The sequence below is a fragment of the Melanerpes formicivorus genome, unplaced genomic scaffold (assembly GCF_026170545.1).
Source record: "Melanerpes formicivorus ecotype bairdi unplaced genomic scaffold, bMelFor1.0.p_v2 SCAF_213, whole genome shotgun sequence".
In the NCBI taxonomy this organism is placed as follows: Eukaryota; Metazoa; Chordata; class Aves; order Piciformes; family Picidae; genus Melanerpes; species Melanerpes formicivorus.
In genome coordinates, this window is record NW_027142565.1 from 21,480 (window position 1) to 93,568 (window position 72,089).

A 72,089-nucleotide genomic window follows, 5' to 3' on the forward strand; every position below is an offset into this window, starting at 1 on the left:
AGGACCAGATTCATCCATACACAGCAATGCTGCATCCAATGGCTGCTCAGCTCCCATCCTGTCATTTTGCTGAAACCTCCTGATTACTTCATTCTCTGTCTCTACCTGTTCTCTCCACTGAAGAACCTCTTCCAGTATCATTGCATTTTAACATACAAAGTGGTGAATATGTGGTAAAACCTGGTGTCAATCCTCTTGTGAGGCCAAAAGACACCCATCCCAAAAGCCCAACAAAAAAGACTCCCACTCAAATCCCAGAAAACAGAGATTTGGGGTTGTTGGTTTGGTTTGGTTTTTCTTTTCCAGTCCTCCACATGGATAGCCTGGAATGTTTTGGAACCCTTCCCCATAAGTTGGTAGCAAAGGGATTCTCATTAAGAAGCATAACATCAATAAGGTTGGAAAAGACCTCAGAGATCATCAAGTCCAACCTGGCACCCAACACCTCATGACTAACTAAACCATGGCACCAAGTGCCACGTCCAATCCCCTCTTGTGAACACCTCCAGGGACAGGGACCCCACCACCTCTCTGGGCAGCACATTCCAATGGCAGTTACTCTTTCTGGGAAGAACTTTCTCCTCATCTCCAGCCTAAACTTCCCCTGGCACAGCTTGAGACTGTGTCCTCTTGTCCTGGTGCTGGTTGCCTGGAAGAAGAGACCAACCCCCACCTGGCTACAACCTCCCTTCAGGTAGTTGTAGAGAGCAAGAAGGTCTCCCCTGAGCCTCCTCTTCTCCAGGCTAATCAACCCCAGCTCCCTCAGCCTCTCCTCACAGGGCAGTACTCAAGGCCTCTCCTCAGCCTTGTTGCCCTTCTCTGGACACGTTCAAGAGTCTCAATGTCCTTCTTAAATTGAGGGGTCCAGAACTGGACACAGGACTCAAGGTGTGGTCTAACCAGTGCTGAGTACAGGGCACAATGACCTCCCTGCTCCTGCTGGCCACACTATTCCTGAATACAGGCCAGGATGCCATTGGCCTTCTTGGCCACCTGGGCACACTCCTGGCTCATGTTCAGCCAGCTGTCAGTCAGTTCTCCCAGGCTGGCTTGGTAGGCACCATGGGTACTGCAAAGAATGTCTCTGCAACCCACAGCATTGTACTTGGTGCTGGCAGAAATGTGGCAGCAAGGAGAACCCATGTGCAGCAGTGGGTATAGGGTGTATTAGTTTGGAAGTCAAGAGAATGTGGGTGTTTAGCACTATTGCTGGGTGATGACAAGCCAAAATGGGTTCTGAAAGCCTAATCAGCAGCTGCTTCTCCTCCACTCGGAGCTGCTCTGCTGCGGTATTACAGGAGCACAGCAAGGCTGCCTAACAAAACTGGTGTCTTTGATTCTCAGTAAACACCTGATGGGCTTAAGAGTGCTAATAAATAGCATAATCTACTCATTTGCTGTCTGCTATGCAAAGGTTTAGTCCACAGTCTACTCAAGCCTCCAAGGGAGTTGAGCTGGAAGCTCTCTATAAAAATGAAAACGGTCTCCCAGAGCATAACCTTCCTACAGGAAACAGATTATTAGCAAACCCACTGAACACTGTGACACTATAAAATCATAAGTCACTGCTCCAGTACTGCCTCTGAGTACTAACCCCGGTTCTAAGTAACAAACCTCTGTAATCAGATTTCTCCCACTTTTCTGTCTTCACTTCTCTGTATCTGCATCAACTGTCCTTAAGAACCCTTCCCCTCTGGGTACTTTGGGTGCCAGGTGAAAAGACTCACACTTGTGCCATCTACAGGAAACTGGTGATGGGAAAGGAAGGAAATAGGACAGAAAAATCCCAGGTTTTCCTCCAATTCTTTTTATAGTCAGCCCTTGGCTGTTTTATACCAGAGAACACAACAGACCTGGAGGCAAGACAGCTCATCTCTCTCTGACTGCAAACATACTCCCAACCCACCTAGAGCCTGGGGAACTTGGGTGCAGGTCATCCTTGGATTATTCTGCAGATTTTTTCTGGGGTAGGATTTCAACTTGAATGCTGTTACTTGTCCCTTTAGCTCATGTCATGAGCGAGTCCCTTGCAGAGAACAGGACCCAGAAGTAGGCTGCTCAACATCCTATATTGTGCAGTTTAATTTAGTAAATTGCCTTTCCTGCACTGCTGCTGTGAGCTGCTCAGCTGGAGTCCATACACTGAATCTCCCCTCCCTGTGGAAATAGCCTGAGACAGCCACAACGACACGCTCCTTGCAGACGCCGTTCTGCTGCGGAGATCACGTTGGGAAAGTTGATATTGTTCCTATCCCACATGCAGATTTCTTCTTCTGGGGGAAAAAATAATATGGACAGGACACAAAAGCAGCTTACAGTACAGGGATCTGTGGGGAGAGCTGACACAAAGCCTTCAAAGGTAGCGAGAGAATAGGTGCCTTTGAATGCATCCTGGGAAGCAGACTGTGAAAGGAGAGGGAGAGGTAGGTCATTCACCCTGTCCTACGCAAGCAGCTGGGAAATGTGCTGCAAAACATTGCATCCTTAAATATCTCAACCCAGAATTGAGAGGTGGCTGTGCTTTTCAAAAACGAGGCACAGGAGGGGACAGGAGGCACCCAGGGACCATAAAGAAGTCAGCAAGGAAATGGCACGCACCAGCAAACACTGGCCGCTGGGCAACTAAAATAGCTGTTTCAGAGTACAGACCACAGCTGCAGCTGTTGGGGTTTTCCTCCCCTCTTTCTTACAAGTTTAATTTCAAATATACTCAAGAAGGTGGTGGAACTAGTCACTGCAGCCTGGTAGACACCAGAAGGGATCCTCCTGTCCATCACCAACTCACAGCTCCTTCTAAGAGATCCCACATACACCACTTAAGGGAGGCTGTAGACAGGCAGAGGTTGGTCTCTTCTCCCAGCACCAGAACAAGAGGACACAGTCTCAAGCTGTGCCAGGGGAAGTTTAGGCTGGAGATGAGGAGAAAGTTCTTCCCAGAAAGAGTACCTGCCATTGGAATGTGCTGCCCAGGGAGGTGGTGGAGCCACCATGCCTGGAGGTGCTCAAGAGGGGATTGTACGTGGCACTTTGTGCCATGGTTTAGTAGCCATGAGGTCTTGGGTGACAGGTTGGACTTGATGATCTTTGAGGTCTCTTCCAACCTTATTGATTCTATGATTCTATGAGGACACAGTCTCAGGCTGCACCAGGGGAGGTTTGGGCTGGAGGTCAGGAGGAAGTTCTACACAGAGAGAGTGATTGCCCATTGGAATGTGCTGCCCGAGGAGGTGGTGGAGTCACCATCACTGGAGGTGTTCAGGAGGAGACTTGATAGGGTGCTTGGTTGCATGGTTTAGTTGATTAGGTGGTGTTGGATGGTAGGTTGGACACGATGATCTTGAAGGTCTCTTCCAACCTGGTCTATTCTATTCTATTCTATTCTATTCTATTCTATTCTATTCTATTCTATTCTATTCTATTCTATTCTATTCTATTCTATTCCCTCCTGTCTCACCTCTCCAGCAGCCTCAGCTCTGCCCTTCTGGGCTCCTGTCCCTCTGCAATTTCTCTTCACTTTCAGGCACAAAACAGGTCCTGACACTGCCTCTGCCCACTGGCCCTGCCTCCACCACTTGCTCCTCAGCCTCCCTGTCCTGGCTGGGAGAAGCTGCACTGGGATGTGAGGACAATTTTGCTGCAGTGATATTTATGCTGAGGGTTTGGATCGGCTTCACCCACAAGGGAACTCACCTCCCCAGCAGCAGGAGACTGCTGTCTTTAGCCCCAACTTCAGCCCAGGCAAGAGTTTCTTCTCCCTGACAGTCCCTAATCACCAGTTAGCCAGTTTACTGAGGCAAGAATTTTATCCTTTCTGCTAGAATTCATCTCTATGACACCTACCATAAGAGATTAAAAAAAAACACCACCCCAAAACAGGCATTAAAATGGTTTTTAGAGGGTATTTTTATAATCCACTAAGCTGTTTTCCATTCCCACTGATATGACATCTCTCAGCTATAATTTATAAATGCCATCAGTTAACAGGCACAGAATCTTATCCTACAATTTCTCTTCTCATATGTTTTTTTTTCCCTTCCCATTTAAGCTTTCTGCTAAATCCAGAGAGATTTGGTCACAGCTGGGGGAGAAGGGAGGGGACAAAAGAAAAGAAAAAGAAAAGAAAAAGTTTAAGTAGCTAATTAGTGTCACTGGATTTGGGGCATCCTATCAGGAGAGAATATAGAGGAAGAGGAATATATGTCCTCAATAAATATTTTGGGCATTTAAATGAGGCTAATGAGGCTAATGCCCCCCCACCCCCCCCCCATCCCCTACACAGCAAACTCTAATATCCTCAGGAAAGAAATGTTCTACAGGCAGTATCATAGAATCATCAGAGATCATCAAGTCCAACCTGGCACCCAACACCTCATGACTAACTAAACCATGGCACCAAGTGCCACATCCAATCCCCTCTTGAACACCTCCAGGGATGGGGACTCCACCACCTTCCCTGGGCAGCACATTCCAAGGGCTAACAACTCTCTCAGTGAAGAACTTTCTCCTCACCTCCAGCCTAAACTTCCCCTGGCACAGCTTGAGACTGTGTCCTCTTGTTCTGCTGCTGCTTGCCTGGGAGAAGAGACCAACCCCCACCTGGCTACAACCTCCCTTCAGGTAGTTGTAGAGAGCAAGAAGGTCTCCCTTGAGCCTCCTCTTCTCCAGGCTAAGCCACCTCAGCTCCCTCAGCCTCTCATCCTAGGGCTTGTGCTCGAGTCCTCTCCCCAGCCTCGTTGCCCTTCTCTGGACAGTAGCTAGCTGCTTTCTCATGCTGGGATGATGAGGACATCTTCTCAGGGACACTGAGTTTTCAGTGCATCTGAGTGTCCCCACAGTTTTTTTTGTACTCAGCTGGGGAGTGACTCTGGGCAGTGTGGCTGCATGTGCCAGGGTCCCAGCTGGGGACATCCTGGGAGAAAGTCTTTTATTTACAGCCCTCCCAGAATTGACTTCAGACCCTGACAAAACCACAGAGATGCCAAGCAGCAATCAGAATTCTAGCAGGAGTGAGACATTTTCTGCTTTTTTTCCCTGCCAAGCTCAGATTGGAGAACTCCAGGTGTCCCCATGATCACTGCTACTAAATCACAGCAGGGAAAACAAAGCAGGACATACATCTCTCTCTATCTGCAATGTCTCCAACCTTGGTGTGTCATCCACCTTGGATCTGCTGGGAAACTTGTTTTAGGCTGCTTCTTTAAAGTGAGCATGAAGAGTTCTCCTTGACTCTAAGTTAAGGATGGCTCAAGATCTGTTCAAACTTCTCAAAGGCCTGGTGGGTTTCCAGTCACAACCAGTTAAACACTTGAGGTAATCATGAGAAGGAACTGTCCCCAAACTGCATTCCTTACTTGGAGTGAAGAGGAAGCCTGCAAGACACAAGGAGAATGCAAGCCACTTGTCCACTAGGATTTTGGCTAATGAAGAACTAATTCTTGTGTGGTGATAGGCTGGGCTCAGAAGAGCAAAGGATCCACAGCCTTTAAGAGCATTTTGTCTACAAATGAAAGGCTTCACACAATTTAGAGCTATCAATGATCTTCCTTGAGGTCTTGAAGACCAAAAACTATAATGAAGGGCACATTGCATGAGCTGAATGGAAAAGCTTCACCCAACATGAGGCTGCTTGGTGCTACACCAAAGTGACATCAAGAAAAGCTGGCCTCCTCTATGCAAGGATCAGCATTTTAAATGCATCTCTGTGAATTACTTCCCACTGGGATATGAAAGGCTTTTCTGTGGGCAACAGAGGAGTAGAGCTGGATCAGTCCATCCTCTTCCAAAGTAGCTTGGTCATGTCAACATTCATCCCCAGCACTCTTGCTTGTCCCATCTTTGGCAGAGCAGCACGGTGCCAAGGGTGTCAGCCAAGCTGGACAGCCATATGTGCCGAACACCAGTGCCACATTTAGGGAAGAAGACAAAGATTGGGATGAGCAGGTGAATCATGGAGATGAATGAGCCTATGCTGCCAGCATGAAGGACACTTCCCTGCTGTCATAACACCAGTGGGAGAACAGATGGTGAATAATATGGACTGTGGCCACTTGGCATGGCTCCTTGGCACTTCCACCTTGCCAGGCTGCTCCATGTCAAGGTGTGCTTGGGGAAAAACGTTCCCAAGGATGCTGCATGCAGAGGTAGTCTTTGTTCACCCACTCAAAGCACCTGCGTGGCCTTTACCCATATGCTGCCTGGGACTTCCAGGAGAGGAGTAGTTCCCCCATCACTTCCCAGATGTCATACCCTACTGCTCATGTGCCAGCAGACGTGGGAGAGCTTTTGGGTACACATCAGATGACTGTTCCCACTTGCCAGGGGTCTGGACCCCAAAGGGGAATCAGATTCATCAGGAAGTGAAAGGAGTGCAAATACAAGCCTGAGCAAGAAAATTAGGCAAATAGGGGACTGGCCAGAAATGCCAAGCTGTGTCCTCTTCTATGGCCCAGTGCTCACTCATGTCTTATCACTTATTTATCAACCCTGGCAGTGACAGAAAGCCCATCTGAGCACCCAGCACTTTCAGCTAAATGGACACTGCTGCATTGGAGGTGGTTGCAGGCATCCCCAGCATGGCCTCAGCTGTTCTTCACCAACAGCAACCCTTCCCATTCCCCCTTGCCCAGTCTCATCAGGAAAAATAAAAAGAGGCAAAAAATAACCACCAGAATGAGAGAGCATCCAAAAATCCCTTAAGATGTAAATTCCCTCTAAATGCACCCTCACATACAGTCTGGTATGCAAAAGAAAGCTACTGGCACAGCCAAGGTCTCAAAGGCACATGAAGGTCATCTGAGGCTTGAAGTCAAAACCTCTGCTAGCTTTAGGACATGTCTGAAAAGTGATCAGTCTTTCATTCCTTGCATAAAATCCTGCATGTCCCAGTGCATCAGGTGCTGCTATTTCAGGGCCTCAGACTTTGTCTTTTTTCACGCTGGTGCCTTCACTAACTGCTCAGCCCTGTGGTTAGAACCACGGGAGCGTAGGAGGCATTTCACTGCACCTTGTAGCAGCTGTCTGTGGATGGGGCCAAACTGCAACAAATGCTGATGGAAAGAACGTGCTCGAGGCTGCCTCTAATGCACTTGCCACAAGCCTTCAGCTCCCATTCATCATGTGTCTGTGATTCTACAACTCACCTAAAACTCAATTCTCCTCCATTTTTGAGAAAAGAAGTGCCCCAAGGAAGCCATTAGAGCTCCTTAGTCACCTGATGTTGGCAGGAGATTCTTCTGATAAACCAGAATACAACATGTGAGACCAAAACATGATCCCAAGGCAAGATGTCTCTCTGGGAGAGATGAGGATCTGAGGAAGGGCGCCGGCTCCCGCACAATGAATCCCACAGCAGTGTGCCAAAACAAAAGCAGACAGGAGAAGCTGAGTATAGCAATGCAAGCTTTGCACCCTCCACCACAGCACAGCCAGCCTGGGAGCACCCACCACTGGTTTTTCCCCCTTGTCCACCCAAAGTGTAGCAGATCCAGAAGTGGTCGTAGGGATGGGGTGAGCATCCCTTGCCTCATCCATGCACAGGGGGGAAGAAAGTAGACCAAAATCATCTTGGTTTAGCTGCTGTTAGAGCCTGAACACAGAACAAAAGAGCAGAAATGCACACCTTCCATGAAAAAAAAATATAATCCTGCTTTTGGCTTGCTCTTCCATTAAAGAAAAACATTCAAAAATGGTTTGGATGAAATACAAACAACAATCCATTAATCCTCTTGGTGCTAGGCTCAGAACAGACCCACAGGGACATTTAGCATCCCTTAGAACACACCAAATCAAATTTAGGTCCTGGTGTTCCTGGCAGAGCCAGTAAATATGGAAATACCTTTAAAGATCTGATTTTTGGTACTTAACAGGCCTAAGCTAACAATCAGGACTCCAAATACTTGGTAAACAAATATCATGGTGAACCACTGCTGTGAGAGCTTACTGAAGTCATGACGACAGGCCACACCTCGAGTACTGTGTCCAGTTCTGGGCCCCTCAGTTTAGGAAGGAGGTTGACTTGCTGGAACGTGTCCAGAAAAGGGCAACAAAGTTGGTGAGGGGTTTGGAACACAAGCCCTATGAGGAGAGGCTGAGGGAGCTGGGGTTGCTTAGCCTGGAGAAGAGGAGACTCAGGGGTGACCTTATTGCTCTCTACAACTACCTGAAGGGAGGTTGTAGCCAGGTGGGGGTTGGTCTCTTCTCCCAGGCAACCAGCACCAGAACAAGAGGACACAGTCTCAGGCTGCACCAGGGGAGGTTTAGGCTGGAGGTTAGGAGGAAGTTTTACACAGAGAGAGTGATTGCCCTTTGGAATGTGCTGCCCAGGGAAGTGGTGGAGTCACCATCATTGGAGGTGTTCAGGAGGAGACTTGATAGGGTGCTTGGTTGCATGGTTTAGTTGATTAGGTGGTGTTGGATGATAGGTTGGATGCCATGATCTTGAACATCTCTTCCAACCTGGTCTGGTCTATTCTATTCTATTCTATTCTATTCTATTCTATTCTATTCTATTCTATTCTATTCTATTCTATTCCATTCCATTCCATTCCATTCCATTCCATTCAATTCCATTCCACTCTGTCCTATTCTACTCTATCCTATTCTATTCTATTCTAAGGTGAACAGCAGAAACCATGACAGCCATGAGAGGGTAGTGACATCTAAAGCATGGGGATTGAGGTGGTTACAAGCAGAGGCTTGAGCAGAACAGCCAAGTGGAAGAACCCTGCTGCAAAGAAAGGAAGAATGAGCAAGAGTCAGAGTGGAGCACAGTGTTGCTGGGCAAAATCTGCAGGAAAGGTATAGACAGCAGTGATGGGATCACAGACTACAAAATCCCCTCAAGTGCCTTTGGATCAAGTGAACCCTTTTCAGAAAGGGCTTGTTCCAAAACCCAAGGAAACTGATAGTGCAGAACCAAGTGCCTGTAGCCCTGATTTTCCCTCAGACTGAAAAGGATGTTTTAAACACTAACCCAAATGAGGACAAATGCTGGCTTTGCCTGGGATGATTTGTGAGTGTAAATTAAAGGAAGAGAGGTTAGACCCACATCAACCAACCAAGCATGAAAACTGAGCAAAATACCTGCAGGGGGTTTCAGTGACCCATCACCCAGAGGCACCCTGCACCCACCAGCACATCTTGCTGCCTCTGCTGCTGACTGACAGCAAATTCCCTTGAGGCACATTGGGAGCATAGGATTTTAAGCAGTCAGAAGATAACAGCAGCCAAAACTACCAGTGTGAGCTCACAGCTGCTGCAAGGAGCATAATTCATATGGGCTTTCATCAACTCACTGCCCTCTATAGCAAAGGAAGGTTACATTTGAAGTACTCACAAAAGACCATTCAGCATCTGCACAGGAGAAGCCATGGGACCCTCACCTGGCCTCTTGCCCAATCCGTCAGGCAAAATGCCAGGGAAAAGTCCTTTGGCAGAGCTGCTCCAACTGCAGGAATTTGTTGGGGCTGCAACATGGATGCACAGCCCCTCTCCCATCGTGTAACCCCACACTTAGGGGGAGCGAAGGGGCTGATATGGCAGACAAGTGATGCTGTGCTGAAACAGCATGAAACCCAGGCCAGGAAGCAGAGGTGGTGAGCACAAGTGAGGTGTTCTGTGTGGCAGACTTGAATTGCCTGATGTTGCATACACAGGTTTCAAGGCAGAGGGCTGGAATAGCCTCTCAATCCTCTCTTCATTAGTATTTTGGGCACAGGAAGAGAAGCAAAAGGCCCTCATTTCTCTCAATCATAGAATCATAGGATCAATAAGGTTGGAAGAGACCTCAGAGATCATCAAGTCCAACCTATCACATAACACCTCATGACTAACTAAACCATGGCTTCAAGTGCCATATCCAATCCCTTTTTGAACACCTCCAGGGACAGTGACTCCACCACCTCCCTGGGCAGCATATTCCTAACAACTAACTAGCTAACTAGTTGTTAGCTAACTAGCTAACAGCTCTCTCTGTGAAGAACTTTCTTCTCACCTCCAGCCTAAACTTCCCCTGGTGCAGCTTGAGACTCTTTCTTCTTGTTCTGGTGCTGGTTGCCTGGGAGAAGAGACCAACCCCCACCTGGCTACAACCTCCCTTCAAGTAGTTGTAGAGAGCAAGAAGGTCTTCCCTGAGCCTCCTCTTCTCGAGCCTAAGCAACCTCAGCTCCCTCAGCCTCTCCTCATAGGGCTTGTGCTCAAGGCACCTCCCCAGCCTCGTTGCCCTTTTCTGGACACGTTCAAGAGTCTCAATATCCTTGTTAAATTAAGGGGCCCAGAACTGGGATGCTCTCAGACTTTTCAGAGAACAGAGTGCACCTGCTCTCCTCCTGGCTGGCCTGGGCAGTGATATCCGTGAGCTGCTCCATCTGAGGAAGAGAAATCTCAGTAGGAAGGAGATTTATTCCCAGAGGCGGACAGCCAATTGTTAAAGCAAAGTCTTTCCGTCTCACACAGCATCTTTTAAGAAATGATAGATTTCGCTGGTGCAGAGGGAAAGTGTCTGCTCCCTGATAATAAATGAGTTGTTAGCAGAGGTAGCAGACTCCCAGCTCCATTTGTGATCCAAAGCGCTTACAGCTGCTTCCCCTTTGCGCGGTGCCAAAACCACCGAGCGGGCAGACAGCGAGGGATGGGAAGCAGCCTCCTGCGCCTGCCTGCTTGCTGCTCTCCCGTGGCTAAAGGCAGACTCTCAAGTGCAATTGCATTCTGGTGAAACCTTTTTTTCTTTTCTTTTTTTTTTAAATGTAAATTTGATGTTGTTGAAAGTGAATCATTCTCTGCATTGGCTGCAGGCAATTCGGGCGAGCCAACACCCTGCAAATCTCACCTCTGCACGCCGCACCTCTCGCTGCTCTGGACACAAACCAGCCTATAGCATGAGTGCCTGTAGTGCTACAGCAATATTCCTCTGTCTGCAGCCCCCACCCCCCACGCCCAGACAGCACTGAGGCAAAGAAACCTCCACCAAAGGTAATCTCACCCAAACGATGCTGCTGTACCTCAGTCAGCTTGACCCCAATTCCCTCCACCCCCAGCCTCCAAACCACTGCTCTGGATTTCACTACACAACCCGGGGAGCAAAGGGGAATCATTCTATTTCCTCCTCCGCACCCCCTCCTTTTTTTTCCTCTGTTTGTTTGTTTGGGGTTTTTATGCTCTTAAGGTTGTTCTGCTTTAGTAGTTTGGATTCACACTTTTGCTTTCCTGCATGAGACAGGCTTGAAACAGGAATCTGAATGCACTCTGTTGTTGCACTCCACTGAAAGTGCTGTCTAATGGCAGTCAGGACTGGGGGCCAGAGCAGAGCATGATTTAGAGCATCCCAAGGATTATCAGGTGCGTTTTTATGCAGGGTTTAGGGTTTGATGTGACTCAGCTGCCAAAGGATATTACTTCAGAGATGACTTCTTTTTAGGGGGCCAAACAGCTTTTTGTTGTTGTGGTCATTTGGCATGGTTGGTTGGTTTGTATTTTGGTGTTTGTTGCTGGGTTAGATTGTTTGGGTTTGTTGTTAGTGGTGTGGGGTTTTTTTTGGTGTTTTTATTTGCTTTTAAGAACTTCTTCCAGAAAGCTCAAAAGATTGATTGTCTCAGGGCCATGCAGGGCTTAGTTGTGCTCTTCCCATGAGAGCTCGTGGGGATTGCTCAGTCAAATCCCCGGGTGCTGGTTTGAAAATGCCACAGTTAGCATCCAAAAGCTTTCCTCTCCTAAAGATACCAACTCTACGATTCCCCAAGCCTACTCCCAGGGAAAGACAGTATCATCCAGGGGTGTACCAAGAGAAAGACATCTGCTTAAAGTTTGCATAAGCAAACCCAGGCATCATCATTAGAACAATGCAACAGCACTTGCCGGCAGCAAGCCTGTGGAAAGTGACAAATAGAAGAGGATGAGAGCATGTCTCAGGGAGAGGTCACTGTGGTACTGTACCAAAAATACAGCAGTTGAATCTGACAAGAGCAATTTCTGTGCCATGAACATATGTTTTCATCACTTCTCAGCAATGTATCAGCAATGCACACCTGCAAAATGCCTGTTTGCAATGTGACGCCTGCTTTTATCAAAACCATTACAGGCTGCTTGCAGGCAGAGAAGGAAAATGTTTGGTACTGCTGAGATATCCCTGTCAGTAGAGTATTGAGGAATTAGCAGAAGGACATGATATAGCTAGACACTTTGGGGTAGGATTTACCTTACCTACCTCTTGAGGTCTCATGGCAAACTAAGTCAAGTTTGTCACCTTGGCTTCCCATACAATGAGGGAGATAAGCAGACACCTCTGGAGGGCAATACCTCCTGTACCAAGATGGGTGTCAAGAACAGTTCAAAAGGATTTCTCACTGGAGAGCTCTCTACTGGTTAGAGGTAGTCTTGATGAGTAGCTCAGAGGAGGGCAACTAAACCTTAATCAGAAAAGTCAAAGGGGGCTCTTCATGCTTGAAGGACTTAGGACTTGCTGCTTAAGGACAATGCTAAAGCAAAATGGCACTTACACTCTGGATCAAGCCTGGGCTGTGTACTTCCCTTCTGCCTTTTGTCCCTTCACATACATCAGGCAAAGCAGAACTGACAATTCTGTTGTTTTACTTGGTGCCTCAGAGAGGAAGCAAAAGTTCAATTAGCAGACTGTGCATCCAGTATTTATACTGAAGGATTCCCAAGAAAAGAAGTTTGGGAATGGGCTCTTTTCAGCTGCTGAGATGCCATGTGTTGGTTTTCCCACTTCAATGTGATTGTTGTTCAGGCATTGCCACAGTTTTAGAGAGGCTTGAGAATTTTGCCTTTGACAGAGCAATCCTGTACCCCAGGCTACTGCTACTTACTCCTGAGCAAGAGGTCACAATATTGTTTTGGGGATGTGCTCACCTCTGAAGGTGTGTTGTTGCTTTAGGAGATGGGGTAGAAATGCAGGAGTGATCTCACCTCCAACCTGGAAGCTGCACAGTCTGCACCTCACTGTCCCCCTAGTTATCAGCACATAAACATGGGCACGTCTGGGGACATGAAGAGCTGGTTTGCTAGTCTGTGGGTGACTGAGTGGGTGACTGAATGTCAACCTCCTGCAAAGCCTCAGGACCATGTGGGGCTCTGCAAGCTCAGGGGAGGTGCTGGTGTCTGCTTCCTCCAAGGTCTCTGCTGAGTCTGGCACAGGAGGCTGCTAAAGTGGAGGATGTTACGATATAAATGACTCAATGTTAGAAATCTGCCTGACTTCATCCACACATTTCTTGTGGGTTCCCAAACAAGCAATGACTCTTAATGCCTGTCAGCCTAGGTTAATCCAGGTCCCAGTCTTCAGCAAGATGAGGCTCTCCCCAAAGCACCTCCCTCACTGTCTCCGTGGGACAGGAGAACAGGGACTCCTAGCTCACCATCCCCACCCCTCAGAGCTGCTACAGTGAGTTGTGGTTGCCACAGCCATAACGAGCTGAGCAGAAAAGACCTCAGAACCAGGACAGGCAGGAAGCCTGAATTAATTCTGATTGAATCTGTGAAATGTGCTCAGCTTTGCCTTTGCTCAGAACGGGCTGGGGACAGCTGCTGTGCCCAACAGTTTTTCTGGGACAGTGAACTGGAAATGGCATCGCTGCATGGGCTGCGCCACAGCTCGCTTCCCTGTCCTTGCTTGCAACAGCAGCGTCCCCTCAGCCCCTTTCCCCACTGCAGACATATGTGGTCTGGTTTTCTATTACTTCCTTTGGTAGTTCATTAAAGACATTAATCACCTTCTGCACAAAGGCATTTCTCCTCAACTCCCTGCAGGCTAGGCCTCTTTCTCAGCTGCAGCTCCACTGCCTGCTTCAGACCTTTGCAGACAGTGTCGGCAGCCCAGACCTGCCCTCATTTCCCTGCTGATCTGGGTCCTGGCTAGACACTAATCATGTGGTTATCCCCAAGCCTCCTCTGCCACATATGCTCCAACCAGAGCCTCCTCTTCACCCCACCATGGTCTACATATTTGTTAGCTCCATTTTCCCTGGCCAAAAAGTCCCATCTCAGGACTAACACAGATCCATCCACTCACATGCATCATGCAATAAACCACATATAAATGGCACATGTTCATCGTACAATAAGGGTGCAAGATGTCCTTCTGCACAAGGCTGACTGAGGAGACATCATAGTGGCATGCTGGGACTGTAGCATCTGTGTTAAACATGCTGGCAGTTTGCAATAACCACACCATGCAGTGGATTCCCTGCCCTAAGCACCAAGGTTTGCCTCTGCAGCAATGGCAGCAGGGAAGAGGGAGGCCAGCAGTGAGCTGAGCCATGGTGCTGGCCAGATAGGAGACACCAGCAAGCTCCAGCTTGTGTTTGGGTAGGAGATAGAGCCCTCAGAAAGCAAAACCTCTCCTGGTTTAACTAAAGGTTGGAAAGAGAGACAAGGGAAAACTCCAGCTAGGACATGTCCACTGCCCTCTGGAGCTGCTGCATGTTCCCCTTTCCCAATCCAGGTCTCCATGGGCTGCTCCTGACCCAACACTTCTCCATCCTCCATTCCTGAGTTCCTTCTTTTGGACTTTGCTCACCCTTGGTCTTGCCACAGGCTTCTGTTCTTGTGGGCATTTTTTTTGCTCTCACCTTCTAGAACACCAACACTTTCTCACAGATTGCACTGAATGGGATGTGGGTGCTACGTGGAAGGTAAGCTAATAAGGCTCAAGATACTCAGGGGGTATGGTCAGGTGAAAAAGAATCACATCTGTATCAGTGTCTTTTGCTGATGGAAGATTACAGCTAGCAACATGGGTGAGAAAAAAGCTTCCCTTTCACGTGAGATCGTTCCACCCTGCATCCAGATCACATACAGTGGCTTCAGCATCTCTCCTCCTTAACTCCAGCTCTCAACCCTTCACGTCCTTCTCACTTAATCTCCATTAGCACAATTACAGGACATGGCTTCACTAAATCCTCTAACATATAGAGAGATGCAAATACATATGCATTATCTACTCAAGAATTCTACTGTCTGTTGTATGTTATGTCTTAAACATCAGTTGTTTTCTTTTGCACTCCTCCACTTTGCTAAAAACAAATAAAATCAAAGAATGAAAAGACCCTCTTGAAGAAGCCAAAATATGGCTTGGGTTTTTATTGTTTGGTTTTTTTTGCTAGCTGTTTCTTGCCTCTCTATTGCATCTCACTGCTGCTTCCTCAAGGGATCTATCAGTTTTGCAAAGCATAAGCATGTTTCTTCCTGACCTGCAACCCTGGGTGAGTTTTGGCAAGGGTTTGATTTGCCCAGAATAGGGAAAAGAACTGATCTACATTAATAGATAAAAAAATGAAAAGTGAAGAAAGAAAAAGAAAAAAAAAAAGAAGAAAGGAAGGAAGAGGAAAGGAAAGGAAAGGAAAGGAAAGGAAAGGAAAGGAAAGGAAAGGAAAGGAAAGGAAAGGAAAGGAAAGGAAAGGAAAGGAAAGGAAAGGAAAGGAAAGGAAAGGAAAGGAAAGGAAAGGAAAGGAAAGGAAAGGAAAGGAAAGGAAAGGAAAGGAAAGGAAAGGAAAGGAAAGGAAAGGAAAGGAAAGGAAAGGAAAGGAAAGGAAAGGAAAGGAAAGGAAAGGAAAGGGAATAAGCAAAGTATAAGACAAAGAACAAGAACAGAAATAGAATAAGACAAAGAAAAAGAAAAAAAGAAAAAGGAAAAGGAAAAGGAAAAGGAAAAGGAAAAGGAAAAGGAAAAGACAAAGAAAAAGAAAAAGAAAGAAAAAAGAAAAAGAAAAAAGAAAAAGAAAAAGAAAAAGAAAAAAAGAAAAAGAAAAAGAAAAAGAAAAAGAAAAAGAAAAAGAAAAAGAAAAAGAAAAAGAAAAAGAAAAAGAAAAAGAAAAAGGAAAAGGAAAAGGAAAAGGAAAAGGAAAAGAAAAAAAAGAAAAAGAAAAAAAGGAAAAGGAAAAAGAACAGAAAAAGTAAAAGAAAAAGAAAAAAATAATAAGAAAAAGACAAAAATGAAAAGAAAAAAACATTGCTGGTATTTTTTTGTTGTTTGTTCTTTTGTGTTGTGGGGTTTTTTAAGAATGCCCCAGAGGGAACAAGTGGGTCTGACTGCTGAAGGGCAGCGCGAGAGAATCAACTAGAGACTCATTACCGTGTAGGCTAATGAGCTAATGAGTTCAGCAGGTGAGCAGGGAACGCTTTCTGCTGGATAGCATGCTGGTATTATTCTAATTATTTGGGGTTGTTTTGAGTATTTATTTTTTCCTGGGACAATAGTGGATGGCTCAGTTTAGCCCTTCTCCTGAATTGAATAGAATAGAATAGAGTAGAGTGGAATGGAATGGAATGGAATGGAATGGAATAGAAATAATAGAATAGCATAGAGTAGCATAGAAAAATATAGCATAGCATAGCATAGCATAGAATACATAGAATAGCGTGGAATGGAATGGAATGGAATGGAATGGAATGGAATGGAATGGAATGGAATGGAATAGAATAGAATAGAATAGAATAGAATAGAATAGAATAGAATAGAATAGAATAGAATAGAATTAACCAGGTTGGAAGAGACCTTTGAGACCATCATGTCCAACCTATCACCCAACACCATCTAATCAACTAAACCATGGCACCAAGTGCCTCAACCAGTCTCTTCCTAAACAGTCACCAGTGATGGTGACTCCACCACCTCCCTGGACAGCACATTCCCATGGCCAATCTCTCTTTCTCTGATGAATTTCTTCCTAACACCCAGCCCAAACCTCTGCTGCATCATGCCTACCGCCTGACTTCCTCAGGAGTCCCCGTAACCTCCCAAAGCCATGCCTCACTCTGCCACACAGCGCTTTTCACTGGGTAAAATATTACCCTGCCTCAGCCCTAGGCATTTTAAAAGCAGGGGGGTAAACCCCCATCTCTCTTTAGGGGAATGCAGTTGAAATAAATGCATCTTTGTCTTCAGACTGGTGTTAATACCGCACCCGGGAGAATTTGGATCGGCAGCACATGAAAGCCTCCCTGACTTATTGCCTCTTTAAGGAGCATGTTGATTTTTGTGTTCGCTTCTGAGCTCCCCGTGTTACTGAAGCCAGCCAGGGCTGCTTCCATTCCTGCTGGCAGAGAGCTGTTGCCTTTGGGGCCCTAACCCTATTAAAGGAAATGTAAACCTATGTTATCTAAAATTCCCACTAGAGTTTTGGGAAGGAGCAGTGCACTTCCCCACACTGCCTTCCTCGCAGCCACGGGAAGATTTCCACTCTCACCTTGCTAATATGCCAAAAAAACCAGAAATCAAAATCCCAACAACCCATGCATTTCTGGCTTAGTAGGATCCCTACCACATGAAAAAGCTTTATTTTTAGAGAAGAAAGGATAAGCCATGAGTGAAAGCTGTGACTGTCACGCAATAGACAGGTCTGGGCTCTGTTGCTCACTGTTTCTCAAATCCCTTCTCTGCCTGCTTCAGAGTCCAGATTTTACTTCTTCACTCTCCTTTTTTGCTCATCACCAATGAACATTTGGGTTTCTTTCCAGGTAGATTGGCAGGTGTGCAACTCCCTTTACTCCTCCTCTGATTGTTTTTCCAGTTGTGCTAGGTCTTTTCCAACCTGGTCTATCCTATCCTATCCTATCCTATCCTATCCTATCCTATCCTATCCTATCCTATCCTATCCTATCCTATCCTATCCTATCCTATCCTATCCTATCCTATCCTATCCTATCCTATCCTGTCCTGTCCTGTCCTGTCCTGTCCTATCCTATCCTATCCTATCCTATCCTATCCTATCCTATCCTATCCTATCCTATCTCATGTTTTCTCGGCAGCACCACTCCCACAGCCCAGGATAAAAAAAACCACAATACAGAAAAATAGTCAATCTGGAGACAGCTGGATATGCAAGACGAGAGGAAACCCATTCCTGAGGCCTGATGTGCACTTCCAGCTCCTTCACCAAATGACAGCATAGCCCCATCAGTGTCCTTGCCGATGATACTGTCCCATGGTCACCCAAGGCTCTCTATGCTCTGTGAAGGCAGACAGACAACCTGCCCTGTTCTGGAAGCCATAGGGGAAGAAATGACTTAGGTTTCAAATGCTTTTCCCTCTTAAGGACAACGTATGGGACAAGCTCTCACCTCCTTCAGTTGTGACTGCAGATTACCCACCACCACCTACCCTAGACCGTCTGCAGAGCCCTTGGACACAGGAAGCTGGTGTCCCTCCCAGGACCCACTCCCTCCCCTGTTTGGCAGGATTTCACCCATCAGCAATCTCCTTAGGGCTGGACCTGACTCTGTACAGTGTTGGCATCTCACTAAACAAACATTCACTTCCTCAAAAGCTACAGTCCTTCCCTGCCATAAACTGAGCATCCTTAATCTCAATTTGATCTAAAGTGAGCTGATGCTCTGTGGTTCCTCTGCCTGCATTCACACCTTTACCTGTTACAAAAATCCAAGGAGATGCATGTCCTTGTAGTACCTGTCTTGTATTAATCAGTCTGCATCTGATCATAAATCCATGTTTCTGTTGGGTTAACTCACATTAAATAGTCATAGTTAGCCTCCTGTGCTCTGCAAGGGGAAGAAAAAATAGACCCCAAAGCATTTACATGAGATTCCTGACACTGTGGAAATCAAAAGAAGCCTACCTAGGTCAAAACAATTGCCTCCTATTAAATGGCTGGGCTTATTTAGACTGTGGAAGTTTAATCATAAACAAAAAAAATACATAAATTGCATTTTAATTGCTTGCTGCTGCAATAATTACAGCCCCACCTTTCCAAGAAACAGCGACCATCCTGTATTTATCAACAAAGCAGCTCCCTCTAAATTCAACATGCATTAATCGTTTAATTAAGCAAAATTTAGATCCTCATTTGCCAGCATTCAAATGTTTGCCTACTTCTTCCTGTCTCTGAGAGGCAATTTAAGAGATAAAAAGCAGCCTCCAGAAATCCTCTTTCTATGTATGTAAGTATCCGAGGGAAAGAAAAAAAAGGGAGAAGAAAAAGGACTGCTTCATTTCATAGCTGATCTCCATCTAAGCTTGGTGCTGTTGATAAGAACATAAGCACAGAGTGAGTGATCACTACAAATCCCTCTCTAATTGGTGCTCAGAGGCCTTCATAAAATATGAACAGCCTCCAAACTACATGTTCATTTTCTAATATGCAGAACAGATTCAACTGTTGATATTTTAGCAGCACCCACAGCCCATACTCAGTACGAGGACCCCACAGTAGGTGTAGCTGTGCATATGTGAAAGGAGAAGGATAAATAATTCATTGGTTGCCAGCCTCTTTACAAGTTTTCTTGCAGCTGCTGAAGCCTGCTGCTGTCCTATGCAGGGCTCTGTGATTCAGGTGTGCAGCTCCTGAACATCTCCTCTCAGTGGTCCAACACCTAAGCGTGCAAAAGCCGACAGCTGCATCAGCAAAGCTGCAGGGTTCAGTGCTGAACTGAGGAGTTTAAGCCACTGGTCACCCCTGCAAGGTGCCATGAGTTTTGCAGGGACAGATTTACCAAGCTGGTGACTCACCTTCTGTGAGTACCAGTCAACAAGGCATGTCCCCCAGGTCACTGTTTGGGAAATCTGTTGCTGAGCCATCGTCTTCCCTGGGCAGCAGGAGGAACCACCACAGTCTGCCTGACGCTGCCAGGCTCACCTGGGGACTCCAGCCAGAGGCCAAGGGCTGGAGTCTCTGCACCACAAATTAAATAAAGCTGTGGAACAGTGGCTGAAACAACTCATGTTCCCCAGGGAGCTGGGCTGTGCACAAGAGAGGGATATGCATTATGTGTGCACCAGTGGAGGTAGAGATGAAGAATGAGAGAAAACTATTCCCAGCACTGCTTGCCTCAAGTAAGCAACCGCGCATCCCTTTGCTGCTGAAGGACACAGTGCTCATGCCCACTGCAGATCTTCCAGGGGTAGGAATTCTCAGCACTCCCCTAAGCTCCAGACCTGCTGTGTCCTCAAATTTGGCACAGAACATCCTTCTTCCCACACCTCTCAGCTCCGATCCGCAGCATCAGCCCTGCCATGTTAGGTCAGTCCTGAGCACAGACACTCACAGCAAAACCCAGCAAGGCAGAGTTTGCTAGTGACTGTGTTGAGGCTGTAAAGCACTTGCCCAAACATGGCTGAAGACAGAGCCTGTGAACATTTCTTTAAAGCTGCTCAGAAGGGTTTTGCTCTGCTAAGTCACTAAGCAAACCTTCCAGCTACTCACAGCATCATTTTACCCTTTACAGTCCTCTGTCGCTGGTATGTACATCTGCTGAAGGAAGGACTCAAAATTCACCTTTCCCCTAAACAATTGCCTTGGCCTTTGAAGAAATGGATCAAAAATATGAAGTCTCTTCAGTCAAGAGCCTTCAAAGCATCAGGTGTGTATTCTCATACCAGCAAGCCACGCCATGCACCCAGCTGCACACAGAGAGCCTATTCATTACCATCTATTCTGTGGGATGGAATGAATCCAGGAAGATATTTCAGTTACTGAAATGTGCTCATGTTTCGGTGATGAAACAACATTAGCATCAACCACACATGAAATATAAGATTGCCACATGTTGCATCTGCTACCTTTTTGTGCCTTTTTTAATGATTATGGTTTGCTTGAAGTCATGATGTGTAACTCACATGGACCATGGGACACCGTACATCAATGCTGATAAGAACATAAGCATGGAGTGAGTGATCACTACAAATCCCTCTGTGACTGGTGCCCAGAGGCCTTCATCAAATCATAGATGTTGCCCCACATGGTGACTCATAATCACTGTGTCATGAGAAAAGGTCCACAACTGACTGGAAGCACCTGAAATATGAAAATTGTCACAGGTCTGTCACAGCAACAGCCCAGTGACAACAGCAGCCTCCTGATATTTTACAGGTTTATCACTTCCCTGGCTATTACTGCTACCAATTCACAACCATCACCAGCACACCATTAATGGCTCCCTACCAGTGTCTCCTGTGCACAAATGTGCACATCTCCTACTGGAAGCTCACCCCCTGTCACACCAAAGCTTGCTCACCCTAACTGGTAAGCAGATGCATGTCAGGCAGAGGTAGACAGTGTCACAGCTGAAGCTGAGATATGTTTTGCATACGACTTCCTTAGACAGGGTGCTGTCATTTTACTGCAGTTCATCCTGTCACTTCAGCATCTTCAGCCTGCAAGCTGCCCATCAAGGTTTTATACATCTGTTGTCACCACTGATTCTTAATATACATTCTGCATTTTGAATGTTGCTGCCTCAGGCTCTTGCCATAAGGACTGCATTTAGCGCATGAAGCCAGATCCTAGCGCAAGGCTGGATCTTGCCATGGGACTGGGACCATATAGTTTGCCTCAGATGTTCTGCTGGAGACTGTAATAGGGGCAGCACCAGGTTTACAGGGTCCAAACATCCTTGACTTAGCCATCAGAGAAACAGGCAATGCTAAGGAAACTCTATGTTCTCTATCTCCATGGGAACAAAAGCTGGTACTTTTAACTGCTAGCATGGCCAGTCTTGTCTCAAAAGATAAGGACCACTGCATGGGCAGAGCTTTTCTTCCCTGTAAACAAACAAATCTTTCTCCTGATAATCTACTCTTGGCAAACAGGAAGGGAAGTGGCTAGAAGATGAGGAAGGAAATAATGCCTGGCAAAAGTTTCTCTTAATTCCTGGAGTACAAAACCAGGTCTCTTGACGGCATGGTTTTTTGGGTTGAGGGGTCTTTTTCTCCCTCCCCTCTAGGGTACATGGAACACCACCTTCTTTTGAGCTCACAAAACAAATCTGCTTTCCATAGTCTGGAAAAACTTAGGAAGTTTTTAATTATAAGAGAAGAAAAATGAGGACAAGCGAAGTTGGACTGCGCGGAGTGCTCTGCTGGTCTGATCTAGGACAATGTGCCCTACATAGAGCTCAAATAGAACATCCTTTGGGAGGTTGTCTTGCTTCCATTCAGCTTTTCTGAGACCACCCCCGCCCCCTGGTTCTAATGACAGATTTCTGAAGCACAAGTAGTATCATGGTCTTGCTATCAATGTTAATGCTGTAAACAAACCCATTAGTGGCAGGCATAGAGAGGGAGGGAAAACTCTGTGCAGATGGAGAATTTATTCTAGTGACATTCTTGCAGTTTCTGCTTTCTTCCTGCTACCAGCACTGAAATAGCTCATCCCCAGCCACAGTCAGCAACTCTACCCCAGGTGGGTGATGGTTTCCCTTGATAAATACACAGTCTGTCTTTTTTTCCCCTTCTATTTGTCTCATTTTCTTGCCAAAGAAGTGCCACTGGATTGAGCTGAAATAGTTGCTCTTCCTTGATGGAAAGCTTGAAGCTGGCAAACAGAGGGGTATTAAGGAAAATCAAAAATCTTTAGATGTGTCATTAGACACTCAAGTGAAACCATGGCCAAAATGTTACTTGTCACACTGGCCAGGAAATTCCTGCAATCTTGACACTGTAAATCCTCCAACTGAAAAAAAACAAACAACATTGCCCTTTTTTTCCTTTCCTTTCTGTTTTCTTTTTCTTCAGAAAGCCTTGCTAATTCTCCTCCTAGAATCATAGAATTGTTAGGGTTGGATGGGACCTCATGGATCATCCAGTTCCAACCCCTCTGCCATGGGCAGGGACACCTCACACTAGATCAGGTTGCACAGAGCCACATCCAGCCTGCCCTTAAAAACCTCCAGGGATGGGGCTTCTGCCACCTCCCTGGGCAACCTGTGTCTCACCACTGTGAGAGACTGTGCATTCCTGGTTGTTTTTGGAGGAAAGCATTTTCCCCTTCTGTGTATTTCTTAGCAGAGAGAACAGTTTGTGTCCACCTCTACCCTATTCTCCGCACGACTAAACTGCAGAGAGGATGTTTTGGTGAATCAAAAAGATACTACAGACATGAGCCACCAGGAATCCAGGAGGCTCTTCAAAGGGAAGGGTTCCTCCAGTCCCTCCTGGCAGTCCTCATACACACACAGAGGCTCAGAGAGTGGAAGCAATGTCTGACACCAGGTCAAAATGAGACATTTTTCATGTGTCTCATCCAGACATCACGAGCCCCCAGTGCACAGCACCACGCTACTTTCTCCAAGGGAGGCAAATGCTGCAACAGCCCCTGCTGCAATCACAGGTCTGTGTTATGGGTTTGGCTTTCCCCTGGTTCCCTCCTGGTCTTCTTTCTTGCTGCTAATCTTGGCACTACCTGGCAAGCCAGTTGTTTCTATTCCAAACTATATCACATCACAAGAAGAGCACAGCTAATGCAGCCTGCTTTAGCAGGGTGCAGGCACATCCAAACATTTAGACTGTGGTGAGAATTCAGTCTTGAATATTTGTTTATAGAGCCCAATGATTTTGTTGGTTCTTGAAACTAGAGCCCTCTTACCGCTCTGTCATCATTAGGCATGCTACCACTCACTGTGGAGCTGGACTCCGCTTGCACCAAGCTGCTGTTTCTGCTAAGCCTTTCTTAAATGACAAGGACAGATGGCTAAACTGGGACTGAAGAAGTTGTTCACACTAAGCAGAGGCTTCTGTGCACCCCGTGGGTGGAAAGGGGTTGTCTTTGTTGTACATCATGACTATAGGAAGTGCAGGAATGAAAACTCAACGTAATGAGCTTGGCAGAGGTTAGAGAAACAAGCAGCAGCATATTGCTGGAGGTTTTCTACCACGTTGGAAGCAATGTAAGATAAAATGCAAGACGTGCTGAATAGCTGCAGCACTGCCTCACTCCTATGCCTTAGCACAAACCAAAATGATTCAGAAAACCTTTGTGTGTAGGCTTGGGGTTTTCTTGCGTGGACTCTTCTAAAGGCAGGCTGAACCTTTGGAGCAAGACTTCAGACTACAGATGTGTTTCAAACATGAAAAAAAATACCCAAACAAAAGATCCCAATCAAGAAGAAAGGAACCAAAGTAAGAGAAAGCATGGCAAACGCCACTACTTACAGGTGTATGTCATCTCAAAGCTGTCACTAATGTTCACAATGTCGATCTGGGGAAGGAGCTTAGGGGGTTCTGTGAGCTGAGACAACGCAAACCTGAAAGCGGCATGTTCCTGGGACTGTTGATTAGGAAATAACCCTCCTGGGGAGAAAAAAGAGCAACAGGAACAAAGGTCTTTAGCACACCTTTGCTAGCAACCTGTTCGGTCCAAAATACTCCTGCAAGCCAAGGCTAGAGCTCCCCTGTCCAGTGACTACTTTCACAGTCCCAAACCCTCCAGCACGCAAGACCTGGGGGGTTTCATGCCTGCTGCAGGCACACTGGAAGCAGAAAGCCTTTCCAACCTGTGCATTATGTAACACCTGGATCACATATAGGAGCCCTGGTGTATCTCTGGGGCCAGCAGCCTGAAGGTTTGAGAGAAACCAACATCCTCCCCCCTTAACTTTAAGGAAAAGAAATGGAAGCAATGCCAAAACCATCATTATAAAATAGCAATGAGAGTTTCCCTCTTTCTCTCACTTGTAATTCGGCTCAGTTTAAATCCGGATGATTAAGAGGAAGGGTTTGGTCCAGAATGGTGCAGGGGTTCCTCCATGCTCTGGGACTTTGGGCAGACTGGCTGAGTCTTGCCCAACAGGCACAGCACTGGGTGGATGGGGACAGGGCTGTGAGAGCCACAGTGATGGGAGACACATGGCCAAACAACTGCTGCTACTGTAAATGTGCTACATGGAAAAATCCCTACATTTAACAGGTGATGGTGACCAAAATCAAAGAAGGCAAGAAATCAAATGGACCCTCAACTGGATCTATCTGAGCAGAAGTACAGACAAGCCCAGAGTCCCAAGGTGATGTTGTGGGTTCAGACAGAATCCAGACTCAGTCTTTCCCCTTCCACAGACCTGGAACAAAGTGCTGTGATAACCTGTCCCTGGGAAAAGTTTCCTGCTGCTCCCCCAGCAGGGAACTTGGCTTGCAGCAGATCCCTTCACAGCCTCCAGAAAGATGATTGCATTCAGACTGTCTTGTAATCTATATGCATTTAAAGGGAGCACTGCTATTGGCATCTTACGAGCAGGGAAGCAAAGCACTTAGCAACAAGGTAGAATTAAAATAAAGAAGCAGAGAGTATCAGTGCCCACAAATCCAGAACAGATGGCTTGGGGAAGACATGAATGTGCAAGGACCTGCTATCAATGGCACTTTGCACATATCCACCATAGAGGGAATCTCCTTACTGTGTGGAAAGGGCTATTTCTGTTCAAATATCCCCCCTCCCCCATTCCTCCCACCCCTAGCCTAAACATGGGTGTCAGAGAAATAAGATGTTAGCAGGAAAATTAAGGGATTATATGTGTTGGTGGAAAGGACAAAAATTGGGGATGTTGCACAAATTTAGGGTAAAGGGGAGGCAGGAAGGGAGGGGGGAAAAAAAGGATGCAGCATCAACAGCAATAAAAGCACTGATTGTGCAGCTGGACTCAGGCAGGAGTTGCCTGAACTTGGTGGATTAGCAATTGATTGGCATTGTAAAGAGAAGGGAGGTAGGAATGAAAACTGGCATGCAGGGGATGAGAATTTGGGGCTAGCTTAAAATCCATCATCAGTAAAGATTAGTGGGAGACTAATAATAAACCTGGGGAGGGAGAGAAGGAGGGAGAGGAGCAGTGAGAAGTTACAGGAAGGGAGAAAGGAATCAAACAGGCATTGCTGGTGCGCAGGGGAAGCAAGTAGCATGGAATGAAAAGAGACTTCAATGCAAAATCTTCCTCCAATAGCTCTGCCCTTATTCTTTAGCAACAACAACAGAGAGAGCCTGTTTGTTACCTCTCGTCCCAGTTACCTACAGATGAGAGCATCCTCACAGAAATGTATCATGCAACCTCTGATTTTGCAGTTGCAGCAGCACACAATGGCAGCCCAGGCATCTTTCAGAGCAAGAAACATTTTTTTTTCGTTGTTGTGCTTCCTCCATTTCAGAGGCACTATGTTGGTGTGTGTGCAGGCATTTATTCCCAATCTTCCCCTCCCCCAAAAGCCAAATTCGTACATCTCTGCTCTTGCAAAGCTGGAACCAACACACCGATCTAGCCCTCGCTGTTCACCCCCTCTCTCTTTCGCGCATACACACACATTTTGCCTTTCCAAACAAACAAACAAACAAACAGGTCAGTTTTTTCCCACCATCCCCTCTCCATTCCAAACCACTTGCTGGGGAATATCCCTCCCAAACGGCCCCGGAGCTCTGCACTCACCTATCTGGATATTGTTGGGGAAATTGGCCCCTAACACCGCCCCTAGGAAACTGGTGCAGAAGAAGGCAAAAATGTGCTGCATATTCCCTTTTGCATTGGCGAAAAAGAAGCCCAGCTCCGAGCATAGATTTGATTTTTCCCCGCTCTGCTCTCTTTAGCCGCCTCTCTCGCCTCCCCTCCGCTGCGCCTTCAGGGCTGCGCGTCCCCCTCGCTCGGAATCCAGCGCTCAGACTGCTGCTCAGCACCGCCTGGCAGCGGGATTAACTGAGCCCCGGGAGAGAGAAAGAAAGAAAGAGAGCGAGCGAGCGAGCCCGCTCCTCAGCCTCATCCCTCCCCCGTCACACACCACACACACGCACATGCACGCACCAAGGCGCTGCCACTCGGCACTTTCCCCTTCTCCCACTTGGAGCTCAAGAGCTGGGTCCAGCATCCCATCCCTCCTAGTCCCTCCTGTTCTCCCCACCAGAGGTCCTGGCTCAGGTCTCTAAGGGCAATTCCCACGAATCCCTAAATTCCCGGGTTTCCCCCTCAGCTTCACTTGGCAGGTGCTAGAAGGAACCTGTATATCAGTAGGTGGCAAACTCCTCTAGAGAAAGGGTTTAAACTCCTCTGCCTCTGATCCATCCCTTCCCTACCTGGGCTCTCACCCCTGGGTCCAGCAGTTGAATCAGTCTCTACAGCTCAGGGTAACAAGCTGGTTTATGTCCTGCAAATGTGCCTTGGAAGGAAGGATTTTAGAGCAACAGATCCTGAAGGATGAGAAAAGGAACTCCTCCACCATCACCTTTCAGGTTGTTTTCCCCTGCCCATCATTAACCTAGGAGGCTTTTCACCCCTGTGCTTGATGTAGAGGAATCTGTGTTCACCAGAACCGTAAGATAGGACAGGCTTCTGAAATTAGGGAGTTTATTTTAGCCTGGATCATCATAGAACCTATTTTGAGGCAGTTCTAGTGAGGCTTTGCTCAAACACAAAGGGGAGTGTGTGAGTGTGCTTGGAAATCAGTGAAAGAAGCAATGAAGAAAAGCAGCTTCTATGAAGAACTGCTGTGGTGGTTAATGCTGGGGGAGAAATTTCAACCCACCACAACTAGACATTGAGAAATATTTGAGGAAGAAGTGCTATGGACACAGAGCCATAACCTTCTCAGAAAGGAGAGAAATTTTACCCATTCCTTTCCGAAACACAGGAAGTCTCAAGCCAAACTGGGGGCATCTCATGCCAGAACCTGAATACCCACATCCAAGGACAGAGATTCTGCCATTAGCATTTGCAGCCATCAGCATTAGCCAAGGGTTAAACAGCAGAGAGGAAACAGAAGAAAGGATGTTTGTGGCAGAGTTAGAAATAGGACCCAGAAGCACCATGTCCTGGTCTGGTGCAGGATGCCTTGCTCTGCTCCTCGTTCTCCATCTCCAAAAGCACATAGTTAGATTGGAAGAGAATCAAAGAACGGTGACTGATGTTCAAGGTTGGGAATTTCTCCTTCATAAGAAGCAGTTGAGCAGAAAAGGACTTTGTAGAGTGCAACTGCAAAGGGATGTGACCAAAGCCTATGAAATGTGCAGTAGTACAGAGACATTCCCTGTTGGTCACAGGGTCCAGGTATGATACCACTTCATGGTGCAAGGACAACACTACTCTTCATATCTTCAAAACTTTAAAACAGAGGCAATCTTTTGTTCTGGCAGATTCTCTACTTCCTCTAAAAGAGATTTACTACAAGTTTGCTCCCTCATACAGCCCTTCCCACCAGCTCCATGAGAGAGCAGTATCATATATGGTCACACACTATCTCCACAGCTAAATGCAACAACAGCTGGGAAATCACCTCATATGGCTCTGTGCACAGGCTCTGAGTAAATAAGAAGGGACCATGATCTTCATTCCATTCCTGCAAACAAGAATTTAGTTCCCTTAATGTTCCCCTAGGCAGCTTTATGAATTCCACTGACCCTTGGGATGAGAAAATGCTTAAATTCCCACATAGATGCTAGAGTAAAAATCAGGTCTCAACACCATACTCATCACATTAGAGAGGAGTTGCAGTGATGTCTGAAACTTTGTGGCCTCTTACAAAGACAATATGCAGAGCTGCACTACAAAAAAACAACCCAGAGCCTAGAAGACTTACATCTTCCCCAGGCCAAGGAATAAAATACCCTTCTGGGATGGATTCCTTTATTTCCCAAGCCACCCTTGACTAGTGCAATGACTCTCAGTGTCAGAGAATGCAGGTTCATTAGAGCAATTGTTTGGATGCTCAGGAGTCAGCTACAGGTGGCCAAAGGCTGCTCCTACCTTGTGTCACTGCCTGGGTGATCAGCATCCCAGGGTCATATTCAAGCATAACAAATTTACATCTGCAGCTGATAGGTAGCATTCATCAGCCTCCCATTTCACTCCTTGTATTATTTAAGCAGTACTGATTTAGGGCTAGAATAACCTGCTGATAGGTTTTATGGGCTCCTGCTTTCCACCCAGAATTTAATAGCAACAGATGCATTTATAATCTGAAGAAAAGGCACTAAAGGATAACCAATGCAACAGAAAGATGCTAGCACGTTTTCAGACCTCCCAAACAGTCAACCTGACAACAATGACAGTAGCCATAACAGTAACATACTGTAATAGCTGACAGAGAGCTTGCACAGTCACATTAATTAATAATGCTGCTTTGGTCTATAAACCTTCCAAATTGCAGGGGGCTTAACAAGGAGAACCTCACCACAGTGTAACAAGACAAGTACTAGTAAGATGATTATTTTTAGGAGGTATTCATTTCCTTTTTCCTATAGATAACAGCATTTTATTCAGTTTGCTAGCACAAGTTTGTTAGGAATTAAGCCTCACTGCTTTCAAGGTTAGATCAACATCAAAGCAACGCAGCTTCTGAACTTTGACTATGCACCAAGCTATGTCTTGGGAAACTGATGAAACTTTGATGTCACAAGAGTGGTCACAACAGAGAGACAGATCAATACACCAGCCTTCTAAAAGAATAATTGAATTGTCTGAATTCCAGCTCCAATTAAATTATCTAAATCACTAAAAAACAGTGGAAGAAACTCATTCCTCCTTTCAGATAACAAATAAAATCATTCAGCACAGCATTAAAGTGTACTGAACAATACCATCTTAAGCAGGGGCAACGAAAACTATCAGGGAGTGGAGTTGCAAGGACCTGATTTTAGTCTCAAAGGGTTCTTAAGAGATAGGTGGGACAGACAGGCATCTGCTGGTTAACATCTAACAAGGTCTTATTGGATTAAACTATGCAACTGAGTGTTAAGAATGAGGTAAATATATGTCTTAAAAAAAAAAGATGTCCAATTTAATGTAGGAAATACTAAAAAGGAACTTGGAGAGTGTAATTGGTTCACTGAAGATCTTTGCTAGACACGGGCATAAGAAAATGAATGCATCAGAATGCCATTGTGCTCTGCCTGGAGCTGGCCTTGCTGTACTGGGTGAGAACAAAGGTTCTCACCCATTTCTACTCTGAGCTTTTGCACACCAGAGAATTTTGTCTCTGAGGAATCTGTCTGTCACCTTCCCTGCCGCTCTGCCTTGCATGACGTGAAGTTGTCCACACGAGCAGGATGGTTTCCCTTCAGTATCAGAGCTTTTGTTTCCAGGATAGGAAATAAGTGGTTGTTGCAGCAGATATATTTCTGTACCAGAAGCCTTGGAAAAACAAAGGACTCATTCACATGCAGAAGCCTCCAGCACTGAAAAATGAGGAAATCAACAGAACTCGGCATCCATCCGAACTCCCAGCAGAATTATTTCCCCCAGTGCCCACTGTGTTTTACACGACGCTCCTGAATGTCTTTTAAAAAGGCTATTGAAATACTACTATTTCTGAAAGTCCTTTTATTTTCTAGCTGGACAATCTCTATAGGAGGGTTTTTTGGTTTTTTTTTTTTTTTTTGATAAAGAGCAAAAATGTAATTACAGTGATTAATTTAAATAAGCTGCAAACAGCACAGACTCTCATATGGGCTTCACAGAGCCTTGGCATAAATGAATGCTAATGGATGCCACACGCATTTCTCTCTCTGCCTTGGGTTCACCTCGATTTTGTTATTTGGGATAATGTACCTCTCAAGGAATGAGAGGTGGCTGAGAGAACAGACTCCAGAGATTCAAAATGAGGAAAATCTGGAAGTGATCAGAGAAGGAAAAGGGGTGAGGCAACTCCCTCCATTCACAGCAGCAGCGTACGGGGAAGCGTGTGAGCAGATAGCCCTCGGCATACCTACACCCAGCAAACATATGCACAGTCACTGGTGTCACCCACGCAGGAGTGACACTGAGAGACACGGTTCAGAAAGCGTGCATGTGCTGTATGGGCACGCACACACCGGCAGGAGCACTCAGGCAGGAGTGGGTGGCACAGCCCAAGGGTGTTTGCTGAGACACGGAGCTGCTGCGGAGGGGTGGAGTGGCTCTCCTGTTGTGTCTTCCAAAGCACGTTACAGCCCAAACAAGGATTTCAGACCTGCAGGGACAGGAAGCCAAACCCTTAGCCCTTCACTCAGAAACAGAAACAGGGAGAGTTCAGAGTTCTTTGTGATCATTCCCATAGGTGCCTGCACAGCTTATTTTACATCAGACACTTCTTTCTGTCTTTTTTGCTTGACTTGGACTACCCAGGGAGGTGGTGGAGTCACCCTCCCTGGAGGTGTTTAAAGAAAGATTAGATGTGGCACTTAGTGACATGGTCTAGTCAGTGTGGTGGTGTTAGGTCATAAGCTGGACTTGAGGATCTCAGAAGCCTATTCCAGCCTCAACAGTTCTGTGATTCTGTGAAAGATATCATTTACACTGCTGAAAATCATCATCTACAAACCTGTACTTCCCAACTATTTTTTGGTAGAATCTCCTTTACAAAAATAGCCTCAGTAATGCTTGGTTTCAGAGAGAAAAAAAATCTCCCCACTTCAAGAGGCCTGAGGTGTCTGTGGTCTCATCTTTCCAAGGCAGCTCGAGTTGCCAAACAAAGTGCTTTGACATCCCAGAAGCAACTCAAGAGAGGTTAAAGGAAACATGAATTTTATCCTTTTCCAGTGTGCAATAAAATGTGAAGATGTGGGACAGGGACAACACCTGAGACAAAGAGATCTCTAAGCAGGTCCTGACTGATGCTAAACATCTGGGAGCTGATGTTCTGAGGTTACCAGATATTGGTTTTTAATATACTGACTGCTGATGGGGAAAGCCTGATACAAAGTGAAACAAGGGGAAATCAGCTTTATCCACAAACTGTACAAGAATGTGCTTCTGTTGTCATCCTGACTGGCTTATTACCATATTTATAAGAAATGACTTCTTACTCACTGTGGGATAATTAAGTAAGTAAATGGACTGGAAGATAAACCCGTCAATCAGGGTGGCACTGAAAACGCTGTGCACCCTTCAGTTGGAAATTCACGAGCAGCAGCTGGCAAATGGATGCCTCTGGTTGTCTCAGAGTGCCCAAGGGATACAATCAGCCTGCTGAGCACCTTGAGCACCCACAAGCTGGGCTTTGCTACTGCCCAGCACGGGTGGATGGGCAGCCATCAGCTCAGGAGGGGCAGGAGCTTTCCTGGTCAGGTAAAGACCTAACCTGTGCACTCAGTCCAAGCTGAATATAAGCATCACATGCTACAAATTCAGATCTACAACTTTATTTTCCAGAGCTGTTTGTCCCACCCTCCAGCTGACCTGTTGGTGATGGGCTTGCTCCCACCCAATGGGACTGACATGCTCAGCTAGGGATAGGTCACCTCAACAGTGATGCAAACAGCCTTTTGCTGACTCAACTGCTATGTGACCACTCATTGAAACACTACAACTCTCTCTGTGATGAATCCCCCTTTACTGACTCCCCTGAAGACAGACTTTGTCATCTGCAAACCCCAAAATGCTCTCTTCTTCATACTGGGAAGGCTTGTAGCACTATTTTTTTCCCCCCCTCTCCTCATGAATGGTTGATTTATAACTACTTATAGAAATGCTCTGTGCCCTAGTCTCAGTTTACGCTCTTTGCTGAGTCATAAACATAAATCAGAGTTGTGGGTGGATCCCTGTTTGTTATTAAAGCACCTTATGTTTCTCTAAGCCTCACCAGAGGAAGCAGAAATTACTGGTAACACATTAAAGTTACAGTAGGTCTGTTGTTGTTTGAGGATATAATACCCCCCACACAGATTATTGCCACAGATTGTGCTGCTGTGCTGCGTTCTGGTTCAATAATAATAACAACAACAAAAAAAAAACCACAAAGGAATAACAAGCTCTTGAAACATTGTTTAAAAATACGTGAGAAGAGGATTATTTACTGTGAAAAGGGGATGCAGCCCAAATCAGGGAGCCTGGTTATCAATAGTTCAATCAACCGTTCGTACACATGACAAAGTTTTCCTTCAATCCAAGTCCCCAAAACGTTGCGAACGCTACAGATGAAGTCAAATAACGGTGGAGGTGACTATGCAGTTTAATATTGATACATGAATCAACCCTCATTTTTAATCCCTGGCATCAAATTCAAGAGAAGCAGAAAACAAACGTGAAATGAGGAAGATAAAAGGATGCTGATTTAGGAGGGGAAAAAAACCAAACCACAACAACACAACACCAAAAAGCAGCAACAGCAGCAGCAATTGCTGCAATTCAAACAGCCTTGCAAAGATCCCATCATTACCATCTGGCTCAGCATCTCCCAGGCTGCTCTGCTAACACATGAGATAAACAAATGTGTGGGCTGTGCTTTAAGGTAGCTGATCGTGGCCTTTCTAATAGGCAGAGGAATCAAAGCTTTGAACTGGAGTGACTGAGTCAAGAAAAGAAGCATCAATTTTCACCCCTTACATCCCATTCTACAGTAGCAGGCTGCCTGCTTCCAGCAGGGAAAGGAAAGTCTGTGCAGAGTGAAGAAAACCTAACGAATCACCAGAATTATCAATGTCTTTCTGGCAATACAGATACTGATGTCATTCCTCCTCATTCCTTAATTGCTACTCATGCTTCATCCAGGAGAGAAATGGGAATTGCTACGTTAGATCAAATCACTCATCACACAAACTCCTACCGTGTCTCGGTCTCCCTCACGGTGTGGTGTATGGCACATTAGCAGTCTCTAAGTATTGAAGGGGTTGGTTTTCACCAGGGATAATAACTGACTGGGGACAGGCACCTGTGAAAAGTTGAAAGGGAGAGATTTTCTTCATTTGCACATGTGGGCCCTGCACAAATAACTTGAACTCCCTCAAAATACTGCCAAGAGAAAAAGAAATAAACCATTGTGGTACGAATCGTGAATCATAGAATCAAAAAGGTTGGAAAAGACCTCAGAGATGATCAAGTCCAACCTATCACCCAACACCTCATGACTAATTAAACATTGGTTTCAAGTGCCACATCCAATCCCCTCTTGAACACCTCCAGGGATGGTGACTCCACCAATGGCAAATAACTCTTTCTGGGAAGAACTTTCTCCTGACCTTGATCCTAAACCTACCCTGAGGCAGCTTGAGACTGTGTCCTCTTGTTCTGGTGCTGGTTGCCTGGGAGAAGAGACCAACCCCCTCCTGGCTACAACCTCCCTTCAGGTAGTTGTAGAGGGCAATGAGATCACCCCTGAGCCTCCTCTTCTCCAGGCTAAACAACTCCAGCTCCCTCAGCCTCTCCTCATAGGGCTTGTGCTCAAGACCTCTCCCCAGCCTTTTTGCCCTTCCCTGGACACGTTCAAGTGTCTCAATATCCCTCCTTAAACTGAGGGGCCCAGAACTGGACAGAGGACTCAATGAAATACCATTATGCAATTTTCTATTAAGAGTTGTTTAAGTTCTTGATGGATGTGAAAGTAAGATGCTATTGGTTTCAGTTAAGAGGAGGAATAAACAGATTCACAGAGTTTCTGAATAAATACAAAATCAAAGTACTGCCTGGCCTAGAGGCACTCCTTCAGGTGTGTCTTTGATTTGCTGCTACAGCTCCAAAACCAGTTTTTGAAGTTCCAGAAGATAATTTTCCACACAGGTGTGGCAGATGTCCATAGCAGTGGGGCATCCCAGCTTTTCCATTCTTTTGGAGCATTTAAGCCCTCCGTGGCTCTGTAGTGTGGCCAGTGGCTGTGACACGCCAGAAACCACTGCGGCCAGATCAGCAGATGTGTCACTGAAGGGGGAAGAGGACAACATTTAGCAGCAGCAGCTGCTCTCCCCTGTGCAAAGAGCTGATGCAGGGATACCACATGCAATGGATACTCAGAAGCAAGGTCTCCATCTGAGCTATTGCCATTAAGTTACTCTACTAGGGCGAAGACCTGTGAAGCTTAGTGGGTAGATGAGAATCTGTAGGTTATCTATGATTTCTCCTCTTCATCCTTTAGATACCACAGAAATGACAGAGAGCTAAGGATGTAATCTGAAACAAATGTCATCTTTAAAGAGTCATCCTGTTTTCCAGGCTGGAAAGGAAAGATAAGAATGATGATGCAGGCCCTGTTACACTGTGTTTCTGGAGGTGTCCCATATTTAGAGACTTTCTGTGCTCATCAAGATTTGCATCCAAGACTTTCTGTACCTCACAAGCAGAAATCAGTGCTGTATTACAAACAAAACCAAAACAAAACCAAAACAAAAACTTCCTTTGTACTGCCAACAAGGGACCCAGGCAGAGAACAACACACACACATCACATCACCTGGCACACCACAGAGTTTGCAACCCAGTGTAACCACACCGGCAATTAGAGCGAGCAGGACTCAGATGAGAGCAGACTATAAGCAAGCTCCATGCAATCCTGCAGACAAAGCACAGAGCTGTGCAGCTTCAATCACGCAAAAAAGAGCAAATGGGATATTTTTTTGGGAACATAAAGATGCAGGAATTGCTTTAGAAACTGTACACATCTCAGTATACTTGCTTCAGAGACAGTTTAGGACTATCAGGCAGCTGCAGTGAGTCATGTTACTGACAGAAGCTAATGTTCCTAACGAGCTCTGCTAAAGCAGAGCGATTCAACCTACAGCATCATGCCACCCTGCCCGCAGAAAGCTTTGAACATCCAGCTACAAGTGGTCAGTGGCACAAGAAAAATAGTGTTTATCCCATCTGAGATGTTGGCAGAGAGAACAATTTGCCTAAACTCACAGAACCTGCAGGAGGGTTTGGGCTAAAACCCACAGTGCAGCTCCCTGTGCTGCAGGAACTAAAGGGAAGTCCCTAAGCATGAAAGCTTCGTGTACTTGTCACAGCCCTTGCCTCCCCTGCCCACGTCTCGTAGTAAAGCCCCCAAGAGCTATTGCCATCTGTATAGCATGATGGCAACTGGTGCACTGTCTGAAACAACACAGGGAACCACAGACATTTGGAAGTGGTTCAGGTGAATGTGGTGCTACTTTGTACAGTGAATAATATGCCACTGATTGATTTGTCAGACTCACTGCTAGCAAACCACTGGCTTCTTCTGGACAATGTGCAACTAAGCCTAGTGATGAAGGTGCCCATCTGCTCAGAGCTCACTTACATGCTACAACTCTGGGGCTGAGAATAAAGGGAGACACAATGTGGAATGCAAAGACCTGGTGACCTAATTCATTAACCACAAGCTGCTTTCAGCTATTTCCCTATACTTTTCTATATGTCTCATGAGCTGTTTTCTCCATACATCCCTCTCTTCCACATTCCTGCCAAGGAACAGAAGATATTTAAGCTTCCTATCTAGTGTGATGATATCATATTTATTTATAAATGTTCACCCCTTGAAATAAAAGGAAAGAGGTGATGATTGCTATGTGCTTCAATTCCTTGGCCAGGGCTTGCACTACAGCTCCTTGAGTTTAGCTGATCTCTGCTTCCAAGTCCTCCAGACGGCAAGCCACAGGTTCTGGGAGAGCTATCCCTCTCCAGCTGCATCCACAGAGCCATCCTGCCTCCTTTAGCTTTTGCAATGAAGCGTTTTCCCCCAAGAGTTTGATTATGAAATGTCACCGTGGAAACAGTTGGAATATAATATGTGCTTGCTTGCTCCCCCCACTCCCCTCCCACCAGCCTCCTCATTTTCTGAAGCTATGTTTGCTCTTTAAAGAGAAAACAAACAACCAAACACCACAACCCTTCCTGCTCCTCTCCTCCCCCTATACCTGCAAAGGGGATTATCTGTACCTCGTAGTTACCGTGATAAAAACAGGTGCCCAAAAAAATAGTCTTGTTCATTATCCGCTCCTTGGTACCTTGTAGCAATGCCAAACCTACCAAACTCAAATGGCTGTTACTGCAGTTATCAGGATTTCCCTCCTTCTTCTGCCAAATAATACCACTGCTGTAAAAAATAAAGCATTATAAAGAGACTTTGAACCAGTAGGAACATGGTCTGCTGTTGCTATAACTGTCACCACAAGAAAGTCTCTACAGCAAAGCATAATTCCCCATCACACATCTCAGCTGCCCTGTTCCCATTAGTGTTATAATGAGAACACAACACAGACACACATTTTGATTCTCTTTCTCATGTCCCACCACCTAGAGGCAGGTCTTTAGATGATGGATTCTTTGTGCTGTGCCTACGTTAATAAAGGATGACTTTCCCCTAATCATGATTTCTTCCACGCTTTTCATTAGCATCATAAAAGGTCAGAGCTGTCCACCTGGGAGTGGAAAGGTCAGTTCACTTTGGATCTGACATGTGGTATCTCATAGCTCCTGGAATATAATCAGCTCACTTCATATTTATTTTGTGTGACTGCAGCACTATAAGAGAGCGGGGGCTGTGCCACAGAAATCTTCAGTCTCTTGCAGAGAACGTGCAAGCAAACCCAAGGGAAAATTTAAGCTCCAGAGAGTGATACTGAGTAGATCTCTTTCTCTGGGAGGGAACACTGTTGTAGTTCTCAAAAACCACAGGGGGGATTTAGATGCCCACTGGTATTTGTTAGGTTTAATTAATGGCAATTGTGCATAAATATCCCCCAGGCAGTTTTGAAAGTGTCAGGCAGCAGGGCTCTGGTGCTGCACAGATGAACCTGTTCCATGGGACTCTTCCCCATGCACTAGTCATTGGAACTGATCCAAAGATGCCTTCCACAGTCACATGCACACGTCTGACAAGACAACATGGGGAACAAATACGATTCTGAAGAGGCTTTAAGCTTCTACAGTGATGTTCAGACATGTATTGTTCCCCCACTATATTCTCAGACATCCTTGCACTTTCTGTGAGGTGACACTGTCAAGGGCAGAGAAGGGGAGACAAACAGCAGCTTCTGCCCTGGGAGAGATGGGAAGCCCAGGCAGAATCTCCCCTCATTAGCTTTACCAGGCCGTGAAAGAATGCAAGGGTTCATGCCTTGATGACTTGAACAGTTGGAGTGTATGAACTTGTTACCTCCAACAAGGCCTCTAAGTTTTCTGTAAAAGGTGCCTCTTGGAAGTGGGAGTATCAAGAATGCTTTGCATTACAATGCTCTGCTACTATTGCATCTCCCCAGTAGCACCTCAAGCTGTGCCAAGGGAGGTTTAGGCTGGGTGTTAGGAAGAAGTTCTTCATAGAAAGAGAGATTGGCCTTTGGAACGGACTGCCCAGGGAGGTGGTGGAGTCACCATCACTGGAGGTGTAAACCTAAAGCAGGAGACTGAATGGGGAGCTTGGTGCCATGGTTTAGTTGATTAGATGGTGTTGGGTGATAGGTTGGACTTGATGATCTCAAAGGTCTTTTCCAACCTGGTCAACTCCTATTCTATTCTATTCTATTCTATTCTATTCTATTCTATTCTATTCTATTCTATTCTATTCCATTCCATTCCATTCCATTCCATTCCATTCCATTCCATTCCATTCCATTCCATTCCATTCCATTCCATTCTTCCATGCTATTCCATTCTAGTCTATTCCATTCTATTCTATTTGTGAAGGAGCATGGGGGAAGAGTATACACCCTGTGATTAGAGAGACGAACACTGCTTCCTGCTCCTCACACAAGCCACAACCCTCCAAAGAAGCGGCTCGCAGTTGTTGTCCCCTTCAACCCTCACCAGCAGCCCCATGCACAGAGCAGTGTAGGCTGATCTGACAGCACTTTGCAGAAACTAAGATTGGCTCAAGAGGAAAAAAAAGAGAGAGAGAAAGAGAAAAAAAAGATGTAACTGAGCTGCAAATAGCAGTATTTGCACTCTGAACACATTTCTTTAGCTGCTTCACTCCTTCGGTGACAGTTCAGGAGCAGGTTCAGGAAATCCCCGAGACAGGCTAATGGACACCCCTCCTACCCTGGCCTCCGAATAAGCAATTCAAATTGGCAACATCTCTCATCAGAATTGTTAATGCTCAGCTCCCCTAACTCCCAGGCTCCCCAGGTGGAGAAGAATCACAAAGACTCTCGATTTAAATGCTGCTTCTATTTCTGACATGCTTTCAATTATCTGCAAAGGCAACCTATCACTCACATCCCCTCGCCCTCTTCGCTGATCCCTGCACTGATAACAGCCCTTTGCAGCAAAGTCCCTTTCACACAGGGAGCTGTACAATGACAGCCCTGGGAGATGAGTGCTTGGCCCAGGATCACGTTGGACTGCTAAAACCTGCAGGAGTGGAAATGGACCCCAAATGTCCGTGGCCACATGCCAACCTGCTGGCAATGCAAGGGCCCTCCCAGCACATGGGGATGAGGAAAATCATTGATGCCTCTCCTCCATTTGGCTCTTCTTCTCTGTGATGGAAAGAGCTAGAATGCAAAGTCCTCACTGGCAGCAAACGGTGCTTGTCCTTTCTACAGGTAGAGCTAGAGAAAGGTTATCAAATAGGACAAAGCCATTTTCACCATCCAACACAAAGCATTTTTCATGTTTCCAGTGCCCCTTTTGGAGAGGAATTCAGGACATCTGCTCTTTTAACTATAATCTGGTTTGGATTTTTCATCTAAGTGACTGTGACAAATTGCTGTCCCCACTTATTAGGCTCAATTGTCCTTCAACATCAAAGCAGCGCAGGTGATGAGGAAATCAGGCCCATTCACACCTGACCAGCAGTTAATTACTAGGCACTCAGACAAGTCTGTAACCTTAGGGAAGGTGAGTTAGGAGTGGGAGGCTGATCTATCACACTGCTGCAGTCTGTTACATCTTACAGTCATACTTAAGCTTGTCCATCAACACAGGGCACCCCACTTGTTACCATTGACTTCCGCCCACAGTTTTCCTACTTCAGGTGGTGAGTTATGGTACTTGTGTATTAGCATGTTCACTGACTAACCTCACTGCTTCAAACATTAAACAATTCCCAGAAAGTACTCTTTGGTTCATTCATTTGTTTTTTTTCCACCTCTTTGTTTATGCCTTTCTCCCCAGATGATCACGAACACAAAACACGTCCGCAGACCATACTGTGCCCTGGGTTTGGTACAGATATCTGCATCCAGACCACTTGATGCTCTACACTACAGAAAGTAGAAGGGAAGAATGTGTTTTGGACAGCAAATCAGCTTACTGTGAAAAAGTATGAACCTACTTGTTTCCAAGCCACAGCACGGTCTTTTGCTCACGGATATCCTTATTCTACCCCAAAGTGGGTTTAAAACTAATGAAAAGTTAAATATCCTGTGAGTCTCCGTTTGCACTGTGTGGGGGAAAGTGCTGCAAGACTTTTGTTTCTTCCCTGTAGCTGGTGAAAGAATAAAGATGTCTCTGACAGAAAATTGCAACCTTTCATTGAAAAGTCTTCTCATAAAATTGGCATTTTTCTGCCTGTCTGCTTTTGATAGAAGATAATTTTCTTCCTGGTGCTTTCTTTGTATAGGTTTGAAAATCTGAAAGCCCTTTGGCTGAAAACCTGGAGGGGGAAGCTGTGGGGCAGGGTTGGGGAGGAAGGAATGGAGGGGGGGGTTCAGTCAAAAATATTTCATCTGTCATTTTTCAGTGAAGAGTCAACCACTTCTGTGGCACATCTACCACCTGATCTCGCAGGCAGACACGAGATCCTCCACGAGATTCAGAAGGAGACCTAACATCATGGAGATCAGCGCCAACATTTTAGAATAGAATAAACCTTTAGAATAAACCAAAGCAGGTTGGAAGAGACCTTCAAGATCATCGTGTCCAACCCATCAACCAATCCAACCCACCCAAACAGCTAACCCATGGCACCAAGCACCCCATCAAGTCTCCTTCTGAACACCTTCAATGACGGCGACTCCACCACCTCCCCAGGCAGCCCATTCCAATGGGCAATCACTCTCTCTGTATAGAACTTCTTCCTAACATCCAACCTGAACCTCCCCTGGCACAGCCTGAGACTGTGTCCTCTTGTTCTGGTACTGGGTGCCTGGGAGAAGCGACCATCATCTGCCTGTCTACAACCTCCCTTCAGGTAGTTGTAGAGAGTGATAAGGTCACCCCTGAGTCTCCTCTTCTCCAGGCTGAGCAACCCCAGCTCCCTCAGCCTCTCCTCATAGGGCTTGTGTTCCAAACCCCTCACCAACTTTGTTGCTCTTCTCTGGACTCGTTCCTTCATGCAGCTTTGCTTTGCACAATGCTCTGGACTACAGCTTAAAATGAATTCTGTGATAAACAACAACCACCACCAAACCCTTGGGTCCTGGAATAAGGCTTTTAATCAAACCACCAAGTGAAAAATGAGTTTACACAGAAACATCCAAGACTACATAGACTTGGGGAATGAGCAGACATTTCACTGACATTACCAAAAAGGCATTTGCAAGCTAACAATCACAATTTCCATCCTTCCTTCTGGGACTGAAGTCTGTCCCTGGAAATGCTTGCTCCATGTTTGGCTGTGTCTAGTCTGGGGTGGGCTGAGCGGTCAGGCTCCCAACATCTCCAGCCTCAGACTGCACCCACAGGCAGCTGCTCGACTGCACACCGAGCACAGCAGCCTTCGTGGGGTGCAAAAAAGCAGCATCCAAGTAGCCCTGTAACCATGACAACATTCAGGATCAAAAATACACACATTTCAAGTGCTTGTAGTAAAAAGGAAATATCAATAAAGAATGGAAGCCACTTTCTGCACATTTCCATCTTCCCCATAAGAAAGTCCTTGAGAATAACCCAGCTCCTCAGCACACGAAAATAAAGAAGGCAGAGTCTGCATCCAGCACTGATTGCTTCAGGGTCAGTTCACTCTCTATTATTTTCCCTAATTTAATTAAAGTATCTGAATTTCTTTAGCTCCTTTGCATTCAGATGTTCATGCCTCAGACAGGTTGTTTCTCCCCAGCCCCAACTTACTCTTAAAGCAAAACACTCTGTGTGAGGAATGACAGTCATTTTACTGAGCATGCAGTGACTGTGACTTCAATGTCACCCTGCAAGCATGATCCCGAGCAGGATTCACTTTTTACATTCCCCAGCTGCAAAAGAAGTTGCACTGTTCTATCACTTTGCCATGCTGATACTAAGAACACCCCAAGTTGCTATGGCAACCAGGCTAATTAGAAATGGGCTAATGTTGGGGGTGATCCTTTCCAATTTCTCTAGACTGCAGCAAGATGGTTAAACGGCTACAGGACTCAGAACTTCTTGTTTCAAGAGAAAACATGAGAGTCAAGTGCTGCTCTTCATGAAATAGCATCTGGATATTTCAACATTTACAGCACACATGCTTGCTTCAACTGGGGCTGGTTTGGAGAACCAGGCAAGTGTTGTGTGCTGGTTTTAGGCTATGCCTTTAAAATTTAGTTACAGATTTGAGCAGAAAAGGAGAGGAATACAAATAAATCACTATTGGGTGTAAAAAGGAAAGCAAAAGATTATTCTAAACAAATTCATTAGGTGATTAACTAGAATGAGAGGAACTGTACCATAACAATTCTCTCCTCTCCTCTCCTCTCCTCTCCTCTCCTCTCCTCTCCTCTCCTCTCCTCTCCTCTCCTCTCCTCTCCTCTCCTCTCCTCTCCTCTCCTCTCCTCTCCTCTCCTCTCCTCTCCTCTCCTCTCCTCTCCTCTCCTCTCCTCTCCTCTCCTCTCCTCTCCTCTCCTCTCCTCTCCTCTCCTCTCCTCTCCTCTCCTCTCCTCTCCTCTCCTCTCCTCTCCTTGAGTCTCCTCTCCTCTCCTTGAGTCTCCTCTCCTCTCCTCTCCTTGAGTCTCCTCTCCTTGAGTCTCCTCTCCTCTCCTCTCCTCTCCTCTCCTCTCCTCTCCTCTCCTCTCCTCTCCTCTCCTCTCCTCTCCTCTCCTCTCCTCTCCTCTCCTCTCCTCTCCTCTCCTCTCCTCTCCTCTCCTCTCCTCTCCTCTCCTCTCCTCTCCTCTCCTCTCCTCTCCTCTCCCTCTCCTCTCCTCTCCTCTCCTCTCCTCTCCTCTCCTCTCCTCTCCTCTCCTCTCCTCTCCTCTCCTCTCCTCTCCTCTCCTCTCCTCTCCTCTCCTCTCCTCTCCTCTCCTCTCCTCTCCTCTCCTCTCCTCTCCTCTCCTCTCCTCTCCTCTCCTCTCCTCTCCTCTCCTCTCCTCTCCTCTCCTCTCCTCTCCTCTCCTCTCCTCTCCTCATCTTGTCTGGTTTTGCTTTGCTCAGGAGAGATAATCTGTGTGCTTTGGCTGGCCTTGGCTAAGTCTAAGCCACCGCTTCTCTCTCTTCTCCTTTCTCTCTTGGGACAGGAAGGGGGGGATGTGGGTGGGCAGTGGAACAGCTTCCCTGGTCTCTTGATTAGGGGGATATTCATGTTGTTTGTTCATTGTAAGTAGCCACATAATATTGCAAATCCTGTATATTTTGTACATATTCCTTACATTCCATTGTAGAGTGTAGATGTTGCTTGTAAGTACAGCTTCATTTGCTTCTAACTGAGTTGGTCTGGCAAAGTTAATGTTGGGGGGGGGGGTGTGGGGTGTGTGGGATGGGGGGTGTGTGTGGGATGGGGGGTGTGTGTGGAACTTCAGCCCAGAGATCTCCAGTTTGGGAGGAGATTCCAGCTCAGTTATCTGACCAAAGCCCTCACAGAGCCAAGAGCTCCAGGATGCCCAGAATCTACTTTCATTTGAAAGGTCTGCAAGTCACTTGTGGGGGAAAAAAATAACAAAAAAATAAAAATTCCCTTTTCTCCTGCTCTCACTTCTTGTAACAGCAAAGCAAAGGGTTCACAGTGAGCAACCCCACAGTGAAAACACCTTTAAAGAAGGCAAAAAGAACAGGGCTTCACTAGAACGCCTGCCAGCAGGGAAGGGCTTGGTGAGGGACTTCCAAAGCATTTTGTTAAAGGGGCTTGTCAAGCCTGGTCTGTTCTTAAAGATGCAGAAGCATCATGCCACACTCAGGAGGATGGCAGAGTTATTAGGGCTCTCCTCACTGCTTCCAGCTTTGCATTAGTCAGGATCAGAAAAGCAGGCAAGGGTGAAATGGCTGGAGAATAGAGAGCTAATCACTGTAAGGATGCTTTTAATGAACTTGTCCTGTACAAAACTGATGCAAAGTAATGAGGGAAGATTAGGAAAATAATGTCTAATGAGCCAAAATCTTTTGCAGGTCTCTGCAGATGTCATCCTTCTTCTGGGTTTGCCCAGGAATATCACAGTACCTCCAGCTTTTGTGCAGAACCCTGGTGTGACCACGGGCAGGACTCAGTCCTTGAGTTACCAAGTCACAAAACGCTGAGGGTCTTCATGTGCATTGCATAAGGATGCTGCAAGGATAACTTCAGCACTAGTGGGGGATGAAGCTAAATAGAGAGACTTTGCACCTATTGTTCCTATTCTTGTCAGGTTTTTAGACAGCATTCCGATTGTAGTACTGCCAGTTCCGCACTCTTTTGAACAACTGCGGGGTGTGCTGAGGTCTGGTTTCTCCCTAAAACATATTTTAAAGGGGGGAAAGAAAACATAAAATCATTGAAATTACAGCTCAGATTTCCTACAGACATGCTGAATCTTCAGGTAAGAAAAAGAGGCTGCATAGTCTCTAAGTGTTGCTGTTGAAAAGCAGAGATTGCTGTTTATTGCATCAAACCCCTCTTTCACCAGAAGCAGAGCTATTATTACTGTAAATGCCAGGAGGATTTTAGAAGAGTCATAGCAAATGCATCAAAATATACATTTAAATCCCATCCCACCTCCCAGTGGGGTCAATGCCCCCTCTCCCCCCAAGCTGGTTTGGTCCACGATGCTAGGAAGCGCATAGGGACGCACTTCACACAGAGGTGTTATGTCTGAAGTGGTTCGTCTACATCGTGTTCGATAAACACAGCTGTTTGGGGTTGGTTGGGTGTGGGTTTTTTTGACCCAAGAATCTGGCAAAGTTCCAGGATGTTAAAACTGGAGTGAGGAGAGCTGGCAGAACTGAACAAGAAAATGTCTAAACTGTAATTATGAGTCAATTTTGCAGCGCAGCCACTGAACTCGGCTCAAAGTTGAGAGGCCAGCTGGTCACACTCAAGTGAGCATGTCTGAAGATGCCACCAACCCTCAGCCAAGTCATGATGATAGGCTTAACCCGTTGCAATGTGAACTAAAATGGTTTCTTTTACCCCACTGCTGAAGAAGGCCTAGAAGTGAGCAGACAACCCTTTAAACCGCTGAGGTGAAGGTACTGTGGCTTTCTGAAACGCTGTGGCCCTAGTGCTTGACAACACAAGCATCCTCAGAGAGACTTAAAACTTTGCTTTCCATTCTGCTATTGGCCTCCATAACACCTCAGTCAGGTCATTTTCTCCCTTCCTTCCCCATTCTTCTGGTCATTTTACAATAGCATAGGAGTAGTAGCCAGCTCCTACAAAGTGCTCTACAAACCCTAGCAACTCTGGGCCTCTAGGTGCTACTGTAATACAAATAATAAATAAAGGTCCTGAGGCATGAAACAGTGAGAGCTGAACCTATATTTTCCCCACATTGCAGAAGTGGATTGCTTGCAATATGGCTTTCTCCTCCTTGTTAGAACATCTCCTCCAGCACTGCTTTCCAATATGCTCCTAGGCAGTGAGGAGCCACACAAGCAAGACCTCTCCCACCCACGAATGATGCAGTGAGATGTGTGCTGCTGCAGCTGGCAAATATAAGGAGAAATCCAACCCCCTGAGCTATGCCTGCTACTGAATATCCTTTAGGTCACATTGTTCTAGGCAGCTGGTGGTGACTGAATCTTTTGAGTTTTACATTCTCATCGAGATTTGACTGGCTCTGTAGAAAGTGTGAAGCCTCAGGTCTGCAGCTCAGGTCTGACTAAAACCATTGCTTCCCTTAGCTTTTTAAGCACTTGTTGAGACCTATAGGCCATTATGGAGTGTTTTTTGTGCTGGAGCTTTCAATTGCTGGATGTTGCAATGATGTACCCCAAAGAAAGGCTGCTGAGTGCAGCTAAAAGCTAAACCCAGAAGCAGAACAGCAAACCTGTGATTTGACTCCTGAATAGGAAATCTCAGAGTGCAAGCAATACCTTAACTAGTTGTTCCTCTTCCACCTCTCCTCTTTGCACCCAGGCAGAAGAGCCTTTTCTACCACTTTAGGCAGACCACTAAGGTGGATGAATCAGGGGATCCATCCTCTTTCACTGCTCAGAAAAAGCAAAGAGCAAATCAAAGCTGAGGGACAGACTGCCATAGCCAAAGTGCAATGCTTAGTATCAAGGTATGCAAATACATCTTTCCCTGCATAAGGGTGAATTGTACTCAAACCCAGTTGCTTGAGCATTTCCCTAAAGGTGGCACCAGAAGGTCTCTGGCTGCAGGCAGCAGCTCTGCCTCTCCTTCTGCATCTCCTGGGAACAGGAAGGGTACAAAGCATTTTCCTCCCTGTGTTCCTGCAGCAGCCATGGGCAGGTGATGAATGTAGATCAGCACAGACATGTAGCAATCTCAGATCCAGTATCTGAAGGGGGCCTACAGGAAGGCTGGGGAAGGACTTCTCAGGATATCAGGTAGTGATAGGACTAGGGGGAATGGATGAAGCTGGAGGTGGGGAGATTCAGGCTAGATGTGAGGAGGAGGTTCTTCACCATGAGAGTGGTGAAGCCCTGGAATGGGTTGTCCAGGGAGGTGGTCGAGGCCCCGTCCCTGGAGGTGTTTAAGAGCAGGCTGGATGAGGCTGTGGCCAGCCTGATCTAGTGTGGGGTGTCCCTGCCCATGGCAGGGGACTTGGAACTGGATGATCCTTGTGGTCCCTTCCAACCCTGAATGATACTATGATACTATGGCCTCCTGATCTCCTCAGGCAAAACAGGCCCCAGAAGGGACAAGCTGTTGCTGTCCAGGGCTACTTTGGATTAGGTTAGTAATGCAAGACAGTCAGTCTGTGCAGAATGGAATTTGAAACAAAATTACATCAAAACAAAGACTTTTTCAACTGCAGTGTATTTTCAGGCTCAGGGGAAATTCCAGCACATCTGTAGGTGCCAATAAATCAAGGGTTAAGGAAAAAAAAAAAAGGAGTTAACAGAACAATCATATTTTAAAATGTGATTTAAAGCAGACCTTCATTTTTCCCTCCTCTCACCAGGCCATTTCATTTCCCTCCTAGCAAGCACAGTTTGCATGTAGAGTTGAAAGCTGAATTGCTCAAATAATAATAATAACAATAAAAAACTTGTCATCACCCAGCCCCAGCTCTCTGCCCACTCAGGAACAGCATGCTCCTGCCAGGCTGTGCTCTGGTCAGGGCCACTTGCAACTAAAGTGCCACCTGATGAACATGAGAGATTGAGGCACCCTGCCCAGAGAGACAGGGAGAGAATGTTGGGAACTCCATTTAGAAATGCAGTGTTTGTTTGGTTCCCCCAACTCCCCCTTTTGACTATGTCTTCAGGAAAAGTCTCAAGTATTGGGCGACAGAGGGCTGATCTTGGGGACAAGGAGCAGAAAGCAAAGAGCTGGAGGATCTGACCTATCTTTTCTAAAGAAAATTAAAAGGAATCACCCCTCAAGCCATGACTTGAGCTCCTGCTGCCTCCAGCGCTCAGCCTTTCCTTGCCTGGGCCAGCCAGAGGCCAGACGCCACGCTGCATCCAGCTCCTTGCACAGTACCTCTCACTGTTAGGTGCTGTGTCCTGCAGAGCTGCCTGCATCTCCTTCAGGCAGCACAGCAGCATCACAGGCATCAGCAGAGAAATTTTCACCTAACAGCCCTGCACTAAAACGCAATGCTCACAATGCTTTTTTCTTGGGCAATGGAATTAACTTTTGGAAAGGGATCCAGTGTTTACCAAGAGATTACTCGTAATACTAAGCTATTTGTTAGATGTCTGTGCTTACACCAGGCATATGGAGATTAATATTCAGACACAGGAGCCTCAGGAAGCAGCTCTCTGGCTGTGAAGACAAAAATTAAATGACAGCCTCTTCCAGCTCAGTCCAGTCCAGTTGTGTGTGACATAGCAATACTGGTGGCTTTGAGGTACAAAGAGGCTTGTTTTCAACAAGCCAGGCACAAATGACTGAGAAAGACTTTGACACACTGCTTCCTTAATGCTTTTGGTCAGGCGTATTTTAAAGAGCTGTGACTCAGGGCTCCAGGCTCTCACTTGGAGTAATACCACTGGAATCAACAATTATAATCTCTCATGAATTGGTTGCTATTAGAGATTTAAAAGGTTTCTTTTGAAACCTATGGGTTTCCTCAGGGAACTGAGAACGCAGCCTGCGTTGGAGACCTGTGTTATTGCTCCCTGGACCCTGTGCTGGGTTTCCTGCTGGTTCCTTGCCCTCTCCAGTGCATGACGAGACATGTGAATAACATGCCACCTCACAGCCTTGCCATCTCTCCTCAGCTGCACTTGGTCCTGCCTTTCCTGCAAATGCCCTTTACACAAAGCCAACACCATTAAGTGTTTTCACAGGAGAAAAAAGACTCCCCCCTAGATTTCCTTGCCTGTCAGCAGCCATTGTGGCACTGGGACAAATTCACAACTCTGGCCCACTCAGGTTAGAAATTTACTGACCTGCCATCTGATTCTCCCTCTTAGGGTTGTTTACCTGTAGGAAATCTACTGCATAGCTTAGAAGTACATTAAGATAAGCTGTAACTACTGGGTGTAATGTTGGCTTTGACAATCGGCTCCATTACTTGGGTATTTTTCCGGGGTATAATGCCATAGCTTAGCCTGGGACCATAATTTTTTATAATCTCCTATTAAACAAACAAAGACATCAAACACAGGATTCTTTCTTCCCTGAAACTCCCCCTTTGCCTGAGAATACATCCTACCATCCAGAATTTATTTTGCACTCCATGCAGCAGAATGAAGCACAGTGGATCCATTTGGTATAATGCTGCATCAGTTAATGACTGTTTGTGCTGACTTGTTACCCATTAGATTCCAAGAAAAACTTGCACTGGGTACAAATCTCAGCCTGAAACATCAATTCCCAGCTCAGCATATCAGCCTTTCCCCCTCTTCACGCTGTGGAAGGGCAGCACTGAAATTAGATGATCCAGAGGTATCTGGGAAGAAGGTTCCTGTCATGTTCCTGAAGTGCATCTCTTCTTCCATGTAGGACATTGCCTTCCTTCACAGAGGAGGGAATGTGGTACCAGCTAAAGCCTCCTGCCATTGTTATTTTGCTGCTACCCTAGCCCATCTGATTGGAAAGTATCATCAGAATATTTTCAGGGCTTGACATGAAAATAAATGAGATCTTGAATTTTCTTGGGGTTTTGTTTGTTTGTTTTCACTGCCAATAGTGTGTAACCTCGTTTCATCTTTCCTCATACAGCCCCACCTCTAGCAGTAGCAAACACAAGCAGCATTTCAGGACCATGCACAGTCCTGCTGAGTTCAAGCACATTCCTGACGCTGGTTCTGCTAAAAAGCAGCAGCAAAAAAGCCATCTGTGCCCTGTTGGGTAAGAACTGACACAGTGAGACTGAGATCTGTCACATCAGGGAAACCCAAGAGTTGATATTTCCTTGACATGGGAGTAAACAGAGGACAAAAACCAAAGAATCAAGGGCATTGTATGGCAAGCATGAGGTTTAAGGTAAAGATAACACAAGCATGATTCAAAAATGTCATGAGAAAGAAGAGCTGAACATGGAGACAAAACCATTGTTGAAAGCAAAGATCTTTGAGAAGAGTAACTGAAAAGCTTCTTAAGCCAGAAGAGTAATATGTCTGCATTATAAAATCACTGGCCTTGGAGAACAGGCATCTAAGAAGACTGTCAAGGGAATGAGAAATGTATTGTCTTTTATATAAACAAGAGATGAAAACATGCTTTGGAACCAACACTCTTTGGTGGTGTATTCTCAGTAATATTCTGGGTTCTAATGCAACCTTCAAAAGGAAAATGCACTTACAGTCACAGACTTGACTGAAAATAAGATGACATGAAATGTGGCTTTACCAAGCACCTCTCACACCAAGCTTACCTGATCCACCTCACCATTTCCCCTACACCGAGCTCGTTCAGAGCAGGAAAGAAGAAAAAGGCTGGTGTACAGCTTCTTTGGACTTCAAGTAGTTAAAATGAAGTCAAATGAATACTCAGTGGGGTTTCAAATATTTTCTTTTAATCCTTCCACAACACAAAGCTGTCTGTTGTGCAACAGGAACCTGTCAAATGCTGATTGTCACTGCACATACAGCTACTCCTGTAACAGATAAGCATGAAAAGTATCAGGGGAGGGAAGGTGCTCTGCTACTTTGCAATATGTTTTGGATCCACACACGTGAAATGTATTCATTTATCAGTCTTTCTCCTCCAACAGGTCAATGCTTGCTTTATCAGGGATTTATTTCAAAAGGCCTTTAATACATTCTAGGCTGGCTTTTACAACCAGTAAACCAAACACCTTTACTTTTAATGGATTAGGCTCTTCCACTATCCTGGTTTTCTCAGATTGTTTGTGTGTTGTTGGTTTTACTGCTTCTCCTGGTGTTTCTCTTGTTTTGCCACAGTGATATACAGCCTGGACTGTCTCTTTGTCCTTCAGGAGCCCTTTACAGGCCTGCCTGAGGGCAATCCCTCTCCCACTGCACCAGGACAAAAGGCAACCAGATGAGCGCATCCTCATCAAATTCTTCTATCTTCCAGCAGTGTTCTGGCTGGTTCCAATCCAGCTCACATTTGTAAAAGCCCATTTTCCACACAAGCACTGCATTTTGGCAACCTGGTATCAGTAAAGCTTTCTGGGAAAATGCTTGGGAATTACAGCCATCTGATTTTAGCAGCAGATCAGTATTAACACTGGATTTACACACTTTGCTAGGCTGCACTTTGCTTGTGCTCAGAGAAGTCTCTGTAGCCAATTAGTTACAGGAGAAAGTGCCACAGCTGCTCTTGTTGAGGCCTGGCACTCACCAGAACTCTTTCCATAGATGAGATGGCCAAAGTGCAGAAACTTTTCTAGCCAGAAGCTCTCAGCATTATTCCTCATTCACTAATTATGGCATGGTACATTTAGAATCATGCAAAGGAATTTCATCTCAAAACTGTTTTAGGTTTAGCATAGTGTTCACTTAGTACTGGGTGCTGGTGGAAATTGTTTCTTGGGTAGTACCACAGGGTGGGTGTTCATACGAAATCAGTGCCATTCACAGTGAGCACAGCAACAGCAAACCCAAGGTGATACCAAGTTGAATCCCTACCCCAAATGAACCTCTGTGGCTTCTGCCCTTCTCAGATCTTAGTAAAACTATTTCCCCTTCCAAGCAGAGAAGTGACATCTTAACATCTCAGACAAAACTTCCCAAGAGCTCCTAGAGGAAGATTAAATGCTGAATATCCTCTGACTGAGCTTCGCCTGCAGCTGTTTGCATGATCACATAGTAGTCAGGGTGTAAATTCCTGGAGAGGAACTATAATGTTTAGCTCTAGATTTGAGCTGCCACAAGGGCTGTGGACTAAAATCTTAGTTCATTCTCTGCTCTGTTATTGCAGTGTTGATGAAGATAGATTCATGCTATCTTTCATGTAAAATAAGCTAAGGCTTTCTGCAAAATAATGTGCATTAGGGAAACATAATTAAAGTGCAACTTATGGTCAGCTAGTTCTTCATAGAGCAACCATTTAATGGTGCTGGATAGATTTATATGAAGCTGGTGGACACAAGCTCCCACTTTACTTTAAAATGCATAATGGATCTTCTCATTGAGGGGCTATATAAGTTAACATTTAATTTTCAAAATGGGCTATAGAAGCCTCTCCAATTTTCTTGACACCATCAAAGACAATGAGCAGAAAATTAGAAAGCTGGAGAAGAGAAATAGGGGGTGGGGGAGGAAGTGGGAAAACACAATGCCAGTGAGGAAGTCAGGTTCCCCAATTGCTTGTTCGTTCCTGAGAGGCAGCTGTGGTGCAGTGTGGATGTGAGAGCCATAAAAACCTGGCAGAAAGTTGCTTGCTTTTGTTTCTTTCCCAAGAAAACAGAGTTGCCAGGAAACAAAAAGCCCAGCAAGAAGCTCTCTAGGTGTCTGACCTTGGTGGCAAATTGAGCCCGAGCTCAAACCAAACCCATAGACAAGAGCTGGGAGGACAAGGTGTCCACAAGCTTTCATGCAAGAAGGGAAGCATGTGGATCAACTCTAGGCTATGCAAACCCCAGCATTATTCTGTGGCTGGTTCACAAAATGCCTGGTCCCTCTTCTTTTTCCTTGTAACCACTTAGAACAGTTGGGTATCTTCCACCATTCTCCTAATCTTTGGAGGTGGAGAACTTGGCATTTGCAGAAGCAAGCATTAAGAGCACATTGAAATTCAGCTGCACAAAGGCTCACATGTGATCCAGGCAGACACAATTTCCTTCTCATCTTTGGAACTGGGGAAAAACAAATGGGAAAGGAGACGGGAGACAAAAATGTCACAGCAGAGAGAATGGCAAACAGATCACTACATCCAAAAAAAAGCTTTGTTTGCCTTCTTTTTACATTCCAGTTAAGGAAAAAATAGCAAAGAAACCCCCAAAACACCAAACATCCACAAACAACAACAAAAAACCCACCACAAAATGGTTGTGATTTAGGGATTGCTTTAATAATTTACAGAAGAATGAAAAATAGTTAGGTGGAAGGGGACAGGTAATTAAACAGCTATTAGGCCATACCTTGTGCACTGTGTCTAGTTCTGGGCCCCTCAATTTAAGAAGGATATTGGAACTCTTGAGTGCGTCCAGAGAAGGGCAACAAGGCTGGGGAGAGGTCTGGAGCACAGCCCTGTGAGGAGAGGCTGAGGGAGCTGGGGTTGTTCAGCCTGGAGAAGAGGAGGCTCAGGGGAGACCTCATTGCTCCCTACAGCTACCTGAAGGGAGGTTGTAGCCAGCTGGGGATTGGTCTCTTCTCCCAGGCAATCAGCACCAGAACAAGAGGACACAGTCTCAAGCTGTGCCAGGGGGGGTTTAAGCTGAAGGTGAGGAGAAAGTTCTTCCCAGAAAGAGTTGTTAGCCATTGGAATGTGCTGCCCAGGGAGGTGGTGGAGTCACCATCACTGGAAGTGTTCAAGAGGGGACTGGATGTGGCACTTGGTGCTATGGTTTTGTAGTCATGAGGTGTTGGGTGCCAGGTTGGACTTGATGATCTTTGAGGTGTTTTTCAACCTTACTGATTCTATGATTCTGTGATTATTTTTCAAGAATTACTTTATGAACCATCTCAGCTACAGTCCCTCACAGTGGGCTCTTCTAGACAAAACATAATCCTATGTGAAAGGAGTTGAATCAAATTGCAGCAATAATTCAGGCTCATAAAGCATTGCAAAACGGGGACAGAAAAGAGAGAAGTGACATTTGAGAGCTTAGGAAAGCAAAAGCTCACCCTAAATCCATGCAGGAGCCTGAACTGAAATCGCAGACATTATCCCATTTTGATTAAATTTTGTTGAGTTCAGGTCCTATTTGTCACTGGCCAAGTGAATCATGGTTGACAGGGGCCCACTGGGCTCACAATGGAGTCTTCTGGCTAGCAGCAAGCCCTGCCAGCTCCTCTGGCAACCCTGCAAAGAACGCTTTGCATAAACCCTGCCTCTCTCCAGCCTCTAAGGAGAAATGAAACTCCCGAGGTCAAGATGCCACACTGAGATCTGGGTTGCAACTAATAATCCAGCTAATTCTTTTCTTAAAATATTAAAGAGACATTGAAAAGTAATCAGGGTAAGATGGTTCCTAGATTCTTTACTACTTGGAATAATTTAGCACCAATTAGGTACTTAGGCGTGTGCTGGCTAACCTCACTGACTCTCCTGCGGCCAGCTCAAGCACACTCAGATTGACTTTTATTTCTTCTCAGATATATTACTCAGTTGTTCTGTATCAGAGCCACAGAGCAATGGTTTTGTTCTCCATTTACAAGCTGCATCATTGCCCATAGACCTGACACCTCATTTGGGACACAAAAACGATCCCCAGCTCTTTGCATCAGCTTCTCACATGGCTCAAATGGGGGAAGAGCTATGTATCAGTTGATCATTAACAGCCATGATAAGATTAAGGCAAGGAATTAAGCAGGAGTGCAAGGAAGGTTCTCCTCTCCCTCTACTCTGCCCTGGTGAGACCTCACCTAGAATATTGCATCCAGTTTTGGGCTCCCCAGTTCAAGAGGGATGGGGATCTACTCAACAGAATCCAATGAGGATGATTAAAGGACTGGAGCATGTGTCCTGTGAGGAGAGTCTGAGAGACCTGGGGCTTTTGAGTCTGGAGAAGGCAGAGAGGATTTAATAAATGTTTATAAATATATGAGGGCTGGAGGTCAAGAAGGAGGGGACAGACTCCTCCCAGCTGCACTCTGTGATAGGACAAGGGACAATGGATATAAACTACAGCACAGGAGGTTCCACCTCAACATGAGGAGGAACTTCTTCACTGTGAAGATCACAGAGCACTGAAACAAACTGCCCAGAGAGGTTGTGGAGTCTTCTCTGGAGACTTTCAAGACCCATCTGGATGTGTTCCTGTGTGACCTGTGCTAGATTCTATGGTCCTGCTCTGGCAGGGGGGTTGGACTCAGCCTCTGGACGTCCCTTCCAACCCCTAACATCCTGTGAACTCCAGAGGTTGCTCTTTTAGTCCAGATCAGCCAAACCCCAGAGCAGAAGAACAGTAAATACACCAGGATAGAGCATCAGAGGCAGTTCAGATTTTGATGCAGCACATTGTGTGGCATGGAGGTGGTGGTGATAATTCCACTAGCATCAACTCCTGTCCTTTAAGATGTCCAAGAAAAAAACCCACATGGATTCTTCCATTTCCCACAGTGCTGTCCTTGTCTCTGAAAATAGCTAGGATGCAGTCAGCAAATGATGTGCACTTCTTCAGCTGCTTGTCATTTCTTAGGTGGCAAAATGCATTACTTTGGCTGAGAAGAGGTCTGTGCTGATGACTAAGCTAAAAAGTTCAGGGAAGATGGAGAACTCAGACAGGGAGAATGTTCTTGTTCGCTCAGCGCAAATCAGCAGAGCTGGAGCCCAATATTTTCCCTTCACTGAGAATGGCTGAAGGTCAAGGCATGCTTCTCAGAGTCTAGGTTAGATATGCAGCTATCAGGAGATTTATAGACATTTTCCTGATTTCATTTATTTCCCTTTTGGACAGCAGATGGAAGGAAGAGAAGTCCAGATACCTGCCCGTAGCTAAGCACATTCAGGTGGACTAAAATAGACCTAAGTAATCTTTCACTTATATTTCTGCAAGTGTCCAGCCTCTAGCTAAGGAGGGCACTCCCTTGCATTTGCCATGCTGCTACAGAGTGGTATTTTTCAGTTTGCTAGCTCAGGCAGCCCAACACTCAAATATTCATCCTCCTCACTAGCACCATTTTGCTGAAACATCCCTTCAGCTGTTTCTCCAAGGAAGAACACAAGACCTGGGCTGCTCGAGGAGGTGGTGGAGTTACCATCACTGGAGGTGTTCAGGAGGAGACTTGATAGGGTGCTTGGTTGCATGGTCTAGTTGATTAGGTGGTGTTGGATGATAGGTTGGACACGATGATCTTGAAGGTCTCTTCCAACCTGGTCTGGTCTGGTCTATTTTATTCTATCCTATCCTATCCTATCCTATCCTATCCTATTCTATCCTATCCTATCCTATCCTATCCTATCCTATCCTATCCTATCCTATCCTATCCTATCCTATCCTATCCTATCCTATCCTATCCTATCCTATCCTATCCTACCTGTGGATGCAGGTTCTAGCAGACCTCAGAGCTGTCAGCCACAAAACAACTAAATTCAGAGAAACATACAATTAGGGGTGACTGCTAATGAACAACTTAGACCAACCTTCATTTAAATTTGCCTTAGTTCTGCCTACGCCCTGCATTCCCTGTCCCTAGTCATTAGTCATTCTCTGAGTCCCATTTTCAGTTCCCTATCTTTTGGTTGTCCTAAGCTGTAGATGCTCCCAGATTATAACAAAGCTGTATCTGAGAGCTTTTGGTTGCTTTATTTATACTTCCATATATTTATTTATACTTCCTTGTCTGATATATTTCAGCACTGGTTAGGCCATACCTTGAGTACTGTGTCCAGTTCTGGGCTCCTCAGTTTAAGAAGGACATTGAGATACTTGAATGTGTCCAGAGAAGGGCAACAAGGCTGAGGAGAGGCCTTGAGCACAGCCCTGTGAGGAGAGGCTGAGGGAGCTGGGGTTGTTTAGCCTGGAGAAGAGGAGGCTGAGGGGAGACCTCATTACTCCCTTCAACTACCTGAAGGGAGGTTGTAGCCAAGTGGGGGTTTGTCTCTTGTCCCAGGTAATCAGCACCAGAACAAGAGGACATAGTCTCGAGATGCACCAGGGGAAGTTTAGGCTGGAGGTGAGGAGAAAATTCTTCCCAGAAAGAGTAATTGGCCACTGAAATGTGCTGCACAGGGAGGTGGTGGAGTCCCCATCCCTGGAGGTGCTCAAGAGGGGACTGGACATTGCACTTGGTGCCATGGTTTAGTTAGTCATGAGGTGTAAGGTAATAGGTTGGACTTGATGATCTCTGAGGTCTTTTCCAACCTTATTGATTCTATGATAATATGTTGTTCTGATGCACAAATTGCTCATTAAAATCATGCACAGATATACCTGCTTCAGCCTACCCTGCCCCAGCACAGCCAGCAACACACAGCCTGAACAAATTAGCAGAGACTGGAGCAGATCTTGCTATGGCAACCCTTCAGGTGGCTATGAAGGAACTTTGGTGAGTCCATGCTGGGTCTCATGTTGTCATTTGGGTCCCCTGGTGAACATTTCAGTGACATTAAATGACAATTACACATTAAAGAACCATATCTACCATGTTCATTAAGAGCTTTGAGAGGATGGGAGGCAGCTGACTGTTTAAGGAACATGTACTGCCTGGTACTTTCTGATTTGCTCATCAATGCCTTTAAATACAGCTGATATTTTTGTTTTCACCTAAATTTAAACATGCTCTAATCCATGAGCAGGAGACTCTCTTAAAAGCAGCAACAGACAGAACATTTTGTCTTTTATCTGGGATATGCCACATATACTAAAACATCTTCTCCAAATAACCCTCTAATGCAAGAGAGATGCAGTTAATGCCAGAGAGATGCAGTTAATGCCTAAAACCAGCACAAAGCTTTTTATGCCCCTTCAAGAGATCCCAGTTTTGGTGGCCATATGATTTCTGCAAAAAGTTCAGATCTAGACTGCCACTGACAAATATCTACCTGCACAGATGGAGTGTTGGCTTTGTTAAAGCTTGCTGCAATAGCAGAGCACTTGGCTGCTGTCAGAGAAAAATCAAAATAAAGGGCATCTGGTTTGAACCAAGGCAGGCTGATGCTAGAAATATTGCACTACTCCTCTAGAGCTTTGCAGGCTCTCTACTGGCTCATGCAAGCCCCACACAGATATTTCTCAGAGCACACTGCAGGGCTCACAGTCCTCTCAGAACTCTGTGTTCACTGTAATTCCTGATTGAGGACTGCCTTTATGGGGAGTTCTTCATCTGGGCACACACAAGAAGCTAAGGTTGCGTAGCTGAAGCAGCTGTACGTGTTCATTTCACGGAATACCTGCAAGCTTCTCATTTAGGATGCCGAACTAAACCACTGAGGAGCAGTGTGAGGTGAAGGGATGTCCCTTGTTAGCCCCTTTACTCTTCTCCCCTGGCCTGGAATCGGCTTGGTTGCTGTTCTCGGGTAGGCGTAGGAGAAATGCCATCCAAAGGAGCAGAGCCAAGTGTTTAGTTTGGATGCTCAGGCGGAATGCGTCTCAGCTGAGCTGTGTTGCTCTAATTACTAGCTTTGTTCCCTCAACTTGCACGCTTTGTGCAGCAAACAAATGATATGTCACTAATCATCCAGGCAGTGACAAGAGAGACCTGATACAGCTGTGCTCAGGTGCTTGCTAGATGATGAGCTCTCCCCTGAGGTTCAGCTGTTGAAATTGCTCTTGTTTCAGTGAGGACAAGTGCAAATCTGATACTCCACAATGTGGACCCTTCTTTGATTATGATATTGCAGGCAAGTGGCAGATGTGCCCCCAGCCCCATTGGGGCTAATTAAAACCAATTAAATCATTCCAATATAATCTCTAGAAAAACAGACTAGAGGAGAGAACTGAGGATCCCTTGAAGAGCAAAGGCTCTTGTGTGTAAGGCTGGGGAGAGGCACATGGAGTCTTTTGCTACGTGTTTGATATTAGCACTTAAGAGAGTATCACAGCAGTATCTGGGCAGCATTCTCCATTGCACCTACTTCCCACACTTCCTTGCATGCCTCATTATGAACCATTCCTCAATACCATCTGCTGGGTCCCCCACAGTATGCCTTGTCACCAGCTGCTTAGCAGAAGGTAGGACAGCCCAACAAATGAGGACACTGGGTCTCAGCCTGACCTTAATAAATAGCTGTGGTTCCTGAACCCCCAGTTTCCCCTCTGCTGAAACATAGGTAATGACCCATTCTCTCTATACACCACTGAGCATCACAACAGTTCCTCTCACAGAGTCCTCTCAGGATGTTTTGAGCTCTCAGCACTATGCATACACTTGGAGTGGGAGAAGGCAAACACACTCAGCGTGCATGGAAAGACACGGAGGTGGGAGAAAAGCTAAAACCTGAGTTCTGCCTATGTGGCACAACAAAGCATCAGGTAGAAGAACCTTTACTAGATGTGAACACACTTGCTCCCCTGCTCTCAAAGCAGGGTGATTAATGAGGAGATTTGTATAGGCTCATTGCCTCTACTGAAAAATAGACTATGAGAGTCTTGAGAGTGCCCAGGGGACATTGCAACACTGCTTCTGGGTGTTCAGATCCAGCTTGGGATTCCCCTGAAACTGCAGTCTATGTGGATAGACTTTTCTGCATGATTTCACTGGCATCAAACATCTTGTCTAGATTGTGGAGCCTACACTGTTTTTGTTCACATCCTTCCTGGCAAGAAACCTTTCCTTTAACATCCACATCTGTCTTCCTGTGTCAAAAAAAACCAGGAGGCACTTTCAGACAGCTCTCTGCACCTACACTGAGAACATCCTTGGAGCTTCCAGGCTCACTTGAGGGTCTCCATCTTTGCTGGTCTTTGGGAGTAACCTGAAATGTGACCCCCCTCTATCACCTCTTTGAATAGTAAGCAGTCTGTAGAGCATGAGTGGCTATTTAGCACTTCTTCACTAGAACCTGCATTATGATTCTGGGGCTGTGGAGCAGAATTTGACTGCACAACACATGTTTCTGGTAGAGAGAGCAGCCTTGTCAGAGAAGCCACTTTTTAAAGCAAGAGAACAGCCCTATAACTCACAGCTGCACTTGTCAGTGCTTTGCAACACATAGCTCAGGGCAAACAACCAGGAAAACCTGGGCAATCTTTTCAACCACTTGCTATGTGGTCAGCATCCCATTCTACAGAGATTTGGTCATGAAACATTCATCACCTGAGACAGAGCCTTCACAGCATCACCCTTCACTGCAGCACTAAGCAAATTATGTGTCCTTGTCCACTCTGTTTTAATAGACTTGCTATCTGACTGCCCGAGATAAAACTCCCCTGGTCTAATCCAAGAGGAGAGTGCATCTGAGATGAACACACAGCCAAAGCCTTTTACATAGCCTTCTTGTTCTATGTGCAACAAAAACATCAATCCAGGAACTGGCTTTGCTCTGTGAAGTTTCAAGTCCCTGAGGGCTGCCAGTAAGCTCCTAAAAAAGCACCAACATTAAGGGCAGGGTGCTGACAGGGGACAGAGGCTGACAGCCTTCAGTTATGATGAAGAGGGACACTTTAGGGCAGGCTTGTAATTTATTTCCACTTCTTTCCTATCCATTCAAACCTCCATTTGCATGGCAGCAAATGCTCCCCAAGACCTTGCATGCTGCAAGGATAGAGTGGGTCCTAGGCTGACCTGAGTGGATGCTGCCCTGCTTTAGGAATTAGACACCTGCTTACCCTAGACCTCCCTGAGCCACTGAGCCAAATAAAGTGTCTCCAGGGGTTCTGCAGGATCTCAAGGGATCATTCATCCTTGAGAGTGCCTTCTCCTTCCACTGAAGAGTAATTGGCAAAACATCCTAAGCAACATATAGCTCCTCTGCCTCATATGTGATTTACCAGGCTTGGGATCAATCCCCACACCTTTGGAGACAAAGAGTCAGAGTTTGAAGTCCTCCATAGCAAAACCCCAAATCTCCAGAAGTTAATTAACCCTTAAAAAAAATTATCCTAATCTTCTTCTCAAAGCATTTGTTGCTGTTGCCTCTAAGTTAGGTACATGACTCCCAGTCTCTGATGTTTTGGCTTAATGCCCAGATTAAATGGCAACAAATTCAAGCCTTTGGAATGATGTCCCTATGCAGGGCAAATTTTAAGTAGTGCAAAGTGCTGCTCTTCCACAAATCTGCTGAGTGGACACATCTGTATGGATCATCCAGGCACAAAGTACACAGTCCCCAAATGTCTGTGCTTCTGTTTCTTTCAAATATTTTTTTCATGAGCTGCTATCCTTCCGCTGAGATTCGGAGCACAATTCCCTTTGGCTGGGTAATCAGGCAGGCAGGTTTCTGCAGAGGAGATGCGCGGCTGCATTGCTGAACAGAAATCCATTCACCTCGCTGAGTCTGAGCACACTGCAGCTGTGTCTCCAGGTTGGGTGAGCAGCTGCTGTTCTCCTGCTCTCCACCTTTGGTCTGAACTGTACTGCAAAGCCCCTGGATTTACAAAGTAGGAGTTTCTTAGTCTCAGACTTGGAGAGTAACAGGCAGCTTTCCTGCAGAAGGTTGGAGAAGCCTTAATTTCACCTTTGGGGGCCCATGTATCAACACACACTTTATTACTTTCCATCAGTTTGCTACCTTTCAGTACTAAACCCTTCACAAAGAATCCAAACCCCACACTGCTGCTGCCTGTACCATCTGAAATTGCAGCCTGGGTCTGGCTGAGGGGCTGTGGGTTCCCCAGCCCTGTCCCAGTCCAACCCCTTTGCTCACTTCCATCCCAGCCATTCCTCAGTTTGAAAATTAGCAAAGCAATTAAACAAAATGAAGCACCTAGGAGCTATTCTAGCATGAGCTTGACACAGCACCACGTGAAACAGGCATGGCTTTGTCCTAGATTTTGCTGTCAGTAAGCTGGATATTTCCATCAGATTCTTGTCCTCTTCACTAGTAGCCAGCAATGAATTAGTATGGTCAAGGGTATGTGCTTGTCACATATATAACCATAATGTACCTGCACAGACACACATTAGCATCTACCCTGAACAGTAAATTTAATCCCTGTAATAGCATTATCCCATCAGACACCACTTAAATGCCACAATGACCAAAGGCCTTCTCCTTTGTGCTCAGCTCCTTTTATTTACCGGAGAAAATATACTTTCTAATTTTCCTGGTGATTTTGATGGTGGTAAGCACATTTGTCAGGACAGTAGGAGGAGGCTTTATGTCCTGCTTGACAACTCTATGGAAAAATAATCACCTTTGATTTCTGCTGTAAACTGCTGCCACCACTCATTTAAATGAGAGAAACAAAGCACAGCAATAATGTGGTAATTGTTGGTTGGTCTTGATAGGAAACAAGCTCCTTTGTCACTTCTGGTTCTATTTTGTTGCTGTCTGGGCGAACAGGACCAATATCTAACATGCCCCAGTGCATTAGTGTTACACAGTGATACTTTCCACCCAACATCAGGGCTGTGACAATCGTCCTGTGTCACTCACCATTCCTGAACAACCTCTGATTTGTCATTACAGCCTTCTGCTATTGCATCACACAGTAAAACCCAGCAGGGTGCTTTTGTAGAATCATAGAATCAATAAGGCTGGAAAAGACCTCAGAGATCATCAAGTCCAACCTGCCACCCAAGACCTCATGACTAACTAAATCATGGCACAAAGTGCTGTGTCCAATCCCTTTTTGAACACCTCCAGAGACAGTGACTCCATCACCTCCCTGGGCAGCACATTCCAATGGCTAACAACTCTCTCTGGGAAGAACTTTCTCCTCACCTCCAGCCTAAACTTCCCCTGGTACAGCTTGAGACTGTGTCCTCTTGTTCTGGTGCTGATTGCCTGGGAGAAGAGACCAACTCCCTCCCGGCTACAACCTCCCTTCAGGTAGTTGTAGAAAGCAATGAAGTCTCCCCTCAGCCTCCTCTTCTCCAGGCTAAGCAACCCCAGCTCCCTCAGCCTCTCCTCACAGGGCTGTGCTCCAGACCTCTCCCCAGCTTCGTTGCCCTTCTCTGGACATGTTCAGGTATCTCAATATCCTTCTTAAATTAAGAGCTCCAGACTGGACACAGGACTCAAGGTATGGCCTAACCAGTGCTGAGTACAGGGGCACAATGACTTCCCTGTTCCTGCTGGCCACACTATTGCTGATGCAGGCCAGGATGCCATTGACCTTCTCGGCCACCAGAGCCTGACAGATTTATTGAGAAAGACAAAAAAAAGGTCCACTCACTCAAGGGGGGCATCAAAACCTGGAACTTCTGTTCTGAACGTGTGTAATCCCATCCCTGCAATGATTCATTTTCACTCATATTACTTAGGTGTCCAGTGCTATCACTGTGTGGTGGGTTGAAGATTCCCCCAAGCACTAACTTTGCCAGACCAACTCAATTACAAGCAAATGGAAGCTGTATTTACAAGCAAAAACTACACTCTCCAAGGGAATGCAATGAATATGGACAAAATGTGAAGGATTTACAATATCAAAACAGATATCTACAATTAGCAAGCAACACGAAAATCCCCCTGGTCAGAGACCAGGGAAGCCATTCCACTGCTCCCTGGGGTTGCTCAGCCTGGAGAGGTGGAGGCTCAGGGGTGACCTTATTGCTCTCTACAACTACCTGAAGGGAGGCTGTAGACAGGCAGATGATGGTCTCTTCTCCCAGTCAGCCAGATCCAGAACAAGAGGACACAGTCTCAGGCTGCACCAGGGGAGGTTCAGGTTGCATGTTAGGAAGAAGTTCTATACAGAGAGAGTGATTGCCCATTGGAATGTGCTGCCCAAGGAGGTGGTGGAGTCACCATTAGTGGAGGTGTTCCGGAGGAGACTTGATGGGGTGCTTGGTGCCATGGGTTAGTTGTTTAGGTGGGTTGGATTAGTTGATGGGTTGGACACAATGATCTTGAAGGTCTTTTCCAACCTGGTTTGGTTTATTCTAAATAAAGGTTTATTCTAAATAAATAAAGCTGCACCAGGGGAGGTTTAGGCTGAATGTTAGGAAGAAGTTCTTCCTAGAAAGAGAGATTGGCCATTGGAATGGGATGCCCAAGGAGGTGGTAGAGTCACCATCACTGGAGGTGTTTAGAAAGAGCCTGGATGAGGCACTTGGTGCCATGGTTTAGTTGATGAGATGGTGTTGGGTGATAGGTTTGACTCAATGATCTCGGATGTCTTTTCCAACCTGGTCAGTTCTCAGAGGCAGGATGGCTGCCTGCACCTGTAGGACTCAAGACTATCACAAAGATTTATACTTTTCCCCCTGGACCCTCTGCTTCGCTTCACCAGTGTGGTCTGCCTCCCCAGCTGGGAAGTACAGATGTAGCACTTGCTCTCTTCTCCTAGACAGCAAAATCTGGGCCAGATTTTCAAAGGAATTCCTGGCCAGACATTTGAGTACTTAGCACCCAAAAGTGGGCCTGAATTTCAAAAATACTCAAAGCCTGGCAGCTCCTGTCATGATGCTTCCAAAAACCTGCATTCACCCTTCATGTGCTCCACCACATGCCTCTCTCCACATGCCTGCACGCTGGGTGGGATCTGCAGCTCAGAATGGCACAAACACTGTTAGGTAGTCAAGAAAACACAAATACTGGAAGGCAGAGATGGTATCTAGCATGTTCTCTTCAGGGCACAGGTATCTAGAGCTCTGCACGTGAGCCTAGGCAAGCTGCAGCACAAATGATAATGGAAAGGAGGAATATAGTGAGTGCTTCATCCAGGGTGATGAAATGATTGCTCTGAAGAGCAACAGAGAGCACTTTTTGTTCCTCTGCACCTATTCATCCACCTACATGCCTTTTTTTCCCCCCTCCATGTGCTCAACACCAAGCCCTCTGCTTGAACCCTCCTGCTGAGGTGTCACAGAGTCAGGATGTTGCCTGCTCCCATTCAGCAGCTCTCGTGCTCTGTGCAGAAGGATGTGATCTTCATTTCTATGCACTCCCAGCAGCTCTTTCAAGTGACTTTGTCTTGAAAAGCAACAAAAGTTGCCCCCATGAAAACACAGCACTCTAAATAAAACAAAAAAAGCCTTTGGTTGTAAAAGCAAAACCCTCCTAACTCCCCAGGTCACCTCTTAAATCAAAGTGGAAGATTAATAGCACAATATTACAAAGCAGTCAGGAAAATTAACTGTAAAAAGGCAAACTGAAGCAATTCACTTGTTTGGAGAGCATACTACCTCTGCCTTATGTATCACAGCTAGTTTCTACTCAGAGGAAATATTGGCCAGGACATTGAGATTATCTTAGGGAAAGAGTGTCATGACATATTTAACTTCTGCCTCCCCAGTCAGGAGGGATGAGCTGAAGGGAGCCAGATTTAACATCTCATCTAAGGAATGCCACCAATGGAATGGAATGGAGTGGAATGGAATGGAATGGAATGGAATGGAATGGAATGGAATAGAATAGAATAGAATAGAATAGAATAGAATAGAATAGAATAGAATAGAATAGAATAGAATAGAATAGAATAGAATAGAATAGAATAGAATAGAATAGAATTAACCAGGTTGGAAAAGGCCTTTGAGATCATCAAGTCCAACTCAAGAGAGGAACAGCCTCTTTAATGACTGTGCTGCAGTGTCATCCTTGATGCATGCTTCAGCCATGATGCTAGTCAAAATTTGACCTCCCAGCCCAGAGGCAACAATGCTACCAGTTGAATGGAGCTGTTCTGGCACAGCAATAACACTTCTGAAGTTGAAAGGGTAAATATCTCAACAGATTTTCTTTTCTCCTTTTGGGACACTGTGGTTTAATATAATCTAGAGATGCTAATGATATAGAGGATCATTCAAGGGTTGCTCACTTGTTACTATAGAAGTATAATGTTCTCTAGGCAAATAAATTAGAAGTATCAGCAAATACCAGCTCACCAGGGAGAAGATTATCTGCCGTCTTCACCCAAGGCTGGGTCGCCAAAGGAAACCAGCTGCAAACTTCCCTGTTACACTACCCTAATGTGAAAGCCACAGCACTGTTGTCATAAACTATTACTAGCATAAGAGAACAGGAGATGAAAATTCACCTTAGTTACATCAAACAGGCAACCAGCACCAGAACAAGAGGACACAGTCTCAAGCTGCGCCATGGGAGGTTCAGACTCGAGGTGAGGAGGAAGTTCTTCACCGAGCGAGTCATTCGTCATTGGAACGGGTTGCCCGGGGAGGTGGTTGAGTCATCGACCCTGGAGGCGTTCAAGGGGAGATTGGACGTGGCACTTGGTGCCATGGTCTAGTCATGGGGTCTGTGTTGATAGGTTGGACTTGATGATCCTCGAGGTCCTTTCCAACCTAAGTGATACTGTGATACTGTGATATTCCATTAGTTGGGCTGGAAGGTGCCCCTGTAATTGATCCAATCCTGCCACTGCAGGCAAAGAAACAAACAACTCTGATGCTCAGCATGGATGAACTTCTAATATTGTTAGGGGGAAGAGACCAGTCTCATGAAGGCTGGAAGGATGCAAGCAAGTATAGACAGCAGCTTTCTATGTGGAGAAAGGCAGGAATGAAAGAAACAGAAGAGGAAACACTTGCATGAAGATCCCTGTGAGGCAGCAGAGCTCAGTTTGTTTTTTATCCAGAAGATATTGACAAGGTATACACCAAATGTCCTCCTGCTAAATCTTCTTGGAAGTTGTTGATGTTTACAAGAACAGATCTAAAGAATACACACAAGAGAAAGGAACAGTAAACGGCCACTCTGCAGCTGGCTTTAACACTGCTTATTAAATCCTTCCTGGCACAACCATAAAATAGCTGTAATGAAACTTAGTTTTCAGGTAGCTACTTGTAACCTGTTTGGATGGCCAAGTTTTTAATACAGCAAGAGATACAGAGATACTTCAGAGAGTGGCACCTCTGAGCCCATGCAAAATCTAAAGTGGATTCACTCCACACAGAAGAGCCTGTTCCCTATCTGTGAATGTCAACAGAAAGACTCACAGTAGGGTTTTTTGGACTGGCTCCTAGTTGCTTTCCTATTTTTTCATTAGGAGGAAAAAGAAGCACCTCTAATGCGTCTTCTACTCCTCACTGTCTTCCAACAGCACTGTAGGAGAGTCATAGAATCAAAAAGGTTGGAAAAGACCTCAGAGATCATCAAGTCCAACCTGCCGCCCAACACCTCATGACTACTAAAACATGGCTCCAAGTGCCACATCCAATCCCCTCTTGAACACCTCCAGGGACGGAGACTCCACCACCTCCCTGGCAGCACATTCCAATGGCCAATTACTCTTGCTGGGAAGAACTTTCTCCTCACCTCCAGCCTAAACTTCCCCTGGCACAGCTTAAGACTGTGTCCTCTTGTTCTGGTGCTGGTTGCCTGGGAGAAGAGACCAACCCCCACCTGACCACAGCCTCCCTTCAGGGAGTTGTAGAGAGCAATAAGGTCTTCCCTGAGCCTCCTCTTCTCCAGGCTAAACAGAATCTAATGAAGCTCTTAGGACAGTAAAGATCTGGCAAGTCAAATCTCAAATCTCAAATCCTTACAAAAAAAAATGAAAGATGCAAACTAATACTGCTTTAGCTGCTGAGATGAGCACAGTAACAGAAATAGACATAAGTTTCAGGAAGGTCATGAACGAGAAATTTAGCCCAGAAGTGCACAGAAAGCTTGATGCACGATGGGAGAGGTGCTAGAAAGGATCTCAAAAAGGCCAAGACAGAATCACTCCCTGATTGCAGCAAGAAGGAGCTGCAAATGCAACAGAAGAGGTTTTGTGCAAAGTAGATGTGCCTCTCAGTGTGCCCACCATTTATAACACTGATTGTATCATTAGTCACCCTCTCCCGCTCTGGATGATCAAATATGCATGTGTTGTGAAAGATGGGCTCAAAGAACATTGATACATAAATCTCTGGGAAATGAAACACCCAGTGTTAGGGACAAAAAAGAAACTCCCTCTCATCAGCTTATTTTCTGGTTTTTAAGGTCGTTAATAGATTCAGAGAGAGGGCTCATGGCAAGGCATCTGGACTCCTCAAATGCTGCTTTAATGGAAGACAAGTGCTGTACAAATCCTTTCTAACACTCCAAGACAAAGCGATTTGTTTCCTTACTGTCAACTTTTATTAGGAGATTAATTGAGTTTCAGTTACAGAAGGTCACTAGGAGGGAATGGTGAAATGAAGGAGCGAAGAGAATGCATTTCTGCTGGCAAGAAAAGCAAGAAGCCAGCTGTGAGAAAGGTTAGAAGTGCTAAAAATAGGCCAGAACAATGGATCATCCTTTCTCTGCAATTTTGCTTCCCCCCCCTTTACACCTGCACTGTCTTCGTAGAAGCTTATTTATCTCCTTCGTTGCCTCCTTATTTATACAACAGAACCAAACATGGCCTTCTCAGCTAACTGGAGTCCTAACCATTTCAAAACTCAGTTAACACCTACAAAACTGACATGCCACCTGGGATGCTGCCTCTGCTAGTTAACTGCTGGGTCTCCGCTGCACAGTTCTGCAAGAAGGCTGAACTCTGGCATGGGGTAAATAACTCCCAAATCAACCACATGTAAACATGCATAAACACCCCACACACACACACCCTCAAAGCAAACAACAACGAAGCAGCCAAACACACAATAAACCCAAAACAAACCAAAACCAAAGAACTTCGTTGGAACGAGTCCAGAGAAGGACAACGAAGTTAGTGAGGGGCTTGGAACACAAGCCATATGAGGAGAGACTGAGGGAGCTGGGGCTGCTTAGCCTGGAGAGGAGAAGACTCAGGGGTGACCTTATTGCTCTCTACAACTACCTGAGGGGGGGTTGTAAACAGGCAGAGGTTGGTCTCTTCTCCCAGGCAGCCAGCACCAGAACAAGAGGACACAGTCTCAGGCTGCGCCAGGGGAAGTTCAGGCTGGAGGTCAGGAGGAAGTTTTACACAGAGAGAGTGATTGCCCATTGGAATGGACTGCCCGGGGAGGTGGTGGAGTCGCTGTCACTGGAGGTGTTCAGGAGGAGACTTGACAGGGTGCTTGGTTACATGGGTTAGTTGATTAGGTGGTGTTGGATGATAGGTTGGACGCGATGATCTTGAAGGTCTCTTCCAACCTGGTTTATTCTATTCTATTCTATTCTAACAACCCAAATGAAATAAATAAAGAAAGAAACCCAGTCAAAACAAACAAGCAAGCAAAACAAAGAGGCCAAAAACCCCCCACAAACCCCCACACCGAACCAAAGCCCAACCCTTGAGTTTCACTGTATGGAACAGTTCTCAAGAAAAGTGAAATACCCAAAGGAAACCTAAAGGAAACTAGGTTCAGCAGGACTGGAGCCACAGACTCCAGAGCAAGGTTTATACAAGTCAATTAATGTTACAACTTTCCAGCCCCGAAGGTGCTCAGCTTTGTCACGTCGCTCTGCCAAGACCTAAATTAAATGACATTGAGCCAAAAGAGTTTCAGGACACAAAGTGAAAGACTGTTGCTTCATTGACAGTTTTAGATCCTTCCCTGTTGAGTGCCATTTTTCTTCTGCTGTGTCGTGTTCCCTTTCTCTTCTCTGATAGTTTTTAATAAAAATATCTTTTGTGGCAAAGAACAAACTGTTTTCAAGAGATGTTTTGTCCTTCCTGGAGCTTTACACCCACTATTTAGACCTGCTTGTGAAGGCTCAGGAAAGCTGTAGAGTACAGCTCTTCAAAATGCATTTATTGCAGGAGGGACAAGTAGTGGGGAGTAAAAGCTGTCTCCATGGCATCCTGGGGGGCAAAAGGAGCCTAGGAGCCTTGCTAGTTATTCACAACTGATGTTAACAAAGTACATTTGGGGTTTTTTATCATTTTTTTTTTCACTTGCAAGGTTTTTTTCTGCCAAACACCCAAAGGATTTGTCATTAGCAAGCTTGATCTCTTTATTATTGCACAGCTTTTTTTAGCCCTAACTTTGGAGCTCTAAATAATAGGCAAGGCTGAGTCCTTGGCAAGACAAGGCTCTCACAGACAAGGGGAGTTTTCTCCACCTTAGAGCTGCAAGGATCTGGCCACTTGATAACAGTGGAAAGGATAAAATTTTAATTGTGCCAACTGAATATTAATGATGACCTGAAGGACAGCTTAATCCCTATGGAAATACCTGGAACTCCTCTTATTTAGGGAAAGTTCCTGCATGCTATTCAGAATCATTTCACGTCACTTTTCGCTTGCCTTATTGATAAGGATATTTTCTTAACAGCAGTATCATTGTATCAGCCAGGTTTGGAAAGAACCACAAAGATCATCTAGTTCCCACCCCCCTGCCATGGGTAGGGACACCCCACACTAGATCAGGCTGCCCAGAGCCTCAGCCAGCCTGGGCTTAAATACCTCCAGGGACGGGGCCTCAACCATCTCCCTGGACAACCCATTCCAGGGCTTCACCACTCTCATGGGGAAGAACTTCCTCCTCATATCCAGCCTGAATCTCCCCACCTCCAGCTTCATTCCATTCCCCCTAGTTCTATCACTACCTGAGATCCTGAGAAGTCCCTCCCCAGCCTTCTCGTAGCCCCCTTCAGATGCTGGAAGGCCACAATAAGGTCACCTCGGAGCCTTCTCTTCTCCAGACTGAGCAACCCCAACTCTCAGTCTGTCCTCATAGGAGGACAGCCCTCTGCTCCTCCCCGTGGCCCTTCTCTGGACACCTTCCAGCACATCCATATCCCTCTTGTAATAGGGGCTCCCTGTTGGGAGCTCCTGTGCCCATTGCTGGCAGTTGTAGCTCTCTGAAATGACAGATTCATCATTCTTGTGACTGGAGAGAACTACTACAACACTTAAGTTTCATGTGCCGTGTAGCATAACTTAGACTGCCCTTGCATGTTCAGAGAATGCTGGCTGGAAGGCATGTTTGGAGGTTATCCAACCTCTTCCTAAAGTAAGATCAACACTAGATCAACTGTGACTGCATCTAGCTGAGTCCTTAAAAGCTCCAAAATTAACAACTCAAATTATCTGGGTTAACAGCTTTAGTGTTGCAGCACCCTCTAACAAATGAGTTTATCCTGATGTACACCTTGGCTGCAGCACACTGGCCCCTTGCTTTGCAGCCTCTCACTAGGGAATGTTCAGTTCCACTGTCTGAATCCTGGCGTATCAATCCTGGCAGCCTGTTTTTTGTTGTCCACACATTTCTCAAAGATGCCTTCTCTCACTGGCTCTGGTACAACACAGCAGCTGTTAAGAGGTTCAAGACACTGATTACTACTCATAGCTTGAAAAGTGTCTGGACTACTGGGCTTTAACAGCCTGTTTGTCCAACCCATACAATGGTGCAGGAGTTGTCAAACACCTTAAGTGAAGCCAAAGTTCTGACAGTCAGTCATTTCATGCTAGGATGCTCTTGGGTTAGTCAAGTGTAACCAGCCCTTAGTAAGCAGGGCCTGGCTTTTCCTGGTTGCCTTCTGCCTTTCATGCCCATGGAACCAAACTCCAAAATGAATGATCTTGCAAAGAGATGAGGCTATGATGACTCAAGGCATAGTAGATCATTCTCAAGGCTCAGCAAACCATTAGCCTTTTTCCCCATCACTGGGCTGACTTTGTCTTTTCCACTCAGCCACAGACCAACGTATTTTCTCTGAACTTGCCTCTGCTACCAGCTCACTAGAGTCCAGAAGGGCTGAGTTCACTTTGCTACTCCATCCAGGCAGAAAGGGACCTGAGGGTGCTGGTAGATATTAGGCTGAACCTCAGCCAGCAAGGTGCCCAGGAGAGCCAATGGCATCCTGGCCTGCATCAGGAATAGTGTGGCCAGCAGGACAAGGGAGGTTATTCATCCCCTGTACTCAGCACTGGTCAGGACACATCTTGAGCACTGTGTCCAGTTCTGGGCCCCTCAATTCAAGAGAGATGTTGAGGTACTGGGACATGTCTAGAGAAGGGTGACAAAGATAGTGAGGGGTCTGGAGCACATCCCTGTGAGGAGAGGCTGAGGGAGCTGGGGTTGTTTAGCCTGGAGAAGAGGAGGCTCAGGGGAGACCTCATTGCTGTCTACAATTACCTGAAGGGTGGTTGTAGCCAGGTGGGGGTCAGTCTGTTCTCCCAGGCAACCAGCAACAGAACAAGGGGACAGAGTCTCAAGCTGTGCCAGGGGAGGATCAGGCTGGATATTAGGCAGAAGTTCTTCACAGAGAGAGAGATTTGCCATTGGAATGTGCTGCCCAGGGAGGTGGTGGAGTAGCCTTCTCTGGAGATCTTCAAGAAAAGTCTGGATGAGGCATGGCACTTAGTGCCATGGTCTAGTTGATGGGATAGGGCTGAGTGACAGGTTGGACTGGATGATCTTGGAGGTCTCTTCCAACCTGGCTGATTCTATGATTCTATGATGAGAACTCTGCTGTGTGATGGCAGACAAATCATGCAGAGGGTTTTCCCTACCTAACAATATATGTCTACGTTATCTAAACTCCAACTACATTTTCCTTCTCTGGGTAACACATCCCCTTCCTCACTCAGGTGGAATGAGCTACTCTCTGGGCATGTTTACCTACAGTGATTATAGAGGGAATGAAAACAACAATGTTACTGACTTCAGCAGAAGAAGCCTTTGTCATGATCCTTCAGTGAGATAAAACACACACAGCCCTGCTTTTTGGGTAGGCATTGCACACAGGAAACATGCACAGGCTGCTTTTGAGAACCACCAAGTAGCAGAGCTGGTAAAAATAATAAATGAAAAGCAGTTTTCTTGGCTCTGTTCACGGAGAAACACAGCTTGGATTTGCTTTGCTCCTATTCAGGAAGGTCACGCTGTGCTCCTTTTTCATGCATATTTAAGTGGCTGTCAGCATTTTGCAAAACATTCCCAGAACCTGCAAGTGTCATGGGTTTGTCCTGTAAATGGATTACATTTAGATGTCTCAATCAGCCCAGTAAAGAGCTTTTGGCATACACCTGATGGTCCAAGTTCAGAGCTCCGAGACGCAGTAAAGCAGCAGCCACGGTTGCTCTCTGTGCATTTGTATCCATTAACTCCTGCAGAAAACAGCTCAACATTCACAGATCTTAATTGCTCATCACTTCTGAACCACCAACACATGCGATGGTCCAAGTTCAGAGCTCCAAGATGCAGTGAAATGGCAGCCACGGTTGATCTCTGTGCATTTGTATCCATTAACTCCTGCAGAAGACAGCTCAACATTCACAGGTGTTAAATGTTCATCACTTCTGTTCACAGAAAGAGAGATTGGCCATTGGGATGTGTTGCCCAGGGAGGTGGTGGAGTCACCATTATGGGAGGTGTTTAGGAAGAGCCTGGATGAGGCACTTGGTGCCATGGTTTAGTTGATTAGATGGTGTTGGGTGATAGGTTGGACTTGATGATCTTGGAGGTTTTTTCCAACCTGGTCTGGTCTGGTCTGGTCTATTCTATTCTATTCTATTCTATTCTATTCTATTCTATTCTATTCTATTCTATTCTATT